This window comes from Rosa chinensis, chromosome 5 (genome assembly GCF_002994745.2).
Source record: "Rosa chinensis cultivar Old Blush chromosome 5, RchiOBHm-V2, whole genome shotgun sequence".
Taxonomy (NCBI): Eukaryota; Viridiplantae; Streptophyta; class Magnoliopsida; order Rosales; family Rosaceae; genus Rosa; species Rosa chinensis.
In genome coordinates, this window is record NC_037092.1 from 72159461 (window position 1) to 72231549 (window position 72089).

Here is a 72089-nt window from a genome sequence, read left to right on the forward strand (position 1 = left end):
TTCCTCCCCTCTCCATGATATAGCTCTTCAAAATATGAATTCTCCCCCTGAAGAGCTGTATCTGAAGAGGAGAAATCTTCAAAGAAAGTAACATCCATAGTGACATAATACTTTCTGGTGGGTGGATGATAGCACTTGTACCCCTTCTGATGACCTCTGTAGCCAACAAACACACACTTAAGGGCCCGGGCATCCAACTTAGACCTCTGATTTTTTGGTACATGGACAGAGGCAACACAACCAAAAACACGAGCTGGAAGATTGTGAAAGGATGGTAAGGAGACATGGGAGGCAAGAACCTCAAATGGAATTTTGCCCTGAAGGACACTAGATGATTGATAAGATGAGAGGAGGCATGTATAGCATCGCCCCAAAGATACTTAGGCATATGAGCACTAAAAATAAAGGCACGAGCCATATCAAGTAAATGACGGTTTTTCCGTTCAGACACTCCATTTTGTTCTGGTGTTTGTGGACACGTGGTTTGGTGAACAATCCCATGGATTTTAAAAATCTTTTGGAACACATGATTAACATACTCCCCCCTATTGTCAGAACGAAGGACTTTAATGGTGCTATGATATTATGTTTGAACAAGATTACGAAAGGTTTGAAAAGCGGGGAAGACTTCATCTTTGTTTTTAAGAAGAGCAACCCATGACAATCTCGTACAATCATCAATAAACAACACAAAATATCGCATCCCCGATACAGTAAGCTCTCTAGAAGGTCCCCAAACATCAGAATGAATCAACTCAAAATGAATAACACTTTTATTAGAAATACTAGGAGAATAAGTAGCACGATGACTCTTGGCCAAAACACATGTTTCACAATGTAAAACTGACTCATCCACACCAATAAACAGAGTAGGCATGGTTTTCTTCATAAGACTAAAAGATAGATGCCCTAAACGGCGATGCCACAACCAAATCTCACTTAGCTTATCAGAAGTCGAAGTCAAAGCAGCTCGAGACTGTGCTCTTGGTTTCTCTCCTGCGTATGTCTGATCCAGATGGAACAACCTGCCCCTCAAATACCCCCGACCGGCTATCTCCCTGGTGAGAAGATCCTGAAAAATCACATACATAGGATAAAAGGTTACAGAGCATTTAGACTCAGTGTTCAATTGTGGGACAGATATCAAGTGATGAGATAAGTCAGGCACATATAACACATTATGGAGTTCTAAAGTGGGAGTAATACGCACAGACCCTGACCCTAACACAGGAAAAGCCTCACCATTGACATTGGTTACATAGGACACTGATGGGGAAGACAATTCAGTAAAATATGATTTGTCATAAGTCATATGATTGGAGGCACCAGAATCAATAATCCATGTATCAGAACCAACAAAGTTAGAAATCTGTAAAGCCATACCAATTTTACCTCGACCAGCTATAGAGGCTATAGGGGTAGCTCCACCTGCTGTATGATGATCTTGGCCAGCCACTCCATAGAAATCCGGTTCTTGGACCAAGTGAACCGCAACTGCTTTCATCTTAAGGCGATAACCTTGCTTTTTAGGTTTAAGGTGTGGATTCAACTTCCAACAAGTCTCCTGAACATGCCCAAGATCGTTGCAATAAGAGCATTGAGGACGAGGATGGTTGGTGAAGCCTTGTGGGAAACCTTGCTGATGAAGTGGGGCCGAACTCTGTTGTTGAAGGAAAGGTGCAGGTGACTTGGCCTGAATGGCTAGGCTAGATACTTCAACCTGTGCATGTTTGACACTTTCCTGCTGAGATTCATCCTTGCGGATGTATGTAAAAGCTGTGTTCAAGCTAGGAGGGTCTGTCATTCTGAGCAATTCCCCCTTGGCACTGCCATGCTTCTCATCAAGCCCTCTCAGGAAGACATGAACCCTTTCTAGCTCCTTCTCCTTCTGGTACCACACAAGATCTTCCTGATTCTTGATCTTGCAAGGACGCTTCTGATCAATTTCAGCCCATACATTCTTCAGCTTGGTGAAAAACACTGACACTGGTTGCCCATTATGTTGCATTCTTGCAGCTTTGCACATTAGTTCATGAACCTGTATAAAATAAGACTCATTCGTATAGAGATCTCCCAACGTCTTCCATATTGCCTCAGCAGTTTCACATTCCTCTACCATCTATAGCACATCATCAGTCATGGCTCTAAATAAAATGGACATTACAAACCCATCATCATCTTCCCACTTAGCATAGGCCTTTATGTCATCTTCACTAGGAACCTTGATTGTTCCTGTCACGTGTCCCATCTTGTGTATCCCATGAAGATAAACGGACATAATCTTCTTCCATATTCGGAAATTGGTACCAGTGAGTTTGGTATCTCCAAAAGAACCACCTTCTGAACTCTTAACAGAGACCTCAACTTTCTGAACCTCATTGGCCTTAGAACCCTGACTTTCACTGTCATCACCACCCATTGCAATAATACAATAGAAAATATATGAATCCCAAAGTACGCAGCGGAAATAAACAAATAGTAACTGTTTTTTTTTTTTTGGAACCTGACTGAGTTTGACCAAGTGAGTTGGCTGAGTTTGACCGAGTGAGCGAGTTGGCTGAGTTTGACCGAGTGAGCGAGTGAGCGAGTTGACTGAGTTTGAGCGGGTTGGAAAGGACGCCGACTGAAGCAGGTGATTGGCGACATCGATCTGAACGGAGGGCGCCGGCAGTCTGGGCGAACGTTGGCTGGACCGCAACTGGACCGAAGATGAGCGCCGGTGAAGACGAAGCTGATCTGGACCAACTGAAGATGAGACAAAGTCGATCGAAGATGAGGCAAAGTCGATCGGAGATGGAGGCGAAGTCGATCGAAGATGAGGCCAACTGGGCTGATTGAAGATGAGACTGAAGAAGCAACCGGACTTGACCCGGCTCGATGGACGCACGGACTGGTGCTGGTGTGGAAGTCTGGAACAGAGGACGAGTCTGATCTTGGGACAGATGAAGGACGACGTCGTTTGGAGTGAAACAGACAGAAAAGAAACCGATCTGGAAGGATGAAGGCTGCCGTCAGTTGGAGACAAAACCCTAACAAACGGGGTTCTCAAAAAGGATTTTCCTCTAAATAAGAGAAAAATAAAGAAAAACAAAGAGACAAAGTCCTTTTTCCAGATCTTTGCTCTGATACCAAGTCAAATTAGACAAGATAGAGAGAATGAATTTTTCTGATATTTTATTACACCCATTCTGTGGTGTATATAAATAGATTACAATCATACTACAACTATTGTGTACTACTGTACTACACAACATATACAAGGTAAGTAGTTATAACAATATATTCCCTTGTATTCTATTCCTAATAGGGAACAATGGCTCACACTAACAGAGTTGACCTTTTATAGGTGATAGGAAGAGACTGACTTCTTCCTTACTTTCGATGTGGGACTGATATGCCTCAACTCCCAGCTTATTGATGCTTCAGCGAGGTGATCTTGGCGTGTCGCGTCAGCGACTATCTTGGGCTAAGCCGGAGACTCAGACGATAGGTTGTCTGGCGGTGTTTCCGTAGGTCACACTCTTAGCATGAGCGTGACTCATTATAGCTAATTATGGTTTAGGCAAATGAGTACAATATATATCTTATTTTGTGCGACTATAGGAAAAAACAGTTAAAAAAAAAACAGCATTAGCAAAAGGCTCAAGACATAATGTGGTCATTGTGGTGTGTTTTTTAGACCTTTCCCAGGTGCCATTTCTTCTTTTGGTTACATGGTTTATGCTTCATTGAATATAGTCTTTCTTTCATCACTTTTCCAAGAAAATTAGACAAAAGGTTTCATGTAAAAGAAAAGAAGATTTTGCTTTTTCAACGTAATATCGGGGAATTGCTTTTAATTTTGTTACAAAAAGAAAGGTCTTTATATGATCTACTAGTGTTGCTTGACCAGCCTGTCACCATCAAAATGGTTCGGAGAGAACGAATGCGACTTTGGTTGTTTGGGAAAAGGATTGAAGACCGAGTCCATGACCCAGTTTCTATGATTCATAGATCGATCAGTTTGGATCAAAATTTGGTTCCCAAAGGAAAGAATTTTGATTTAGATGAGTTTTTTCTTTGTAGTTCAATAATCAGAATTCGTCAACTTTTAGATTTTCAGTCTCCAAGAATCATATTTGACAACATCCTTTCATGAGTCTCATGTGGTATAGTTCTTGTAATCTAAACTATTCAACTTTTTTTTTTGGGTTAAAACGGAGGAGACCAACCATTAGACCACTAAGGCCGACCCTAATAACTTGAACTATATATTCAACATCTTTCTTTAAAAATCATGTTTAAAAAAATTTTCAAGTCCCTCTCTAGGGATCATATTTGTTTTTTCTTCTTATTTGTTCGAAAGTCCTCGTAAAAATCATGATAGAATCGGAACATCTCAACCTCCAGGCTATGTAAGATATCAATATATACTAGTCACCCATTCTGTATAATATATCAGTCGTTATGTCCTCCACTAAAAATAATTATTTAGAGACTATTAGTTACTTTTTTCGTCTTGACAATAATAGAGTTTTTTCGATCAGAACTTTCACTACTAGAAAAATGGCATCAGAAATCGGCTAAAAACCGATGAGAAAAAGAATCCCGACCGATGTCTTAGTGGGTGATGAGAAAGGTCTAGAAAATCTAGACATCGGTTTTTAGCCGATGTCTAGTATCAGTATACACATCGGTTATCTATTATAAATCGATGTAAATACGTTTAAATGATAACAAACTTATATGTTTAACTATTGTTAAACCCTCATTTTATTGCCTTTAATGCTTAAAGAAATATAGATCCTACAACACAATTATGCATTTTAACATCGTTATTCATTCAAGAAACGATGACTGATACTGTTTCACACATCGATTCTCAAGAAAGAACGATGTTCATTATCTTGTAAAACATCGATTTCTGAAAAAGAGTGATGTCCTTGCCACTATGAAACATCGGTTTTTTAGTCTACATCGATGACCATACTTAAACTAGACATCGATCTCTATTTAAAACTCGATGTGCACCAGTTTGTGACACATCGATTCTAATATAATAATTCGATTACCATTTGTTGATGAGACATCGAGTTTTGTTGTGAAACTGATGTATTCTCTCATAATGGACTTCGTTTTTATAGTTATATACTGATTTTAACTTTATATATATACATCATAGTCTTTAGATGAGGATGACATCCACAAAATATATAGTTGCTGCTATAAAATGCAATCTACATTTGACAAGAGTAATTTGAATATTAGGTATTCTTCAAATTTCTATTCAAAATCATTATCCCTGACAGTTCACAAAATAGGCAAAACAAAACCCCAATTAACCTACTACGTACAAGGCTAGCCTAGCAATTACTATTGCAATATTGTAAACCAAGAGTTTTACATTAGCTCTTTGAAGATGTCCTCTTGCTGCGCCAAGGGCTACTTTAAGTCTCCTCATCCAGTTCAACCTAATTCCTGACTTCCCTGCACAGAAAACTTTCTAATATATCACATAAGAACAAATTGAAACAATAAGTAATCCTGGTAATTAAAGTGGGATTCAGTTCCAGGCCTCTCTTCTCTGGTAGAATAGCTAGAGCTAACAAAGCTTAATTTTTAATTTCCGGATTTCAATGATGCCAGATGAGGACTAGAGTGTATCTCTTATATACACTCTAATTGGATGACAAGGCTGAATTCTGCTGATTATTTGCTAATTCTTGGATCATCGGAGATTCTATTCTATCACAGGTCATCAAAATGATTCTATTCTATTCTATTCTTCTAAATGGTACCAAGAAATGAAATTTTTCATGGCAAGGCTATATGTACCTCAAGTGGCTTGAAAGGGTAATCGAGTGGGAAGTGAATGGATAGAAGGAAAACACCTCCAGTAAATGGGTTGTCGGCTGGACCCATAATTGTTGCTTGCTAATGGAACATATCCTCAGCAACATGACCTATTGAAAAAGAAGCTGTAAGTTGTAATCTGTAGCTATGATAACATCTTAGTAAACTTCAGTAGAAAAACTTTAATGCCTCTTTTCCCCTCTGCATAAACAACTGGGTTCTGACGGCATACACATTTGGTCAAATAGCTTAATCATTAATTTAAAATCACAGTTACATCCATCCAATTAACTAGCCAAAAACAGTAACCAATCCTTTTATGGTGGAATTATATGAAATTTACGAGTAACAGAGTGCTGAATGACAAACACCATTATCTAAAGCAGGATAAGCATCAAATGGCCACATTATTATACCTGCATAGCTGCTGCTGAAGCCAGCAATGCTTCACATTCGTCAAGCATGGGTTTCTCTTACACTGCTACAACAAGTTCAGAGACCAGACCATTCAGCCCGTCCACCTGCTCATATAAATATAAAGTTTCAAACCATTAGGTACATTCTTTTGTGAAACTTAAAGCTCACACAAACTTACCCTGCAAACAATAATTAGTCTTGTAGACAGGGAAGCAGGGGTCATTACCCACAGAAGATTGAATAACAACTAAACTAATGAACACAAAACAGATTAACTACTCTGACCAGAAACCAAAACGAAAATAAAAACCTAACCTAAACTGCTCAGATATCAATGAAATTTTATAGATATTAAGCTAACATACTAAACTGGATACTGGTAAATTTTTAGGGATTTTGGAGATCATTTGCTATGGTAATTAATTAAAAGAAAACAGAGGACAGAAACCTGCGAAAACAGAAACTAAAGAAATAAACAAAATGATTTTGGGGTTTTTGGTTTTGAGAAAACAATCAAAATAAACAAGTTAGAGACAACCTATCCACTCCAAAACAATCAAGCAACAAAGCTTTACAACTTGGTGAATTCTTTTTTGATGTCTTACTTCCCCTACCAGTACCCTACCCAAATCTTGACTTCTCCCTATATACATTCAAGTGTAAAATGATAACTAAGAATTGCATCATGCAGATATTGCATTGCTTACTCTATTTCCTATTATTCAATTCAACAAAATCATTTTCCACATTTTCTACATAACCCTATGGCTCGAAATCTTAACGAAATCTTCATTTACCACCCAATTTGCAAAAAGAAGGAATGCATGAAAACAAAGTAAGTTGGGAATTACCGGTGAGATGTCCTTGTAGCCATCACTTGAAAGGTCTCCACTCTACCAACCTCCCAACACTCCATATATCCAATTTTCTTCTGCATTCAAAAACACAATCAAATCAGAAACCTATGCTTTCACTCAGTTTTGAATTCCTGCTGCTGTTTGTTTGCTGCTGAAACTAATTGAAAATTAAAGAAATAAAAAATAAAAATAAAAGGAAAGAGTAAGAAGAGGTTGGAAATCCATACTGGGGTGAAGCAAGAGAGAGAGGGGATTGGTAGAAAGGCGAAGTGGGGGAGAAGACAAGGACGGCAAGGATGAGAGAGAGAGTGACCACCACTACGGTGAACATGGGCTTCACTGAAATCACCGCCATTTCATCTCTCGATTGAGATCTCAATCTTGTTTAAGAAGATAACTAAGCCAATCCCATTGTAAAATGAAGCTCTAGACTACAAATCAAGTTTCTTACTTTTTCTATGGACCTATAAGACTGAATTATAATTCTAACAACAAACACTGTAAAAATATACACCAAATCAACTTCCATTCTAAAATTGAGATTCACATTCATATAGAAATTCATGTAATTTTCCTCAACTTGGTTACAGGACACCTCATTAATTTCAGAAGACAAAAGGAACAGAGATTCACAATTACAAAGGAAAAGGGAAGAACCCATTTCCTTTCTCATAAGAATGATTCAATCTTTTCTAGTAAACACAATACATTGCGAGAGGAGTAGAAATTTAGTGCAATCCAAAAAAAAAAAGTGAACTTGGCATGAAAATCCTAACTGGGTACCAAAGTAAAGGCAGTAGCAAACCCCATGAAGCAAATACATCAGATACTATCAATCAGAGAGATACACAACAGTCTACCATATAGCATTACTTCTGAGACCATAGAAATCATTATCTCCTCAAGCAATGACTACTGGTTAGCCCAGGAAATAATAGATGATGATACCATATGATATATATATATATATATATATATATATATATACACCAATCACTACAATCATAACCAGACAACTATACTACACCATATGATATTAATTCATCGTAAGCCACTAGGTCCATCCATAATTCCATTACACAATGTAAACATTGGAATTCATGCTATGGTACCGAAAATCAAAGTAGTTCCACGTAATATAGAGTCAGCAATAAAATCAAACAATACAAGATAGAGAATTTGCCCCTACCGGATGGTCATGTGAAATCATTCCCTTGGGATACTACCAAGATTTTGTCCACTGTGTTGTATCTCCCAGCATCAAACCTGAACAAAGGCATATTATTCCTAAATCATAATCATTATTACAAAACATATTGCACCAAATTCAATAACTTTCTTACAGATTAAAAGTCAATAGCTTTGTTAGGAATAAAAAGCGAAAGAATTGAAACCTAGTTGTCCCAGGAGGTGGTGACGAGGTGATTGGCTTTGGGGCTGAAGCTGAGGCTCGAAATGGAGTCGTTTGGAGGTTCAGCGACCTATTGATTGAATCCAAATTACACAAAATTAACAAAAATATATACATTCATGAATCAAATCAAAGAAAATAAAAAAGTTGAATCGAATTTAAACCTCGAAGGACTTGTTGGGATTCGTGTTCTGATTGGCAGCCGGCATGAAACTCGACATCGGAGAAGCTGCTGCTTACTGCGCTCAAACAAAGATTACAGTGACGATTGGTTAAAGGAGAAACACAGAGACGAACAAAGACAGTAGTGATTTGAATCAATTTCAGGGTTGCTGTTTTATAGAGAAAGAGAGAAGCAACTTACAGAAGCTGGTAGTGGCAGTGAAGAGCAAAACCTAGAGAGAGAAAGAGGGGGAACTACTTTTGCTTTGGGGATGGCTAGGGTTTCGTCAAGAACCCGGTCCTTGATGGCCTGGACCTGAAGCTCCATGTCCTTCACAGCGGCGTCGACGGCCGACAAATCGGTGACGCTGCTGGCTGGGTACACTGAATTGTTCAATTTCGGAGCTTTAGTGGATGCTATGCTTGTTATCGGAGACGAAATCATAAAAGTAAGGTTGGGTAATCAGGTCGGGTCTTACTGTTTCGCGCAATAACGAGCTCTTGGAGCTCTGAGATCGGACTGTTGAACCCAGCGATCAGCGAATCTAACGACGCCTCTGCTTTCTCCGCTCCCATCTCCGTATCTCTCTTCAGAACAAAAAGACGATGAAACGTCAGACAGAAAATCAGTATTGCTGGTGGGGAGAAAAGAGAGAGGACCTACGCTGGTGGCGGTCGAAGAACGAGCTCGAGGCAGCTCAGGTTTGAGAACGAGACTGGGGCGGGTCAGGTTGGAGAACAAGGTCGACGCAAAGAAGGAGGCGCGCGCTGGAGTCTAGTAATTAGGGTTCGAAAGTTTCAGACAAAGTGAAAAAAGTCTAAGTGTTGGGGGGAATGAATATTTTGGTCCCCCCGCGTTTCTGAAATTTTCAACTTAGTCCCGAACGCATTTTTGAAAAAATTTTGAACGAGAGTTTAGATATCGGTTAATTTGACGACCGATGTTAATAATAACAATAGAAATCGGAAATCTCATCAACCGATGTTAACACGTTTTTTTACATCGCGTGCAATTCCAACCGATTTAATAGTGGTGATGTCTATTGACATAATTCTAGTAGTGTTTCTTACGTTTTGTCGAGATGGTTTTGTGCACCTTGAGGGTTTCATACAACCATGTTGAGATGCTTTTTTTTTTTAACCACGGGGGAGAACACGGTAGAGCTTCCTGTAAAGTATTGGAAATAAATTAAACCATGTCGTCAAACTTCTTATTTTGATGTTGAATCTTCTGCAGCCATGGATCATTTTTGATCTGTCCCTTAGAGTTGGTCATGATCATCTCTATTTGTTCTTTTTGCTCCACAAAATGCTTCGTTGAGTTTTAACGGTGGTGGTAAGGGTCTTATATAGTTTGTCATTGATGCGACCTTTATCAAGGTTCTTGCACCTTTAATATGATGCATCTTTTATTATTATTAATTTATAAGACTTGAATTTATTAGAATAGAAGTTTACACAAAGCAAGTCGGACCAAGCCTAAACTTGCACAAAGTGCAAAGGATTGAAAACATGAAAGGAAACTTAATGTTCTTGAGAATACAAGAAACGAAGCAACATAAAACCAACATTGCAAATAGTATACAAAGCTAGAAAACAACCTCATAATTTGCTAGCAATCTATGCAACACGATAAGTAGTACCTAAAGACGAATCTTAACTACAAAGTCCTACAATGAAATTAGGAAGTGAAATCCACCAAATAAAACTAATAACTAGCACTAAACTCAACAAACTTATCTGCCAAAGCATTTCCCTCGATCTCTATTAGTAGGAGTCACTTTAAACTGAATGGATTAGTATAATAAAAATTGAGCCAAGCTACCCTTAACCTCTATGGGATCAAATCAGGTGCTTTGAAATAATGCACGGCAATTGATGAGTCAGTTTCAAGCCAAATACAAGTCCAACAGTTTGCCCAAGCCACACTTAACTCTTTAATGATCGCTGAAAATATTTCAACATCAACGGCACTATGAACTAAGATTCTATGAGCAAAAACACATTTAAATAAACTTACAAAGTCCCTGAAGATCCCTCCAAAACTCGCTACATGTAAACCTCTACATTTTTTTTTTCAACCCCACCCCTCCCCACCCTTGATGGGGCTCAAACACATGACAAATGGAAAGTCATTGTCTTACCATCTCACAAAACACACACACCTTGTAGACCTCCACATGAACCATTAATATTTACTTTCAACCCACAAATCGGTATAAACCTTGGTGGCTTAAGCCGTTGTGGCTGGTATTAACTATGATGCATCTTGTTATAATTCATGATAAATTTTTTATTTCTGTTAATGATGTGGGTGAGTTGTGACTTGTTGGTAAATTATATTTCTAACATTGTAAAGGTCATGAGTTTGATTCTCACTGGCATATGTAAGGGTGGGGTGGGGTGAGATAAGAGGTTTTTTTTTTCTAAAAAAATAAAATAAAAAATATTTCTGTTAATGATATTTTTGTTTTCTCTAAAAAATGAAAAAAGAAAAAAAAAAGGAAAATCTTAAAATCTCTTGGGCCAGTCTCATTTGAAAACATTTCCCAACACGTTATCCCTGGCCCAATTTTACGTTCCCTAACTGTAGGGTTTTAGGGCAGTCACCATCCACAGATGGCAATTTCATATTAATTCAAAAATTTTAACTGAGAAAACAGTCTACAGGGGCAGCAGAACTGAAGAGAACAGAGAGCAGAGAGAAAGCCCAGAAGAGAAAGAGATAATGTAATGTAATCAAAACTGATGCACACGTGGCTTTGGGCCATTCAGTTTAAACTGAAACACACATTTAGACCTAGAGAGGCAGAGACACAGCCTCTCTTAGATCCTCTTGTTCTAAATATAGCAATGGCTTTTAGATCCTCAACACGCGGTTGCTATTTGCTGACATACACTGACCTTTCCTACCGACGAGGGTTTTGCTCTATTTGGTATTCCAAACTGCTTACTTCAGAACCTGTCATCCTATCGTCTTTGCGAACTAGGACATGCTGCACTAGCACAGTGGCCTGTACTGCCACTTTCACCAATACCCAGATAGGTTGTTTCTCTATTTCTCTGGAAGATGGGGACAGTTTTGTAACTTTTTTTATCGTTTTACTTTTTGTAACTTTCTTTATCGTTTTACTTTTAACTATAGGACACTTTTACTGGTTTGCTTAAGTTTTTTCACCCCCTACCTAATGAGTCAGTAGCACTAAAAAGGGTTTCAATTTGTCATTAGAACATAAATGTTTGCGTAACTATTGTATGAAAATTTTCACCAAAAAAATATTGTATAAAAATAACCAAATTAACCATGTTAGTTAAATTACTATCATACATTCATATCAACCACCACAGGTGGTCGAGTTGGTAAAAGCCTCCAGGTGTGGAACCCCCACGCCCGGGTTCGAATCCCGCAGACGCTTATTGGAGTTAAATCCCAATATATTCTTGATGGCCAAGGGGAGGAATCGTTATGACAAATTAGTCTCTGGGCCTAAGAAGCAAATAAATGCACGATATAGATTAACAAAGAGGGTGCTCAACTGGCTTCAAATGGTTGATCAAGACTTGAGCAATGTCATTGATAATAAGACTTATATCCACCAATTGTACATGTTTTATATGATTTCGAATGAGAAATTGAATAATCATGTTACATTGTTACTGGACAACCATGTGACAAGTACACATACATGCTGGATTACCATTACATGAACTAGGGTTTTGTATTTTTGACCTTTCATTGTGGAAAACACCATTTTTATATGTTATATACTAAATTATAGAGTCACTCAACATATTTTAGTGATAATGAGGGAAACGTGTAACCATTATACAGCTTAAAAAACAATACTCAAGTACGTGTAATCACTTGTAAATCAACAGCATCAAGTTAGTCTATCTCTATCTACACCCAAGAAAACATGAGCATGACATTTCGAGTTTATGGTTTATCTTATGCATATTCTTCAGGTCATTCACGGTCACTATTATAAGTTATTTCGAGCAATTTCACTCACAAATAACAATATTAATTATCAAGCATATTTTGTGAAGTAAAAATAAATTTTCATTAAAAGCAAAACAGTCATAAATATTGGAGTAGCCCATGAGATGAATGAAATGTCCATACCTTTTTCCCTCCCTCCAACATGGGCCTCCAATACCTCAAAGTCTAGTATAACAAGCATGATAAACTTGAGAAGTGCGGTCCTTTATAACCTAGCTAACTAACGAAGCACAATCAAGGATAGGTGACGTGCCCACCTACTTCCATCCCATCACAACAGATATCCGTGGAATTTATTTTGTTTGGTCAACAACACCACGCACCATAGGGAAGGACCAGGTACCATAGTAAATTTTGCAAACCTAGCCGTTCAATCCCTGTCTGGTAACTTCTTGACAAAATGATTAAATTCAGTGACCCATTTCAATTTCCTAATTAAACACAATAAAACCAAAATTGTTAATGTCTCCCTAAAAACTTACCCATTACACAATAAATCCCCATTATTGCTAATAAAAGTTCTAGCTTATGCCCTGTCAGTTTTTTGCAAAAGGGTATTTTTCTTTATAGTTAAAAGTAGGTTAATTGCTAATAACCATGAACCTTTTGACCAACTATTTATTTGTCATGCTGACAGATTTGTAATCAAAGTATATCTGAATTAGGGCAAAGCCCACCCTTTTTAACCAAAACCAAAATGGAAATAGAGAAATTCTTTTCTCTATACAGAAGAATTTCTCACCAAAAAAGTCCAAAACATGGTCAAGAAGTGAACCCCAAAAAAAATTTAAGATAGATACTGCTGCTGCACCATAAAAAGTACACAAAATTGAAGAGAAAGAAAGTTAGATTTTTACTATAAATTTCTACTGTCCAGTAGCTCAATTGTACTTGCCCTGTTTTCACTGGCTTCTAATTTTAGGTTTTTACACACAAGCAGCGAATCTATGGAGTCACAGGTGGCAGTCAGAGATTCTTCTATTGAAAGACGAGAAAAACTAAAACAAACATCATTTTCATTAATCATTATTATTCACAAAAAAAATTAATCAATTTAATTCTTTTTGGTGTTTTGTAAAAAACACCCTCTCATGCCGTTATCACTCGGTCAATTAATCCCTATTTCCCAGGGAACCAAAAAAATAAAAAATAAAAAATCGTAAAAGGTAAAAAATCATATATATTATTTTTTTATTACTTTCTTCTGTACTTTCTCTCTAACTATCTCACACTGTATTTAATCGGCTTTGTTGAACCTGGAACAAAACCCTAACCAGGGTTCTTGTAAGAAGAAATCGCCGCCGTATTGATCTCCCGCCGTCACTTTCCCTTTTATTTCTATCTGACTCTTTCTTTTCATATCTGACGACTTCTCTAAGAGCTCAAGGTCACTCCTTTTCTGTTTCCCTCTAAATTTTTCTCACAATCACTTTCTCCACAGTTAAACCAAACCCCTTTTGTTACAAGAATCTATGGGATTGAATTCTGGGGAAGGTAGTGTTTTTATTAGCTCCGATTGTTTGTTTTGGGGCTGATCGTTTTTGGGTGGGTTGATTTCAGGGGAGATATGAAGTGGGTTGTGGGAAATTTTGGGTTTTGATCAGTAAAGGTGGAAGCTTTGAGGTTGTAAATAAGCAGTGGGGCTAGGTTTTTGGGGTTTTTTTTTTCTAGGGGTTTAGGGTTTGATTACTGGTAGTGGTTAATTTAGGGTAGTGGCTTTTTGTTGAGGATGTTGTCTGAATTGGGGAGAAGGCCAATGCTTGGAGGTAGCGAGGGTTCGTTTGGGGATGAATTTGAGAAGGAGATTGGTATGTTGCTTAGGGAGCAGCGTCGGCAGGAGGCTGATGATCGTGAGAGTGACCTGAATATTTACAGGAGTGGGTCGGCGCCGCCGACTGTGGAGGGTTCTTTGAATGCGGTGGGAGGGTTGTTTGCTGGCGGTGGCGGTGGAAGTGGAGGTGGAGGTGGAGGAGGAGGAGGAGGAGGAGGGGGTGTTGGCGGTGGTGGGGGTGCTGGGTCTGTTCTTTCGGAGTTTCCTGGAGCTAAGAATGGGAATGGGTTTGCGTCGGAGGAGGAGCTGAGGTCTGATCCAGCTTATCTGCAATACTATTACTCGAATGTGAATCTGAATCCGCGGCTTCCGCCTCCTTTGTTGTCGAAGGAGGATTGGAGGTATGCACAGAGGATGAAAGGAGGGAGTTCTGTTTTGGGTGGGATTGGGGACAGGAGGAAAGTGAACAGGGCTGATGATGCTAGTGGTGGGAGATCCATGTTTTCGATGCCGCCAGGGTTTAACTCGAGGAAACAAGAGAGTGAGGTGGAGCCGGACAAAGTGCGTGGCTCAGCGGAGTGGGGTGTTGATGGGCTAATTGGTTTGCCAGGTTTAGGACTTGGCAACAAGCAAAAAAGCCTTGCTGAAATCTTTCAGGTGATTTGCTTCTGCAAGTGTGATTGGTGTTCGCTATTTAGTGCACGTGTTGCTGAAGCCTTGCTTTCATAGTGTGCTATTGTATTTGTTGATAATGCTTTTCGCCAGACTTTATGTTGTTTCTTGATTTGCCCGTTTGACATTTATTTATTGTTGTGCTTGATCTTCGATCTTTAGAACACGTGTTGCTGAACTCTTTCTTTTTGTTTCATAATATGTACTTGCATTTGTTGATAATGCGTTGAGTATCACTTTATTTTTATTCCTTGAATTCCATCCTCTGACATTTATTGCTTCTGTTGTTGTGCTTGATGTTCGTACTTAGTACACGTGTTACCGAATCTTCTTTGTTAGCGTATGCATGTCTTTGTTGAGAAGTTTTGAGTAACACTAGTAAATGTTCCTTGAAATTTCCGATTGATTCTCCAGATGAAAATAATGTATAATTTAGGTGAACATTGAGTTATGGGATTAAAATATTGCTCTGTGTTCAAAATGAAAGTGTTTTCTGGTTGACTGGGACCAAAATGGTCTTACATTGAATGTTCCTCTTAACCTCAGAGCTAGAACTTGACTGTCTACCTACCTTTTGCTCAACTCTTTTGAGAAAGTAGAAATCTAGGAGGTTTATTGAGAAGTGAAAATTCTGTGACTTTACATTGAGACTCTGGTACATAAATTGAAAGCCTTTAAAAAATAAAGAGATTTCTTTTTTATGGCTGCAAGTAAATCAATATCTCTCTTCATGATTGTATCTTGGTTATGGCCGTGTAGTCTGTACACGTAGTGTGGCTCTCTCATACAATGCAACTATCCCTTATTCGTCTGCATCTCTCTTTCAGCTACATGCTCAAGTTTGTCATTCTATGCCTTGGTTAACCTAACAAATGTTCCACGGAGCATAGTAGTATCACTACTTCCAATAAAAGTTGGGGCAATCCTATTGGCACTGGACCCCTGATTCTCTAATTTCACTTAGATGAGCGAACTTGATGAGTCTTTGGTTTAATTTAAGTACAATTTGTTTTTTCTTTGCAACCTCCAAACAAGAGTAGTAAACTGCAATCTAGAATGCCCAGCAAAATCCCTGTGTGGTTGTTGCCTTTAAATTATAAAATGATTACATGACCTCTACTATGTATGCATTAGCATTTTAGATTTTAAGATCAGTTTTCGTATCTTTCAAATTTACTTTAAAGTATTACTATACTGCTTGTATGAAGACCCTTTAAGAAATATTGCTCACATGGAGCCTTTTCCTGAGGACATGATGACATAGTGATCAACTTTTCCAGTTTTGTGTTCTTGTTCGGTTCTTTGTTGTTGCTTGCGATTTTACTTATGGTCCTCATGGTTGATATACAACTGCTGTGCTGAGGCATTTGTTTTTCTTTTTTCTTTTGTCCTGAATTTGTCTCTTTACTTGTATACTGATGTGCAAAGTGTGGTTGTGCAGGATGACTTGGGGCGTACGACTCCTGTTCCTGGGCTTCCTTCTCGTCCAGCCAGCCGTAATGCATTTGATGAAAATGTAGAGGGACTTGGTTCTGCTGAAGCAGACCTGGCTCATTTGCACCGTGACTTGATGACATCTGATGCTTTAAGATCTGGTGCAAATGGCCAGGGCATGTCTGCAGCCCAAAGCATGGGCCCACCTTCTTCATACTCCTATGCTGCAGCTCTAGGTGCTTCCTTGTCAAGAAGCACCACTCCTGATCCTCAGATTGTTGCTAGGGCTCCTAGTCCTTGCCTTACACCTATTGGAGGAGGAAGAGTTAGTGCTTCAGAAAAGAGAGGCATTTCTAGTCCAAGCTCCTTTAATGCTGTCTCATCTGGCATCAATGAGTCTGGAGATCTGGTAGCTGCCTTCTCCACCATGAATTTGTCTTCAAATGGTGTAATAGATGATGAGCACCATTTGCCATCACAGATCAAACAGGATGTTATTGATCACCAGAATTATCTCTTTGGTCTGCAAGGTGCTGATAGTCATGCTAAGCAACTTGCTTACTTAAAGAAGTCTGAATCTGGGAATATACATATGCCTTCTCCACAGTCGGCAAAAGGTTCGTACTCGGATTTGGGTAAGAGCAATGGGGGTGGGTCAGATCTGAACAACTCATCCCCTGACAGGCAAGTTGAGCTGCAAAAATCTGCTGTTCCTTCTAGTAACTTGTATAAAGGATCATCTGCATCGAATCTTAATGGTGGAGGTGGATTGCATAATCAGTATCAGCAAGTGGATAATGCAAATTCATCATTTTCTAACTATGGTTTAAGTGGCTACTCTATGAATCCAGCCTTGGCATCCATGGTGGCTAGCCAACTTGGTACTGGTAATCTGCCTCCTCTTTTTGAAAATGTTACTGCAGCATCAGCTATGGTACCTCCTGGAATGGATTCTAGAGTACTTGGAGGAGGTTTGGCTTCTGGACCAAACCTAGCAGCTGCTGCATCTGATTCACATAATCTTGGTAGATTAGGGAGTCCGATTGCGGGGACCGGTCTCCAGGCGCCTTATGTTGATCCTATGTATCTTCAATACTTGAGGACGTCAGAGTATGCTGCAGCACAGCTTGCTGCCCTGAATGATCCTTCTGTGGATAGGAACTACTTAGGTAATTCATACATGAATTTACTTGAACTTCAAAAGGCGTATCTTGGAGCCTTGCTGTCACCTCAGAAGTCACAGTATGGTGTTGGTGTTCCCTTGGGGGGGAAGACTGGTGGTTCAAATCATCATGGTTATTATGGAAATCATGCCTTTGGCATGTCTTATCCAGGAAGTCCCATGGCAAGTCCTGTTATTCCCAACTCTCCAGTTGCCCCTGGTAGTCCAATGAGGCACAATGATCTTAATATGTGTTATCCTTCTGGGATGAGGAATTTGAATTTGGGTGGGAGTGTCATGGGACCATGGCATCTGGATTCTGGTTGTAACATGGATGAGACCTTTGCATCATCACTCTTAGAAGAGTTTAAGAGCAACAAAGCCAAGTCTTTTGAACTTTTGGAAATCGGAGGACATGTTGTGGAATTCAGGTATAAACTGCCAACACGTTTTTTGGTAATCTATCTTTATGGTTTATGATGGATTTTGGTTTTAATAGTTTTGCTTTTTTATGAGTAGTGCGGATCAATACGGGAGTCGGTTTATTCAACAAAAACTTGAAACAGCCACTACGGATGAGAAAAACATGGTTTACCAGGAAATCATGCCTCAAGCTCTTGCTCTAATGACTGATGTGTTTGGTAATTATGTGATTCAAAAGGTAAATCATTTTCCTATTTCATTCATACTTTTAGTTTGTTTTTACTTGTTGGCATATATTACATGTAACATTCGGATATTTGTATTCAGTTTTTTGAGCACGGACTTCCATCTCAAAGAAGGGAATTGGCCAACAAGCTTTTTGGTCATGTGCTGACACTTAGCCTTCAAATGTATGGTTGTCGGGTGATACAGAAGGTACCAATAATTTGCTACTGTTGCTGTTGCTAGATTTTGCCCTGAATTTCCTTAAATTTGGATCTCTATTCCTATTCTAGTGTTGAACCCAGAACTAATAAGTCATTCATACTTAGTTTTTACACTCTTTGGACTTTGCTGTTTCTATCCTTTTCTTTAGGTGTCCAAAAGGTAGTATAATCTTTAGTTCATAGGAACCTGAATTTAATTTTTCAGAATGAAGGATTCTGTGTTTCAGATGGTTGAGTCATCTTAATCTAATTCTGAGGACAATGCTCGAGTCATCTTACATTTTGTTTCAGATGTGAATGATACTGTCTTTGTTCAATCTTGTCTTCCATCAATGACTAAAGTTTATTTAGTTACAGCAGTCTCCTAGAGAAAAGTGAGATACAGTGGGACAGTGGGTTATTTTTTGTTATTATATTACAATTTCCTTGATGATAAAATTGATTTCTAAAGTTACTTAAATTTTCAAGGTCATTTTTGTCATATTTTTTTTTGGGTTGACAAGGGGTCTTCTCTTAAATAATAGTATAAATACAACGGTTGCTACGGTATATTCCAGTATAAATGGTTTTACTAAATGTTCAGGCAATAGAAGTTGTTGATCTGGACCAGAAGATCAAAATGGTTGAAGAACTTGACGGCCATGTCATGCGCTGTGTGCGTGACCAGAATGGGAACCATGTCATTCAGAAGTGTATTGAATGTGTCCCTGAAGAGGCCATTCATTTTATAGTCTCAACGTTTTTTGATCAAGTTGTGACCCTTTCCACTCATCCATATGGGTGTCGTGTGATACAGGTAGAGAGACCTCTTTCTCTTTTGTTTTTGTGCTTGTGTAACTTCTTTTTAACAAGCTGAATAATGTATAACAATGTTCTCATGTGGCAGAGAGTGCTTGAGCACTGCAATGACCAGAATACTCAGAGCAAAGTTATGGATGAGATTTTAGGAGCTGTTAGCATGCTGGCACAAGATCAGTATGGCAATTATGTTGTTCAGGTTCATAATTTTCCTTGAATATACTCTTGTGCTGAAAGAACCTTTACGGACTTTTGTTTGGTCACAGTAGTCATTTATTTTTATGATTTTGGCTTTGATTTGTGGTGTTTTGATTTTCTTCTAATTATGGTTCAAGTTTGATGTCTAAAAGTCACCTAAACATTTCGTAGTCATGAAGTCTGAGCCTATATATATGTATTGCCTTCAGTTTCATTACTGTATCTTTGTTAGCTAAGCAACAGAGTTCCATTACAGTATATTTTGTATTCAGTCTGCACCTGTTGAAACCATTTATTTGGTTTTCCTATTAGATGAAGTTCACCTTTTGTTTTCTTCTTCACCCCATGACCGATATTTCACTTTGAAATTAATTGCAAATTATCAGCTTATTGTTTATTGAGTTTGAAACCACAAACCTTGTGGCTTGTGTTAACATGTCAGCATATCCTTGTGTTAACATTCAAAGCTTGAAATCATGTATTGAATTTTCTTTGATGCTTTACCTCTCTATGAACAGCATGTACTGGAGCATGGAAAGCCACATGAGCGTTCTGCTATAATAAAGGAATTAGCTGGGAAGATAGTCCAAATGAGTCAACAGAAGTTTGCCTCTAATGTTGTAGAGAAATGCTTAGCTTTTGGTGGTCCTGCTGAAAGGGAATTACTAGTGAATGAGATGCTTGGCACTACTGATGAAAATGAGCCTCTTCAGGTTAGTCGTACTTCTGTTCTTATTACAAACTTCTATGTATTCATAAAAGTCATGGAATGTAAAGGATAATTAAGGTGTGAAACAAGTAGAGGTAGGATTTTGTGGAATGTAATGGATTTTGGATTTGCAGAAATTCTCACCATGGGAAACTTGATTTAGAACCTTGTGCTTTGTAACCAGATGTGTTAAACCCTGAAATTTGGAACATTTGTCATTTGGGATTTAGTTTTTATATACATTAAGGGAATGAGTATACAATTAGAAACTTTTTTTAAATTATTATTTTTCAATACAATACAATGACACACTTAGGTTTCTGAGAATCCATGCTCGTATGCATGGTTCTGTATGTTGATTGCATCTTGACACACACATAGATTTTTCTTTCCTGAATCTCGGCTTGATGTCCTTTTAATGATTGATTGGTTTGTATGTACAGGCAATGATGAAAGATCAGTTTGCAAACTACGTTGTACAGAAAGTGTTGGAGACTTGTGATGACCAACAACGCGAGCTGATTCTTTCACGAATTAAAGTTCATTTGAATGCATTGAAGAAATACACTTACGGGAAGCATATCGTGGCTCGTGTAGAAAAACTTGTTGCTGCTGGGGGTACTTCTTCTTTTTCTCTTTGCCATTTAATTTTATAGCTATGCTCTATATTTTATGTAGAAGTATACACATTTGAAAATACACAAGGCAGATGTCTGCATTTCACTCCTATTCCATAGATATCAAATGAGTTCATGTATAATATCTGAACTGATGACTTGATACTTTCATTCCATCACCCTTTAATTCTAGATTATGAAATTTTTTGAAGTTGGAAATTCAGTTTATGGATTTTTTTTGGGTTGGTTTTTATAATATATTAATCCGTACTTGGTTAAATTGTTTCAGAAAGGAGAGTTGCTGCTGCTCAGTTGGCTCCTCACCCTGCTTAGGCGGCGTAGGAAAGAAAGTTGTTTGTACAGCTAACTGAGGCTAGTGTGTGTTTCCCTCTCTCCATCGTTCGTATCTAGAAGCTCTGACTCTTACCTGTCTTTTTCAAGACAGGTACGAGGCAGGTTGGAAAATAAAGTTGTTGCTTTGTACTGGAAAACTGTACATTGTGTAGTTTAAAAGTTTATACATAGAGTCGAAGCTAGCTGAGGTTCAGATGTTGAATGTTCGCTCGCACCTGAGGCCCCTGCAAGAGGAGATAAATGCACTATACAAGTTTTTCTAAGGGTGTAAAAATGATTAATGGTGAGGTTAGTAGTCTATATGTTGACGTGACTGTACAAAAATGTTGCCATGTGGAGAGCTGTTCATGATTAGGCGAGGCCACAGTTTTTTATAATGTATGGTAATGACTTTGTTTTTTGGTTCTTCTAATTACATAAAGTACAATTTTCTATCCGATCAAGTATAATGATCAAGGGGTTATCTTATGTATTTGCTGCTGTTTTTTAATGCATCAATGCTCTTTCTTCCACAAACAGAGAAATTAATAATTCTCCCCTAAACTAGAATTTCGGCCCATTTTGAATCGATTTGATCCAATCTTGGTGCTTTGTTATAAAAGTTTCCTTTTGAATGCTTTTCTTGATGTTCAATGGGATCTTCAGTTAATGTTTTTTCAAAGTGAGATACTCCACTTTGTTTTTGTTGCCTAGTCTATTTGAAGAAAACATAACAAAGACTATGACTCTCTTTTGTACTTTCATGTACAGTCACTTTTGTGGTGAAAATTTGGGAGATTTTCAAATTGACCACTCATCTGCAGTAATCAAATTGATCCAATATTTGCAGGTCATGGATTTTTTTTTTTTAAAAATGGATTACATAAAATTTCGATGGAAACTTTGTTTTGATAGGGGTTAGAAGCATTTATAAGCAAGACACACAATTCTGTTCTTCACCTAAAAATCCGCCGACCCTCTTCAAGGTTCCCATCTCAAAATACGGGCTCTATTGAACTTCACACACCAAACATTCTGAAGGTGTTCGAAACTTCAAACTGAAGACAACATCTGAGCAAAAACCTTGAGACCAAATTATATTAGCAATGATACTTTCATGTTCAGTCACTTCTGTGGTGAAAATTTGGGAGATTTTCAAATGCATAACACTATTTTATACAAACTCCCACATCCCAAAGAATACACCAATCTCCTAGAATTTACTCGGCTTTGGTATGTGAGAGCGAGCTTTTTATAGAACGTTTGCCAGAATTTTTCTAGATTTGACACTGGCTAGTAATGTAAAAAATCACTGCTTAGGTGAAATTTCAAGGGCTATAACGAATGAAAACCATATATTAACGAATGAAAACGCTGAAAGGTTGAGTATTACAACGGGGTATCTACTATTAACTCTTGGCTCATCCACAGTACTTTCAACTGTTTCGAAAACTTCATAATACAAATCAAGAGTTACAAAAATGTCGAAATGCTTACAGGAAGCAAGTGCTTACATTTTAATCATCTGCATCAAATTCAAACTCTTCAACCTTCTGTCCAAATCCCTTAGGCCCAGCTCTTGCTCTCAGTCTCCTCTTCTTTCCATCCTTCTTCTTGTTAGCTTCCTCTTCTTTCTCAAGCTTCTCCCTCTCCCTCTTCTGCAAGTAATCTGTCACACCTAGGTACACAACCTGAACCCAAAACCACCCAAATTCTCAAAACCCACAAAGACTTTCAGTAATTTAAGCATTATGAACATGGTTTAATTGAGAAGGCAATCAAGTATTCTGAGTTTACCCCAATAGTGAGAATGCTGAGACCAACAAATGCAACAAAGAGAAGAACAGAAATGGTGACAGAGACACCATCATCACTAGTGGTGGCCACTATCTCCTGTGCAGTCTCAATTGGGTTTGCTTCTGAAGCCACAGATTCAACTGAGGTTGCATAGGTTCTCCAAATTAGGGTGCTTCTCTGGTTGATATTCTCATGTGGGTTGTGGAAAGTTGAGGTCTTTTTGGTTGAAAAATTGGTTTGTGAGGGCAAAGGCAAAGAATTTGGTTTCTGGGTTCTGAGAAATTGGCAATGCTTTGGTTTGAGAATTGGGGGAAAAGTTGATGGGGATAGAGATATGGATGTGGTAGCCATTCCCATTTGCTACCACTTTGTCTATCTCTCTCTAGCCTCTCTGAAGTGTGAGGGGGTAAACTCTTGGGTACTAATCTAGTACACCATTGTAATGTGTTGTTCTGTTCAAATTTCTGTTGGGGATGAAAGGCCTATAATTAGTCCATCAGTGAAGGTGGATTGGGTCAACATTATTATGATCAATTTATAGGCCCAAAGTTTTATCCAAGGATGGGGCTCAAGACCTCAAGTAGCGTTTGCTTTTGTGTTGTTATAGCAAAATTCTTTCCAATAAATTTCAAGATCATATTTTGGATAATAGGCGCCTAGGATGCTCGATTCTAAAACCCTAAAATTTCAACAACCTGTTTAGTCATCATGATAAACAATATAACAAGTTGATTCAAATCTGTCACATAATACAGCTTCATTTGCCATTTTATAAAGGTTAATAATGAATTGGTACAATTTACATCAATGAAAATTAATACTGTAACATGATGAAGTTTTTCTTACACTTTTATGAAATTAGTTTTTTTTTTTTTTTTTTTTTTTTTTTTTTTTTTTTTAACAATGTACAACACTGATTCAACCAACCAGAACGTTAATTACTTTCTTACACTCAAAAAATTAAAAATATAATTGGTTGTGCGTTTGCCGACTCGAGAATCTAGAAAAAACTTATGATGTGTGACCACTACAAAGTTTTGATCATTTCAACAAGACAACAATGAAACTAACAGTCCAATCAACAATTGCATTTATGCTTTTTTTTTTTTTTTTCCATCGATCCTTTATGTGGATGATAGATGCCTAGATGGGATGTAATTGGTACTTTTTATAGAAGCAAATGAAAATGATGTGATATTCCGGCCCAATTAATATCAATGTGATACAAATACCGACAATTGAACATGCGCCATACACAAGTGGACATGTGGTGTGGTATCTGACACGTCACATCACCGCAAATATTTTTCTCAACATAGCCTCCTCCCTTCTGCACCGTACGTTCAGACACCTCTGATAATCATGCGTCTTCTAAAAAGCCTGCACCATGGAAGCCCAAAAAGTTGAACTGACAGCTGTCCACCAACATCTCTCTTTCCCCCCACTTGTTTAGACTTTAAATTTATTACAAAAAAGACCCCAAAATTCCAAAAGTCGGTACTTTTCTATAAAACAAAATTATTCACTTCCCCCGAAATTACCAAACCGCCCTTCGAAAAGAGCACTCGCTTTGCTGACATGGACACCTCCATCAAATGACACACCTTTATTTGATTCTCAAACCCACGCCCCTTCCCGTCATTTCACATTCCGATAAACCATAATTATGGAGACGTGTCTCCAATACCCGAGCGAGTAGAGATTCGTATCAAAAGGCCGCGAGTGGGCGAGTGCGATATTTTAAGAAAGATCAAAAATATCTGGCTTAGTCCGTCCACGTAAGCAAGAGATTGAATCAGATTTTTGCACTTTTTCCAAACTTTTCCATCACCAAGTGCAAAAAGTCACAAACAAAAAAAATCCCCCCCTTTTTTTTTTTTCTTTTCTCTAATTTTATTTCTCCTCCGAATCTCACGAAATATCTTTGTATGAAAATCGATTTGCTTCTTGTTCTTGTTCTTGTTCTCAGTCTTCGTTTCTCCCCTGAATTTTCTCTCCAATCGGATCTCGATCCCGACACGATCCGAATCCGTGACCCGAAGAATTCGACCTCGCTGATGGTAATAATAATCTGAGAAAAAAAAACAGAAAAAGAAAAAAAGAAGATAAGAGTTTGAGCTTGGATGGGAGAGGAGGTGAGGATGAGCGAGTACGAAGGAGGCGGCAGCGGCGGCGACGGCGACGAGGAGAGGGTTTCGGAGTGGGAGGCCGGGCTTCCGATCGCCGATGATCTGACGCCGCTGTCTCAGCCGTTGATTCCGATGGAGCTGGCGTCGGCGTTCAGTATCTCGCCGGAGCCGTGCCGCACGGTGGTGGACGTCAACCGCGCGTCGCAGAAGACGGTGTCGACGCTGCGTGGGGGGGCTCACTCGCAGGCGTATTCGTCGAACTACAAGTCGTTCGAGGAGAACAACAACCGCAGCGACGAGCCGATGGTGGTGGAGCTGGACGAGACGGAGCCGTACGGAGGAGGCGGCGGCGGGGAAGGATCCGATTCGAGGAAATCGAGGAGGGTTGATAGCCCCGAGGAGGCGGATTCGGCGCTCCGGATCGAGAATTCCTCGGGCGGCGGAGAAGACCCGTCGGGTCGGGCGGTCAAGCGGCCTCGGCTGGTGTGGACCCCGCAGCTGCACAAGCGGTTCGTGGACGTGGTGGCCCACCTGGGGATCAAGAACGCGGTTCCCAAGACGATTATGCAGCTGATGAACGTGGAGGGATTGACGCGTGAGAATGTGGCCAGCCACTTGCAGAAGTACCGACTCTACTTGAAGAGGATGCAGGGCTTGTCCAACGAGGGCCCCTCCTCGTCCGACCAGCTTTTCGCCTCGACTCCGGTGCCGCAGAGTCTGCACGAGTCGGGTGGAAGCGGGCCGGGTCACAGACAGGGGCACATGCCCGTTTCGATCCCCATGCCTTACCCGCCGGGCGCCATGATGGCTATGCCTAGTTACATGGGGATGTCCGGCGGGTACCATGGGTTCGAGTCGCATCCTTCGTATAACATGATGCAGCAGCAGAAGTATGGTTCCATGGTGTCATACCCACCCCATGTTGCTCCTAATGAGAAATGAAAAATCTTGCACGTTAAACTCAGGTATGTAAAGCTCGTACCGATTTCATTGCTGTAAAGTTTCTAGCTTTTATTGCTGTTTTAATTCATTGGATTAGATTCGGACTAATTGAATTGAAATTAGGACTCTCTTTGCTGCAAGATTAGAATTTGCTCATTCCACATGCTTAATTTATTTGATTGGTCTTGGACTTTTGGTCTTGGTCTTGGCATGTGCAAGTACAGTTACGACCGTACCTTTCTTTTAATAGTCCTAGAATCTGGACTGCACTGTGCAGTTAAGTGTATGCTTCTCAGAAGAAAACTAAGTAAGACCAAGCACTTATTTGGAGCTTTAAATGATGATTTCCATTTGAGTCATTTGGCGTGCCATTGTAGCTAGCATCCTTTCTTTTCTTACTTGTTTACTGCTTTCAAGCTTAGGAAGGCTTTATAGCAGCTTCTCGGTTTTCTCGAGTCCTAGTTTCTTAACCGTGTATGATGCAGTTTTCTGTTGATAACTGCTTACAAATTTCAGGTTATTTATGGGATGTTTTTGTGTAGATTCAGAAGTTTGAACAAGTTGGCTGAACCTAACTCGTGGAACTCAACCTGTAAGCTTGCTTGATTGGTAAACTTGAACCTGACAGGCACGGGAAGGGTTCTTAGGAATTATATGTAGACCATTTAGAGGCATATTCCAATATCATTTTGGGTCTTGTATGAATCTGGGAATGTAACAAAACTTCCCTCTTTAATCGTGTATAGCTACCTCCCACTCACATGACTGGGGAGGTTCGATCCTAGTCTACATAGTTGACAGCGAGGCATTGAGTAAATTCTTAACCTGTTACTAGTCGACATATGTTATTCTTCTTGTATCGATGAGGTATTAGACCTTTTTGTTTCCTGAATCAAAGGAAACGCTCAATAAAAGAAGAACAAATTTCAGTTGGCTGTCCCTCCATGCTGTGTTGAATGTTTTATCACCTTCTGCTTCGTTCGTCGTGTTTACGGGATTATGAACGTTTCTTTATTATCTCTGAATTTGGCAATTACTTCTGTCAACCTTTTTTTTCTCCTTTGTCTATGCTTTTAGGAAAATGTAATAATTCCCTGTGCAGCTTTTTGCTGGAACAATCCCTTTGTTTTAGTGCTAGTCGTATTATGTGTGCCTTTATGTCCACACTGTTGTTTCTAAAGCTCCTTTTCTGATGTACAAGAGTAATTTCTGCACTGTTTAATATTTCAAAAGATCAGGGATGTAGTTCATGACTTGTTACACTATGCCCAGCTGTTGCAACGTCACAATTTGTTTTCTTTCCTCAAAGAAAGGATTTGAACAGTGAGTCAATACATAAATCTTGCTGATGTTTTCAAGTGATTTGAACAATCATGGCTACTAGTTGGCAGTATTTGTTTTTGTATACATGGTGCTTTGAATCAATTTTCTCTTCATCGAAATTTGATACAGGAACTGGCTGTTAATCGTTATTCTTGCATCCAGTATCCTTTATGGTCTTTGTTTTTAGTTACAAAGTTTTGTATTCTTTTTGTTGAACTACACATAAATCCCAATCTATGTCACCTATTGAGTTCAGAAAGAGTGTTGAATCATCAGTAATAAACAAGTCCTTTGGGATCAAAATATATTGGCCTAAAATAATTTTGATCTGTCACTTATGACTCATAACTGCAAAACATGATTGGTTAGTGCATCCCAATCCTTTTGCCTTATACTACCCTAACATCTCCAATATGCTCACCGTTTGCATTTAATCAAATTAAACTAAAGTTCATGTCATCTATTTGCTACTATTCTAATTCAATGGATGCTGGGAAGATTTAGGACATTTGAGACTCAAAGAAGAGGAAATATAAGCTTATGATGGTTAGCTTCCAATTATAGTTACCACTTGCAGTTACCCCTCAGTTTTGCGACTTTGTCAACCCAGTTTTTGCAGACCAGAGGGTGAGCAGGGATAGATGTAGTTGAAATATTGAACTTGGGTAAAAGTACAGAGAAGCTTTAGCAAAATACTATTACTGGAAAGTGTTTCCCATGAACTTTTAGGTGAAACTGTCCAAAATAATGGAAGATATGCATTCTGCTTCACTCTGTTTTATATGTAATAGCATCATAATGGTTGGTTTGTAACAAGTTTCCTTCTCCCGATTAGAGCTCTAGTAATGTTAACATCACTTTTAGTTCACTTGAAATACTTGGTTCGTTGTTATGATCTTTTCCTTGGACTTGAAATTGATGTAATTGAACCATTATGCACATCACTTGCAGATTGTTCCAAGATACTGGAGTTGGACTTCATCGGAAGAGTTGTAGCACCCTGCAACGGCGATAAGTGCTGAATTGCTTATATCCATGGTGGCATATTGCGCTCATAACTATTCATTGTTTAAAATAGGCTGCCACCCAAAATTATAATTGTTGTACTACTCAATAGATTGTGACTGCGCTCTTTTTGTTTCTTCTTGTGAACTTGAGGCTGAAGTCTAGTTGATAAATAGACACTGAACAAACTTGGTCATGTGATTGGATCGGTTTCTGATGATCAATAACTCAATTATATCATAATTGGCTTATACTAATGCATTGGCATTCTCTGCAGTTTCTATTTTGAAACTAGTTTCCTTTGAATGGTCACTTGTTGGAGGAAACTTGAAGAGGCTGAGCTTATAGTAGGTGGGGTGAAGATGTGTTGAGAACTTGAGATCTAAAGAATAATTGTCTTTTACGTTTTATTATTTCCAACTGTATTATATGGGTATTTCGGCCATTAAGCCTCAATTTTTAAGAAAAAATTAAGAAAAGTTGGAAATAAAGACTAAAGTTTAAAAATTTAGTGATGCTCTTAGGCAAGGTTTTAAATATCGGTATCTTCATATCTATTGGTATTTTGAAAAAGGGAGATTTCGGAAATATCGGAGATATATTGGGGATATAGGTACGAAAATATCGTTTTTGAAAAAAGTCAATTTATTAGAAATTTAGAACTACATATTATTTAGAATGTCAACTTCATCTACATCCAAAAAGAGACTCTAGGCTAGGTGGTTGAAAAGCCGCTCGCTGGTCTACGAAAATGTAATAATAAGACCAAGATATATGACCCATATAGTGCGAATTGTAGTGATGAACATGATAGTTATAGATATCTTTAGAACTGGCGACTGTTTCCCCTATAAGGGGATAATAAGGATGAACCCAACTAGATGACTGATCATATACTTCTCTATATTGATTATATCCATAAGCATCATAACCAAATTGATTATTGCCTTCATGAGATTCATTTGAGATCTCACTGTGCTCTGTGCCTAAACTGATAGAGTCAAAACTTAAGGCAATTGAAGAAACATCAGATAGGGTACTTTGATCATCAGTTGCACCTCTAGTCCTCCTTCCATATCGGGTCTTCTCTTGAGCACCATGACCAGCTGTTCTCACTCCGTGGTCTTCATCTTGAGCATGATCAAAATTACCTTCACAGGTAAATTGGAATCCTCCATCCACAGAAGATTGTCCATATTCATATCTTTCACCTCCACCACCTGTTCCGCTTCCACCCTCTCCACCATCATCAGAACTATCTGGAGTTGCTGTACCACCCCACGCATCATCACTATCTTAATTATCTTATGGGTTTTTAACAACTTCTTCAGATAAGACTCTCTCTACGTTGATTCCAGCATTAGTTGCAGTTTCTACAACTTGTGGAAGAGGTCTTCCAGCTTCATCATCGACGTGTGCAGGCATAATCCAATCATGAAGTGGATCAATGCCATTATCAAGCGGCTCGCTTGCAACATGAAGTAGATCTATATACCTATTCACTTATTCCATTTGATAGTTACTTTAACATTTGAACTTTTAGCTTCTTGATACTATTCAACTACAGACTATACACTCACAGACTACACAGTAGCTTCATTATTCCTCACTTTTTCAAGATGCATAGCTAAAATTTAATACTCCGTACTCTGCACTCTCTTCTCATCATGTCATCCATATATGGTTCCTTGACTTCCTTTTGCAACGTCATTTGGCCTCATTTGAATAATTGAACTTTTATGGCTTTATCTTCTTTCTATTATTCAACTACAGAGTTACAAACTACATACAGAGTTACAGACATAGTCATAGACTACATAGTACCAAATCTCTCATCACACAAATTTGCATTTAGACTTTTAGAGAATTACTTCTCACCCAAAATCGCCTTGTGGGTATTTCTCCGGGGTAAAGATTCGCCTTGAGGGAATTTTTTTCCTCACCTAGATTCACCTTGAAGGGATTTCTCCTCACTCAGATAGTCAGATTTGCCTTTAGGAGATCTCTCTTCACATAGATTTTCATTTAGAGAATTACCGAGTTTTTTTATTTTATTTTTACCTCAAATTTTACAGATATTTCTTCACTTTATCGGGGATATATCGCAAATATCTAATATATCGGGGATATTTGACGATGTAGGAGAAATTCGTAGAAACAATACAAGATAAGATATTTACCCCCCTAAATATATCGGTCCGTCAAAAAAATATATAATATATCGGGGATATTTGACGATGTCGGAGAAATTTCGTAGAAACGGTAAAAGATAAGATATTTACCCCCCTAAATATATCGGTCCGTCGAAAAAAGGAGATATTGGAGGATATATCGGAAATATCGCAGAGATTTAAAACCTTGCTCTTAGGTCATGCAATTCCAGTCAAAATAGTTGTTTTCTTTGATGTCATTGCATCATCAACCCAGTATGTCGCACAGTTTTGCGGAACGAAATGCAATCTATAGAGTTGGCATTGGAATGATGGATGCTTCTCTTCTTCACTCCATTATGAAACGCGATGGTCTCCAAGTTCTCTCTTTTTTTAGCCAGGAACACTATTTGAAGAAAATGGGCATATATTAGAGTCATCCTCCACACACGACTGCCAAAATGAGATCTTATAACAAGAATGGTATTTTCTCCCTTTGGTCTCAAGTCTCAACTGTGATGATGGAGATGAAGTTTGCCGGGATTTATCTACAATAAATCAAATTATTGTTGTAGAGAATTGTAATCCTGTGTTTATTATTGATAATAGGAGTCCTTTATATAGGGAGTTACAAGGTACACAAAAGATAATAGAATCGAATACAATTGTATACCTAGATCACTTTCCTATTACAACCCTAAACCCTAGTTTGAATAGGCACACATTATGTTGACATCCTTCAACACTCCCCCTTGTGCCGCTTAAACTTCGCGATGACGCTTTGATTGTTGCCTCGTTAAAAACCTTGCTAGGTAACAAAAACTCTATGGGACAAAAATAACCCTGGTCGAAGGACAAAAAGAGCACAACACGTCATTCACTCTTCGAGATCGAACATGTAGGCATCATGCCTCCCCTTGATGTCAATATCTCCCCCTGATTGCTACAATTATGGGAGTTCAGATAACTTTCTCAATCCGATGCTCTTCACATGTTTCTCGAAGGTGGATTTTGGTAACAACTTAGTAAATAAGTCCTCTACATTATCCTCAGATCGGATTTGGTTCACTTCAATATTTAGAAGTGCCTGTTGTTGCTGATTATAAAAGAACTTAGGCGATATATGCTTGGTGTTGTCGCCCTTGATGAAACCTAACTTCATTTGCTCAATACAAGTTGCATTATCTTCATAAATGCATGTAGGTTCATCTGTGGTAGACTTCAAACCACAAGTTCCTCGAATGTGTCTGACTACAGATCTTAGCCATATGCATTCTCGCACAGCTTCATGTAGAGCAATAATCTCTGCATGATTTGAGGAAGTAGCAACAAGGGTCTGCTTTGTAGACCTCCAAGTTATAGCAGTGCTTCCCATAGTAAAGACATAACCCGTTTGGGAGTAACCTTTGTGAGGGTAAGAGAGATACCCGGCATCAGCAAAAACCCATCAAGACATCGTTGTCATTTTGATGGAGTGGAGGAGGAGTACGGAAGGTGATGTTTTGCCTTGTGGAGTCCGATCCCACACTTCCATTATTTCTTTTCTCTCTGTGGGGATAGAACAAGCCCATATCAATCGTACCCCTCAAGTATCGAAATATTGTCTTTATACCAATCTAATGGCGTTGCATTGGCGCGGGGCTATATCTAGCAAACAAGTTCATAATAATTGAGGTGTCCGGTCTTGTATTGTGCTAAGTACAATAATGCGCCAATTGTACATAAGTAAGCACTTCTGCTATTAACACGTCTTCGTCATCATCCCTGGGACGAAACGGATCCCTTTTAGGGCCAAGACTATGGACGACCATGAGAGTGCATCTTTGACTTTATCAAAATGCCTAAGCATATATTGACACGATATACAAGTTCTGAATCTAGATAAAACCGTGTTCTCCCAAGGTCCTTCCTCTCAAACTCGGATTTCAGGTGTTCAGCGGTTTCCCTTAACTCTCAAGGGTTCCAATTATGTTCATGTCATCGACATAAAATGCTACAATTGCAAATCCGGAACTTGTCCTTTTTATAAACACTCATGGGCATATTTCATTGTTGACATATCCCTTCCCAATCAAGTAGTCACTTAGACATTTATACCACATCCGTCCGGATTGTTTCAATCCATATAGTGAGCGTCTCAATCTTATTGAAAACGCGCTCCGTGGTTTAGAGCCACTTGACTTGGGTAATTGAAGTCCATCTGGAAGCTTCATATATCTCTGAATCTAGATCCCCATAGAGATATACTGTAACCACATCCATAAGCTGCATGTCAAGTTTTTCGGAAACTACCAAACTAACAAGGTAGCGGAACGTTCTAACGTCCATTACGGGAGAGTATGTCTCCTCGTAGTCGATTCCAGGGCGTTGTGATAAACCTTGCGCCACGAAGCAGGCTTTGTATTAACAACCTCATTTTTCTCATTATGCTTTCTAACAAAGACCCATTTATGGCCAACAGGCTTTATATTTGGGGGTGTCAGCGTTATAGGCCCAAATACTTGTCTCTTTGTTAGTGAATCCAATTCAACCTGGATCACATTTTTCCATTTAGGCCAGTCTGCTCTTCGTTGACATTCTTCAACGGAGCGAGGTTCGATATCATCGTGTTCTATAATTCATTGAGCAATAGAATATGGAAACACATCATCAAGGATAATAGAATCTCGATTCAACATCTCATGTACACTAGTGTAATTCATGTAGATCTCCCTATTCTCTGGAATTGGTTCTAACATTGTAGCGTCCCCCAATGATGTCTCTTGGACATAACCATAATCCGGAATATCTTCATGAGACGGGTTATTTATGTCGATAATTAATGGATCTCTTTGTGCCAAACTCGCTTTCTTTCTTGGGCGAGAATCCATCAAACCTTTGGGCCTCCCAGGTTTCCTTGTTGGGAGCCCGGCCTGAGCCACATTGCCATTACCATTAGTGGTGGCGGCATCATGCCCAATACCCCTAGGGGTGGCGCTATGTCTATGATTTTTAGGGACATCAATCCTTGCAGGCACGTTTGCAGCAGGTATTTGTGATCTTGTCACTTTAGCGATATCATAAAACGCATCAGGCATAGAGTCTGTTACGTTCTAAAGATCGAGAATTCTCCGCACTTTAATTTCAGACTGTGCGGTTTGGGGATCAAGATGAGACAAAGTAGGGACAGACCACGACAATTCCTGTCGTTCCTGTTGAACATTTTTGTCCTTATCTCCCCCTAATGACGGGAAGACTGTCTCATCAAAGTGACAATCCGCAAATCTAGCGGTAAATAGATCGCCTGTCAAGGGTTCTAAGTAGCGGATAATGATTGGAGAGTCATATCCAACATAAATGCCTAATCGTCTTTGAGAACCCATTTTGGTGCGCTGTGGCGGTGCAATTGGCACATAAACTGCACACCCAAATCTGCGTAAGTGTGAGACATCAGGCTCATATCCAGTAACCATTTGGGACGTAGAAAAGGGTTGAGTGGCAGTAGGCCTCAGACGAATGAGCACAGCTACATGCAATATTGCAATGCCCCAAGCAGAAACAGGGAGATTGGTGTGCATAACCATTGCTCTAGCGACCATTTGAAGTCTTTTAATGGCAGCTTCTGCGAGACCATTTTGGATGTGAACATGAGGAACATGGTGTTCAACCTCAATCCCAATGGACATGCAATAGTATCAAACATTTTTGATGTAAACTCTCCAACATTGTCAAGACGAATTGACTTAATGGGATGATTAGGGTGGTGAGCCCTTAATTTAATGATTTGTGCTAGGAGTTTAGCAAATGCAGCATTTGTTGTGGACAAGAGCATGACATGCATGACATGTGACCATCGTGTCGATGCATCAACCAATACCATAAAATATCTAAATGGTCCGCAAGTTGGTTGAATAGGTCCACAAATATCACCTTGGATTCTTTGCAAGAATGGAATATTTTCCTTAGTGTCCTTTGCATAGGATGGTCTCGATCCTAATTTTGCTAAAGAGCAGGCTTTGCAAAACAAAATACGGGCTTTAGAAGCAACCAGGGAAAAATCCGGTTGAGCCACGAAGTCACAGTTGACTTTAGAAGTAGAAAAAGGAACCAAGGAGGCATCAATACCACTTTTGGGCCGCAGGGGGTAGGCGGCGCCATCCCTATCTTAGACCGAATTTCAGTTCTGACTTCTTTTCGTTTTGAAAAATGGATGTCCGTGTGAAGTCTTTAATATATGAACCATCATATCACGACCTGGATATCCCAAACGGTCATGCCAAAGCCTATATGTGTCAGAATCCCATAAGTCGTCTCTCATGACATGGTTGGATTCAATAACTCGAATAATGGTTGCATACAACCCACTAGAGCGACACATAAGTTTCTCTAATACTCGTTTATGACCGTAGTCATTAGAGGTAATGCAAAGGAACTCTGTCCATTCTCATAATGTGTTTCCACATGAAAACCATTGGTTCTTATATAATAAAGTTCGAATTAAGGTATGTCCAAGACATTAAGAAAAATAATTGACACTTTATTAATAGCCAATGATTACATCAGACGTCCCAAAAAGTCTAATCCAAAAACAAAATCAAACTAAGACACATTGTAGTCACTCTATCCGTTTGGTAACTCCAATCAAATATGACCAGGAAAGTAGAGAGAGATGTTGGTGGAGCGAGGCTCTCTTACGTACCACTAATCTCAATGACTTTCCTAGACATCATATTTCATTGGGTGCACCACATACGAAAGAGTTAATACAATTGTCAATTATTGACTAAGGCATATTGCCATTACAAAAATTCTTGAAAAATAAAAGGACTAATCTAATCAAAGTCTGCTGCATCCTTGTGCACTTCATCTTCAGCTTTCAAGTCCTCTATGGTGGGATTAACGTCTCCACCATTTTCTTCTTCTTCTTCATCAAGGTACACTTCTTGCTCTCTTAGGTCCCTGTATGCCCTGTATCTTGCAGCTAGTTGCTCGCTTGCCTTGCATTGCTTGAACCAATGCTCACTTGATCCACATCGATGACACATATCATTGTGGTTGCCTCCCTTCAATTGAGATGCACGTTGTGCACGTTGTGGACGTTCCCTAGGAGGGTTGGCGCTACCACCACGACCCATGGCGCCACCACGACGGGCCATGGTGCCACCACCACGGCTAGGGTTGCCACGACCCCCTCTCCCACGTGTGACATTGCCACCAAGTGTATCCGCACCAAACTTGGGCTTTCCTTCCTGGTTAGGGCGGTTATATGGACCCATACTTCCCTCATATCCCTTATTCTTAGGGTTCCGCTCCTTGCGCCCTCCTTTGGGTGCATTATAATTCGCCTCATGAACGCTCTTAGTTCCAATGGGCCTTGAATTATAATTCCTCATGAGTATGTTATCATGTTTCTCAGCTACAGATATAATATTGATAAGCTGATGAAACCTCGTGATCCGTCCAGTATTGACTTCAGTACAGTATTGCTTTGATACGACAATGGCTGAAACAGGGAAGGTGGAGAGAGTTTTCTCAATTAGCTCTTGCTCTGCGACAAGTTGTCCACAAAACCTCAACATGGACTGTAGGCAAAGAGCTTCTGAATTATATTCAGCAACAGACTTGAAATCAGCAAAGCTAGATTGTTCCATTGAACCTTCAAGTCAGGGAGGAGGGAATCTTAGACATTGCCAAAGCGCTCTTCTAGCGCTACCCATAGCTCTCTTGCATCCTTGATCGACATATACTCCAATATGAGTGCCTTGTCCATATGGCGTCGCATCAAGATAACTGCTTGAGCATGCTTTGTAGGTGTTCGCGCGAACACAAGCTCTGGGTTAGGTGCTTGGATTATGGGTAATATTCCCTTTGAAGTGAGGTGGTTCTCAACATCGGTTACCCAACTGTGGTAATCTGAGCCTGTTGAGTCAAGCATGGAAAAGTCGAGTCTAGGTTCATTCGACATCCTGAAAATAAGAAGAGAAGATATATTAGTTTTGGAGCTAAACTTCCACGAAAACTAAAATAGTAGGATTTCCGAGCTATGCTACGAAAAAATCAATTTCCAAGAATCTCTTTTGGATTAGACCAAACCATAAGGTTTTAATATGGTCACAATTTGTTGCTTACGGATGCTCTTAGTCTGAGCATTATGAACACTCTTAGTTTATACGAATGCTCTTAGTTCGTTTATTATGAACACTCTTAGTTCATACGAACACTCTTAGTTCGTTAAGCGTGAATCCCCACAATTTCGCTTATAAAATACTCATAATCATGTTCATATATTTCACAATTCTGCAATAAATAAAAGAAATACTAGAAAGCTGCAACTTTAATCACAAAACTTATGTGATGGTTTAAGGCTTGTGAACACGCGTGTGTTGGAGCAGGCGTGTTTTGGGACAACAGCAATAAATGGCAGCAGCAGCAACAACTAGTGGTGGTAGCAGTAGTTGGAATCAGCAGCAGCAGTTTTTCGGCAGGAGGTTGTAGCTGGTTCGGAGGAGGCGCGCAGGGTAGGTATGCAAGGTGAGACTGGTGCGCGGGCTGTAGGTTGGCTGGTTGGTGCAGGGGTGCGGTAGGCTGGCAGGTGCGGCAGGGAGCAGGCAGCAACGAGCTGGTGTGCAAGTGGGTGCGCAGGTGTGCAGGGCGTGCGGCAGGATGATAGGGCTGCAGCAGGGGAGCTTGCGGCTGTTTTCTTGGTGAGGGAGTTTTCGGTAGTTTTGGTTTTTAGGGTTTTTTCTTTTAGGCTAGGGTTAGAGCGTTGTGCTAATAACGTGTTGTAGAGAATTGTAATCGTGTGTTTATTATTGATAATAGAAACCCTTTATATATGGAGTTACAAGGTACACAAAGGTAATAGAATCGAATACAATTGTATACATAGAACACTTTCCTATTACAACTCTACACCCTAGTTTGAAGAGGCACACATTATGTCGACATCCTTAAACAATTATTGCTAAATAAGATATTATTCAAGCTGCTGCAGGTTTTCTTATTCGGAATGAGCAAGGTATTCCTATTGTTGCTTCTGCTAAACATATCGGAAGTTCCCACATCCTTTGCGCTGAAGCTTTTGCCTTAAGAGCAGGATTACAAGCTGCTTCTTTACATCGGTTTACCAAAATCAAAGTTGAAGGTGACTCAAAGGTTCTTAAAGATTGTCTCAATAATAGAACTAACACTCCTTGGTGAATTAGCACCCTAGTCCATGATATCAGGATCCTTGCAGCTCGGTTTCAGAGTATTGAATTCCGTCATATTTGCGTGAGGCAAACATTGCTGCTGATGCCTTGGCACATCTGGGACAACAAATTGATGTTGGCAACTAGAGCTCCAACTTTTCACCTTCGGTTTCTCAGGCCATGAAGTTTGATGTTCTTTCTTTAGGCTGTATTAGAGGTTTCTCCTTGTAATGCGTTTTTTTTAACCATCGAAAAAAAAAGAAAAAAAAAAAAAATATTTGGTGGGGATATGATAAAAAGGTCCGCTGAAAGATGGAAATGATAAATAAGATCACTTTTGGTCAAGAAAAGACTTTTAAGGCCAGACATTTTTATAAATACATTTTGTATCCCGAAGTTGACGTAAGTAAAAATTAAAACTTTACTTTTTCCTTAGGATAACCTTTTCTAAGCCTTGGAATAAAAATAAACTAGCCTTCAATATGCTAGATTCATACACTGCTTAATGACTAATGTTAATACCAATTAGTTCACCTAAATTACTTTTGTGTACGCTTACCCCAAAAAGACAAACATAAGGATTTTTGGAAGGAGTTAACTAGATTGAAACCTCCCAACAGAGAATGTTGGGCTCTTATGGGAGATTTTAACATCATTACTACTCTTAAGGAAAAACATGGTGGAAACCAAGTAGTAACGAACTATATGCTACATTTTAACAATTTCCTCAACAATGTAGATCTTTTTTCTCTACGTGCTGCGGGTCTACCGTTTACTTGGACAAATAAACATGAGGATGATACTTTAATGTTTGAATGCCTTGACAGAGTCTGTGTTAATGCTAACTTCATTAGCACGTTCCAGGATACGAAGTTGGAAAATCTTTCTATCGCCTATTTGCTTAACCTTAAGCAATGAAAGGAAGAGGAAAATTAGGCCATTCAAATTTGAGGCTATGTGGCTCTCCCATGAGGGATTTAAACCCATGGTTAACTCCATTTGGACATAGCAGTTTAATAATGATCCCTTGTTAAACTTTGTTACAATTGCAGGGCAGTTTGGTGTTAAGGCACGTGGGTGGAGCAAAACTACATTTGGAAATCTCTTCCGAAAGCTGGAGGAACTGAATGAACACAGTTATACTATTCAACAACAATTAATGGCTAACCCTTCTTCTATTTATTTAAATGAACAGGATTTGCAAATCAGGAGGGAGCTTAAACAACTTTATAGTAATGAAGAGGTTTTTTGGGCTTAGAGGGCTAAAGCCAATTGGCTTTTCCTTGGTGATAGAAACACCAAGTTCTTCCAGGTCCAAGCTAATATCAGGAAGAAATCAAATTGTATTACTAAGCTTAAAGATAATGCGGGCAACTGGGCTACTTCGTCGGCAGACATATCTGGGATTCTAATATAGGGCTTTAAGAAAAGATTTCAATTGGACTATACCCCGAATGTGAACCATATTAATGATTTTCGTACCATTATTGAACCACACATTGATGTCAATGACAATTTGGTTTTAATGCAACTTGTTAAGTCTTATCTGTCTAGCATGCCTAACCATATTATGACTTGTTTCAGGTGCCCTAAGACTGTGACTAAGGAGATAGACAGGCAAGCCAAGGATTTTTTCTAGGGATCGGACACCAAATGCCCTCTGGTGGCTTGGGAGCAAATCTGTAGACCTAAATCCTTGGGGGAACTAGGAATCAAACCTGCTGGGTTTTTCAAACATGCTGCATTAGGAAAATTGGCCTGGAAGATTATCAATGATCAAGACAACTGGTGGGCTCAAATCATGAGGAAGAAATATATGAGAAAAGTCAATTTTTTTCAAGCGAAGAAAAAGCAGAGGAATTCCATGTCCTGGAATGGGATACTGGATACAAGATAGTTGATTCTCAAAGGTATGCGATGGATTCTAGGAAATGGACGAGATATAAAGTTTTGGACTTTTAACTGGGCTTTGGATCATTCCTTAATAAGTTATATCCCACAAGAAAAGAGGCATTCAATCAACATCGAAGAAACTGTGGGGGATTACATTATCAATGGAGGTTGGAACAAGAATAAATTGGCTTCTATTCTGAACAACCCTATTGTTAACTAGATTGTGGGAATTCCCATTCCAATTTCAGAATAGCAGGATAAGTACGTTTGGGGTCCGGTAGCTCAAGGTAAGTATTCTATTAAGTCTGCCACTTCGCTACAACTTTCAGATACACAAAAACATTATCAAATTTATCTCATTAATAAACTCTGGAAGCTAAACAGCCAACCAAAAATTAAATTGTTTGGCTGACCGCTTATCCGTGGTAGGCTGAAAACTAGAGATAGGCTTTCAAAGTTTGGAGTTTTAGATGATAACACTTGCCCTCTTTGCCAAGAAGATAATGAAGCAGCGAATCACTTATTTGGTTACTGCGAATTTACTTCAGAAGTTTGGAAGCTGGCAAATGTTGACACCCCAGGAAACTGGGAAGAGGGTTACCTTAAGGTTTTTAAGGGACTCTTTTTGTTACAACACTATGATAGTGATTTATTTTGCAAGGTTATAACTATTTGTTGACACATTTGGAACGCGAGGAACGATGATATCTTCCGGAATACATCTCCTAACCCGAGAACGGTCTCTATAGCTACTGCTGCTACTGTGCTCAGCAGCTCAAACCTCTTGGCCACAGCTCAAAGGGCACTGCCAAGCTCTCAACCAAACTTAATATATTGGCAGCCACCTTCCAGAGATTTTATTAAAATAAACTTTGATGGATTTGTTTGCTAGGACTCTGCTGTGGGGGGTTTTGTGTTACGAGATACAGATGGAACGCCCTTGCTAGCGGAGGCTCGAAATTTGAGAAAGACCATGATACCGGTTGCAGAAGCCATCTCCTTGCACAACAGTTTAGCTTGTGCTAGAGATAAAGGATACAGACGGGTCCAAGTTGAAGGGGACTCCAAGCTTGTCATTGATACGGTCACTGGAAACATCAACCCGCCTTAGAGACTGATCTCTCTTGTTAGAGATATAAAGGAAATTGCCTCTTGTTTTGATTCCGTTTCCTTAAAACATGTGTTTAGGGAGGCAAATTTTGTAGCTGATGCAGTTGCAAATCTAGGACACACTATTACCTCTGAAGTTACTTGGTCTGGTAGATTTCCGACGGTTGCTTCTAGAGCCTTGATGTTTGATCGTGTAAACTCTGGATGTCCAGAGGTTTTAGTATTTAATAGTATTTTTTTTTTCAAAAAAACTAGCCTTCAACATGCCACAGTTTCACCTAACAACCTCCTGCCTAATGTCTAGTAGAATCACTGCTGTTTGTTTCTAAAACAAAGAAAGCTAGAAAGGTTTCATTTGAAGCAGCAAATTCTAAATTTTAACTTGTGTGATAATAACAAAATCTTAAATTCCAATTAGTAATTAACAGAAAATTAAAAACTTGATGAAGTGGATGAGCAAATTGAATTTATTATTCAAACATAATTACATGCTAAGAACTCAGAGCCTTATTCTTAGGTAAATAGCTAAAAACTGTTTAGCTATCCATAATTATAAGTACAAGTACTTACTTGTTACAAAAGCACACCACTCCACAAGATTTTTACAGCAAAGAAGGCACACCACAAGCACACTACTGTTCTAACTATACTATTACAAGCACTTCTTCTTTTCTGGCTATCTTACTTCTTGAGAGAGAGTGAGAGAGCTTCTATCTCAAGCTTCCAATGCCTTCCTAGAGAAGGTGAGGGCTCCTTATAAAGGGAGCGGACCTCAGCAAGGAATTCAAAAACACTTAAAGAAAGTGGAAGACTGGAGGAATCTTCATTTTTGAAAGGTAAATAACTTTACCTTTTGAAAAGTAAAGTTATTTGTCTTTTTGCGTTGGCCACCGCTCCTGTCTTTATCATGCTTTTTGAAAAGTAAAGTGTTTTATTCTCTTGAGTCGGCAACCGCTTATTTCTCCATCATGTTAGTGATATTGTGAAACTCTTCATCAGCAAAAGTGGCTGATTAGCCGAGACCATTGCCAGGAATCTCATGATCATAGTCCTCATATTCAAGATCTGAATCCGAAGGGACTTGATATTTTTCTTCTCGCTCAATGTTCTCCAACCATGTGGTGGTGGCTAGAGTACAATCAATTTCTTTCCTCAATATTGTTGTGAAAAAGTCACAGCTTTCTTGTCAAGCCTCGAATTTTGAACAAAGGAAATTGAAATTCGAAACGCGATAACTTAACAAATCATCCAAAATGCATACAAACTTTTTTACATTTAATCTAAGCAACAAACAAACCAAGCCCACAAATGTCAATACTGACTCGTTCTCTAGAGTCACATATTACATTACCAAATGTTTACATAAACTCGAAAGCATCAAAGTAAATGTAAATGCTCACAAGGAGCATACCTACAAACAGCAGTAGATACACAAAATAGGTTCTAAACTAACACTGCTGCAACAACAAGCTGCGATCTCAACCCTGGTTGCCCTGACCTGTAGGAATAATCCCTACACCATGGAATAGTGCACCGGGTTGCAACAACAAACCCGGTAAGCTTTTTAAGCTCGTATGAGTAAAACTCAACTAAAATGACTCAAGAAACACATGCTTATAATTTCCTGAACTTATGGATAAATTAAAGCAACAACATTTTACTCCACAATACACAATCGAACTTACAATCACACAAGGTAAAAATCAGTAATCCCAGCATAGAAAATTAGTTTAGGAGATCACCTATAATCACACAAAATCACACAATTCAAATCATAGCAACTCCTGTATAAAATTTAGTTCAAAAGATTACATAAAAGCCAAACAATTCAAATGAAAAAGGAAAATAAATAAGAAAATCAAACAACTCAAACTAAAGCCAAGAAATCACCCTTTCAACTCTAGTGAATACTCATACATTTTAAATACAAAACCCATGTCCCTCTTGGACGATAAAAGAAAGAATACACACCCGAAACTCTCTTTTAAAAACGTGTGCTCATGAGTCGCAAGTAACACCCTTGTCACCCCCATGACATACGATGGCAGACAAATGAGAGATCTAACTGAATCATAACCAATCACTCAGCCAAAGGCTTGGTATCCCGATATATTTTCCTCTGTCACTACTGTGACACCAGACCGTAGACCAAAAATATTTAAAAAGTCTCACATGACTCAAAATGTTACACCCAAAGCTCAAGTACTCTTTCAACATATATGATATATTGCATTCCCAAAAAGAGTAAATGCTCAAACAATAAACTGAATAAAATTACAATTATTATGCTTATCACAATGCCACACCATCAAGATATATATATTTCACATAAATATTTATATATATATATATATATATATATACACTATAAGTCATCCACTCAGAAATGCTACTAATACTAACTATAGTCCATAATTGCAAAACTCAAGAAAATTATTTTTATAATTAAAATCTCATTTTAACTTACCGATGAACCATCGATCAAGTTCATATAATTTAAAACAAAAATTTATTCCCAGAAAACAATTTCACAATTTAGCGATTAAACCGAAACAATAAAGGAAACTCGATTTGTTCATAAATGAACCTCGTGAGATTTACTCATCTCTAAATCCCGCTGCGTCTTCTCTTACAGCCGAGATGAAGTACAGAACACTCTCCGTCAATCACCTAAGTAAAATAAGGTCTCAACTTAGTACACGATTAAAACGAAAGAGATTACGGTTCAAATTGAGCATTTGAAACAAAAACTGAAGATTTCGGCAATTGAGACAAAACTTCCTTTGAGACCTCCTAGGGTCTCTGGAACACTTCTAGGATCAATTTATCAAAATTATACGACAATCCAATGGTCTAATCCTCATGGATAGCAAACCGAGAAAACTGAAACTACGTAAACCTAGCATGCTTCAAATGATCACAACATGACCCTATAATATATCAACATGCACGTATCGACAAGTTGAAGACAACTATGAAAACATAACCCCAAACACTGGCCGGACACACCGCCGACAACCTTTAAATTGGGTCATGAAACCTACCCCAAATTTTCACAACAATAAGCCCAACAACTTCTTTAACTAACACAAAGTCCAATTTTAACTATAGAAGCCGGAATTTACCTCGAAAGAAAATGGGCCTATTGAAACCCTAGAATTTCAAATCCTCAATTCGACCTCCACACTTCACACCACTTCAAGCTGCTTGGAGGGATTGATGTACATCTCACAAGCTTCAAAACCCCTCAAAAATTGGTACTGGAGGTAGCTGGAATCGTGAGTTCCAACGGTGACCCCGAAGCAGCGCTGCCACCCAATTCTCCGCCTTGCTGTGCCTTCCGTTGGCCATAACTTCTTCATACGAACTCCAATTTTCATGTTCCGCATGTCCACTAACTCGTATCGACGCGCTTTACAATTTCTGTGATAAAAGTTTTCACAAAATCATAACATATAAAAAGTCAATCCTTGAATCGAAGCGTTTCGAGTGAATAATTGTCCGAAATAATTTCTATTTCTCAATTAACATAAGAACAAAGCACCGAAACGATAATTTGTACCAACTTGGACTTTTATTAATTTCACAAAAAATACAAGAAATTAATATGAAAATCCAAGTCATTACATTTCTGTTGGAGGATGATTGTAACAGGTGACCACTATTTTTTCTCCACTTGCAAGAAGACTAGAGCTGTAATCTTTAAAGACCAATTTCTTAATACTTTCTATAGCCATAGCTTTCTTCCATGGGATGCTTTGATTGGGTTTTCCATTGCTTCCCACAACGGCGGGTTTGACTACAAGGCTTTGAATAATCTTGACATGGTGGTATGAAGAAATGTCTGGGAGAAATGCCCATTTATCACTGTCCACTCTGGTGGAGTTGAGATGAACTTTAGTCTCAAAATACGCCTGTCAGGTCTAATACTTTTAACAATTTCAAATATAATATCTGGGAGCCCTTTTAGATCGTCATTGGATTTTGTCCACAGATTATGAACAAAACCATTTTCTACAAGCCATAGCTTGGATGCTTAGCTTGAACATTAACCAAATATCTCCCATAATAAGGGCCATGGACCACAAATAACGTTGAAGGGAGTTTATACCCAAAACCTCCTATGAGATTATGGAAATGAAGCCACTCATATTTCTTTAATGCTAAAAGCACTTTCTGGATTTTCAAGATATAAAATCTTGAGATTCTTAGCTAGATTAGTTTTCTCTTTTGTATGGATTTCATACAATTCTTTTGTTAAAGCTTCCAGGCACTGAAGCATATGATTCTCATTACCTTCATAGAAAGCACTGAGAATATTGTCTAAAATAAGCTTCTGTTTGAAGGTCAAGACTCTATTTGTTTTGAATACCGGTTTTTGGAAAACCTTTAACAGCTTATTATGAACACACTTTCTTCCCATTAGAATGGGTTGATTTTCCCAAAAGGGTTTCGCCTGCTTTTTGGCAAAACAACATCCATCAACGGACTTGATATGCCTTTACCGTTTGCCGTTTGAGACGGAATAGCCGATCCTTTACCCTGAGATCAATCAGTTATGGTTGCCCTTTTCGGATGTAGCAGAAACTCATTTAAGATTTTTTCTTCATCATTGGACTTGATAGACTGCACTTCACCTTGCCAAGACGAATTGTTTTCTTCGGGATCTTGTTTGGGTAATCTAACCCTTTCAGTACCTTGACTCGTGTCTAGTTTGTTGTAGGATACTATGTACTGGTAGCCTGGTCTGGTCATGCAAGAGTCTAACTGTTTTGCCACCACTCTTGTATCTTTCCCAAAGACTTTTCTCTTCAGGCTCTGGTTTTTTGCTTCGTGGATTGAGTCTCATCTCTGTTAAACATAGTAATTTCTCTTGTGAGTGCGTCAGGTAAATAATTCTTGTCACCTGCAACCATTTCAATGTCATACTCATATTGAGTTAAAAACATTTGCCATCTAAGAGCTCTTCCCCTATCAGTTGCATCAGTTAATTTATAATTTTTGAAATATTTAACTCTTTTATTGTCAGTTTTGACCAAAAACTTGTTCCCTAAGAATGATTCTGCACCCTTAATGGTTGTTAACGTTAGAGATCCGAGGGGCCTCTAGTTAGCTTTAGAGAGTAAGAAAGATACACACACGAGAAGTATAGTAGTTCGTCTCCACCTTAGCGGGAGACTACGTCCACTTGAATATTGTACTATGTGTGTTTGGGCCTTGCGGCCCAAGGGGATTACAAAGTGTGTAATTGAGTGGATGTTTAAGTGGGAGGAGGCATTCCTTTTATAGGTGAAGGAATGCTTCTCCTTTACATTTTCTTAGATGTGGGATGACTAAAATCACTATTATAGTCTAGAAAGCATGTTTGTGAAGGCAACTTTGCAAGGCAGGAAAGGTGGCTTCCCGGCGACATATTTGCCACTTCCGGATACCGTAGCGTAGCTTGAACATATGGCTACAAGATGCAAGTAGTGGTTGGATCCCATGAGGGTGTTGTTTATGCTTGGTGAGGTAGCAAACTATCCATGTATAGTGAGAGGTATCTACAAGTCCCCGAAGTCCCCGAGTAAGAGGAGGTTCTTGGTTGGGGAGTTATAATCATGAAGTCATCAAGCATAAACAATGTCCGAGAGGCGCCTAGCCCCTACAAGTCCCTGAACTCCTTAAGCAAGAAGGGACTCATTTAACCTGCACAATGAGATAAAAAACGCGCATATGTAGAATGCTTTGTTGTATTGGTTACCGCTCGTATTAATGGAATACGAAAAGAATTCGATTTGTAACGAACAACAAATGGTAGAAGAATTCCATATTCCATTAATGTGTATGAACATGTAAAATATTGGTAGTCGTACATGCGGATCTTATGGCCATATAACACGCACAATAGATAGTGGCAAGTGTAATGGGTGTCTGAAGAAAATTATGGGAGTAGTCCCGGTGACATAGTATGAAGCGTTTGTGAACTTGGGGCTTAAGTAAAGCATGTTGGACATGATCGAGCAAGTTGGGTGTAGTTGAGTGTGTAGGCGCTGTGCGAGCATGTGAGGCGTGGCCCAAGCACAAGTCGTGGCCATACTCGATACCCAAGCGAGTCGTAACCCGAGCAAGTCGTTTATCCGAGCATGTTTTAGTAAGTCATAAGTGTCACAAGCTTCAAGATGCATGTCACATGTTTATTTAATTGAGTTGCAATTAAAAATAGAAGCATGGCATATGTGTATAGCATGTACTTGTAGTAAAGTTGCTAATAACATTTTTGTAGGCATGCTTAAGGGGCATGAAGACATGTAAATGCATATCAAGTGTGATATATTTGTAGGCATGCTTAAAGTAGTAAAAGCATGTGATTGGCATGACGATAGCTCCAATTGAAAGAGCGTAAAATAGAAGATAAAGTTACTTATCTTATGCCGATTTGGAGCGAGTTGGAGGAGAAATTGGTATAGATACCCAAATCATGTTGGAGTTGCCCAAGCATGACGCTCCATTGCTTTGGAAGAACACCATGGTAGATGACCAACGTTTTCATTTACTGATTGAAATGGTGTCCGATATACCTCGTTGACAAGATAAACGATTAGCATATAATTTTTGGAAGAGAAGCATTAAGTGCATTGGCCGGAGACTAATGGCAGTGCATTCGATGGGTGCAATGCAATTTATATCAATGGTAAATTAATATATCTTGGTTGGCCTAGTAGCTACCAACAGTATTAATTATGACAACGCTTTCGAGCTGTGATCTGAATAGGTGGCCTAAGTTGTTTGTAAAACAGACTATAAGACTTGGTGGAAAATCAAGGCCGGATGTAAGTAAATGTCAATTTTGATTTATGACGAAAACCAACAAAAGCTAGGCATCAATTAAGTGTGTACATGCAAGTGGTACAATGTTTATTGATATGTGGTGAAAATAATGCATAAAAAGGTATGCATAAAGTATTGATATATGTGGCACATATATATGTGGATCAAACGGCAAAGGGTATTGTGCTCTTGACACATATATGGCTATGAGTGTACGAGTTTGCATATGAGCGTAGTAATTCTACCACTTATTTAAGACATAGCATGTGCCTAGATTTTGAAATGGTCAATAGCTAGTATGTGAGGCCTGGGTGACCGTGCATGTTGCATATGAATGGCATAGCAGCATGGATGGTGAGAATGCTTGACATAGTGGATGCACTTGGCTGTATATGATATTGAATATTAAAGCACCACACTAGTGAATTACATGTATATGCATTGACTTGCACGATTATGGTCTCACAGTAGCATATATAAAGCATGTTATATTTGGTTGGGATGCGGGCCATAGCCATGCAGTAGACATGGTCAGTGTTTAGAACAGGAGCCCAAGTACACATATATGTATTGACAAGTGCATCATGCTTTTAAGAGGTGGCAGGACGCTAAGAGGCATGCGTTCCTTGACTTAAGAAAACTCGAGTTTTAAAACAGAGGCATGGTTTGTATGTATTCATGAGTGTTTTAACTGAGAGAAGCTTAGCTTTCATCATATCTGTTCTCCTGAGAGAGGATGTAGCGCTGGCAGAGCTGGGAACATCGCTGCAGACTGGGTGGGTGTCCGCTGATGCTGTCTAACAGAGCAAACTTGCGAGTACCGCTAGCTGATCAAGATTTAGCGGAGGAATTCTGCCGCTGACGGAGTTTGGAGGAATATGTCGGCGCTTCCACTGACAGAGCAACTCCCTAGCGGTGCCGCTGAAAAAGTTTTTGCCGGCGGAGGTGGCTAGTGGAAGAAGCTTGGGTCAGCGGTGCCTTGGCAGATGTGGTGATGCTTAGCGGTGATCGATCTGCAGTGATGCTGATTGTCGTGATGGAGCTGAGCGGCAGAAATTGCCGTTGATGAAGTTGATTGGAAGAGAGCCGGCGGTGATGATAGTCAGCGGAGGTGCCGCTGACTGAGCTCGGCCGAGGAAACTTTGGTTAGCGGTGGATGCTTGAAGCAGGATGGCTAGCAATGGTACAGTGCAGCGGTATGCAGTCCAGCGGTGTCCGCTTGGCGGAGGGGCTTGTCTTACTAACGGAGGCCTAGAGCTCAGCTGGGGCCTCATGCTCAGAGGCTAAACTTGCTAGCGGACAGTCCAGCAGTGTAGAGGCTTGTGCTGTGGTTGGCCAGCAGAGCGGAGCTTGCAGCAAGGCCTGGTGGAAGGCTGGCCGGTGGAAGACTCGCTGGCAAAAGATTGCTAGGGTAGTGGAGGCTGTGTTATGGCTAGCGGGTCGGTGGAGCTTGCTTGGTCATGCCGCTGGTGTCTCCTAGTGGTGTTGCTTGGCTAGCTTGCACAGCGGAGCCATTCCCAAAGGCTGACAGTGGGGACGCTTGGCGGAATGTGGCAGAGCAGTGGACTCGGAGTTCGACGGAGTATGGCTAGCGGGGCTACTGGTTGGCGGAGCGGATCTTTGCTCGTGGTCTTGCAACTTGGCAGAGCTTGGCGGAAGATGCCGGCGGAGCTAGGCTTTGAATTTACGCTGCAAACTGATCTGCAAATGGGTGTCTATAGCAAATCTCTGGGTGTCCAGAGAAGATTTGCACCAAATATATATATTTTTTTGGGTAGCTCAGCGTTGACTTTGTTGTTGGCGTTGACCAACAGTGAGTTAGCATTGACCATCGTTGACTGAAGGTTGACTAGACCTACTCGGCGTTGACGAGAGTTGACAAGCCTTTGAAGTTGGCAGAGGGAGGATCTTGACCGCTTAAGATAGGTAGCAGCAGATGCAAGGCTTGATTGAGAATACAAGGCAAGGAAGGTCGAGTTCTTCTAGCGCCAATGTTAACGTTAGAGATCCGACGGGCCTCTAGTTAGCTTTAGAGAGTAAGAAAGATACACACACGAGAAGTATAGTAGTTCGTCTCCGCCTTAGCGGGAGACTACGTCCACTTGAATATTGTACTATGTGTGTTTGGGCCTTGCGGCCCAAGGGGATTACAAAGTGTGTAATTGAGTGGATGTTTAAGTGGGAGGAGGCATTCCTTTTATAGGTGAAGGAATGCTTCTCCTTTACATTTTCTTAGATGTGGGATGACTAAAATCACTATTCTAGTCTAGAAAGCATGTTTGTGAAGGCAACTTTGCAAGGCCGGAAAGGTGGCTTCCCGGCGACGTATTTGCCACTTCCGGATACCGTAGCGTAGCTTGAACATATGGCTACAAGATGCAAGTAGCGGTTGGATCCCATGAGGGTATTCTTTATGCTTGGTGAGGTAGCAAACTATCCATGTATAGTGAGAGGTATCTACAATGGTTTTAATTAGAGCAAGGACTTCCTTGTATCCTGTTGAATAATTTAACTCTGCAGGATTAAATTTTTCAGATAAGAAGTTATAAATTTTCTCATGATTTGTATCTGGTGTTGCTGCTAGAACAACTCCTACCCAGTAATAATCATTTGCATCAGTCTGTAAAATGATCAAATCACCCTGTTTAGGTAACAGTAAAGGTGGCAGGTCTTTTGTTAACTCTTTAATCTTTCTGACAGTATTACTGTCATCCTTTGTGAAAGACCATTTTCTCTTCAAACTTGTTTTTGGTGAGAGAAGAGCAGTGAGTCTACTGACTTGAGTGATAAAATCTCTAGCAAAATTAACGACTCCTAAAAATCTCATAAGAGATTTAACATGTGGGATTTCGTCTGGAAACTGGCAAATTTTCTTGACTATATGCTCTTGAAGATGAATTTCTCCATCTTTAACATGAATACCTAGAAAATCTATTTCACCTTTAATGAGGTGGATTTTCTTTTGTCCAAGGATGATCCCCTTTTGGACAATAAGTTTCCACACTTGTTCTAGGTACTTCATATGTTCATTCATAGTCTTAGAAAAGACAAGGATGTCATCTATATAAACTATGCAGAAGTTTGAGCAGGCTTACAGATATTATCCATATTTCTTTGAAAAATGGAAGGAGCTTGCTTAAGTCTGAAAGGCATGACCATCCATTCATAATGCCCTTGAGGAGTTCCAAATGTTGTTAGAGAAATGGAATTTGGATGCATTTTGACTTGCTAGAATCCTGATTTGGCATCAAATTTAGAGAAATTTTTTGCTCCTTTAAGCCTGTTAATAACCATCTTTAACGGTTTTTCGGTTTACATCTCTATAGTCTATTACCATTATGGCTTTTCTTAGTTGTTCAGCATGATTTCTTACTAGGAATGCTGGAGCATGGTGTGGACTGTTGGAAGGTCTAATGAGCTTCTTTTCAAGGAGCTCTTGGATTTCAGTTTCCATTTCCTTCCTGTCTTCTTCTCTGTAGTGAGGAATAGCTTTTACATGACAAATAGCATTTGCATCACGCATTTTTAGATGGCAGTATACTGGGTCTTTTCCCCAATACAACTGAGGATCTTCACTGATTACAAGCTTCAAAAAACTTTCGATCACTACAAGAGTTGATATTTTCTTCTGTTCTAGTTTATTTGCATAGAGTTTTAAGGTTATGTTCCATGATATTCTTCTCCATCTGAGCTTTCTGCCTTAGATTCCATCTGAGATTCTGACTCTGACTTAGAGTTGGTCGACTCATTTATTAGGATTTCACTGTGATCTTTTAGCTGTAAAACTAGCTGGAAAACGGGCTTATGATCACCACACTTCACTGACGATCTCTGATATTGCTGAGTAAAACCAGGACCGGTGACACTAACAACATTAAGAAGTTTGGGTTCCTAGTAAAATCTTTTATTTTTCTCAAAACCAATCATTTGTTGGTTTTGAATTACTATTTGTTGAAGGAGAAAGTCATTCCCTATGAACTAATCAGCATTCAGACTTGTACATTGCCAAAAAAAATGAGAGAGAGGAAGAAGTCGTTGCAAAAAAAAGAAGGAAAGAGAAGAAGAAAAAAAAAACCTGATAGTCACCATCTTGATTAATTACATCCATGGGAGGCATTTTAGGCACATGATCAGATGCCTCTTTTGAAAAATTAGTATGGTCCTTTTTAGAAGAATCAGTTGGACCCCTTTGAGAATCCTCTCCGTGATCAGACTTAGGTAACTCAAGATAAACTGGAGGACCACGAGGAGAAGGAGAACTCATAGACTTTACACGATTGCTTCGACGAAGGACATCAAAATCTACATCAGCCTTCCTCTTCGCCCCTTTCTTCACTTCAAAACTTGTAGCATTCGCTTGCTTTGCATGATAAGTACCACTTGCTTGGGAAGTGGAAAATGTTTTCTTCTTCACCTCCTTGTTCTTTTGAAGCAACGTGCTTGGGGGAATCAACAACTTGACTCCATAATGGGTCGTATGCATGAACTCATCAAAATCCACTTTGGGCTTGAAGCGCCGAATAGGCTTTTGGGTGTTTTGTTCCTTCATATTACCCTTGTCACTTGCCTTCTTATCATGCTTTCTTCCTTCTTTCTTCGCACTCTTAGCTTCAAAACCTTTTAAATAAACAACAATCTTTCTAGTACCATCGCTGTACACTTCAGTATAGGTGAGGTTATGCTTTTCAGCATAAGTCAGTACAGTCTTAGGACTAGCCAACCTACTGCTGGTAATAGGTCCCAACTCTAACTGAGGGCTGCTGGCTTCCACAAAGAGCTTGAACTTGCACAACACCCCCCTCCAATAGTAACTATAAGCATGGGAAACGTTAGCATTTGTAGCATTCCCTGGAAACTGAGATGGGAGGTCCGCAATTCTACTAGAGAAATCAAGTACACAGCTAAGTTCCACAGGAGAACAATGCCTAATCTTCGAGTTAAGAGAGTGAGGTGGAGACGAGGGAACATCTTGAAGGTAACCAAGTTACTGCATCACTCTATCAGGAGAATAAACAACAGTGAAAAGATCCAGGTCCTCCTTATCCTCACTGATGGATGGGATAAAATTTGGGCGAATAGTCAAGTAGAGCTCAACACGACCTAGAGCAGTAGCACACTACTCTTCTCTACCAGAAAATGAAAAGGTCTCGAACTTAGAAGGTTGGAGATAGGGCTGCCAAATGAAATTACTTACATCATCCAACATACTCGGGGCAAACACTGTCTTATCTTGCTTCCTTTTGAACCAGCGACACAGCAGAGGAAGTACCGGTTTGCTGCCTTCCTTGTTGTTGTTGTACAATTCCAAGGATAGACTCATGGTCAGGGGTTTCACTTTTAGCCCTTTGAACTGTTCCCAGATGAATACTTGCGAAAAGGTGGTAGAAACTAAAGTAGTAACTCCACACCAACCAACACTCTCTAACTCATCAACAACGATATAGTTAAGCAGATGATAGACATGACCAAGAAACATTGGTCTTAGAGGAAACCTACTGCCGGCTGCTATTGCAATTGCCAAAGGAAACATGCGCTCTTCAACATACTCATAAGAGAACTCAATGAAGACCAATTTTGTTAACCATAGAGATAATATTACTTCCAAACGAAAACCAGAATTGAAGCCTTTACCGGGGACAAACACTCAATTTTCAGCAACATCCCGAAAATGTTTCACCCAATTTGAAAAACGGTGTTTACATCCTTTGACACTGGAGGCCTCTTTTACAAGAACCTGCAACTTCTCTAAGTTAAACTCGAAACCAAAGGAGTTGACTGAATCAGTAATTGGAAGCCTCATAATGTTGAATATGTCCTCCAAAGTAGGGGTAAACTCTCCCCACTCACAAACAATGGTATGCGTATGAGGATTCCACCTCCGAACCACATGACGAAGAGACTTCACATCCCTGTTAATGTCACAACGAGCAGAGATGAATACAGAAGATAGGACAGCAACCTCTGAAAGTCTAATTCTCGTGGCTTCGTCTTTTAGCACGTTGTCCACCCATTATGGCCACCCTGTAACCAAACCAAAAGGATACTCAAAGTTTATGGGGGACGCCGGATAGTCCCCCTCTCAATCAGTAACCTGGAAATATGCTCAAGACTGACATCTCTGGAGGTTTCGAAATTGCCTCTAAACTGACCCCTTTTAAGACCATGCTCAAGCACAAAATGATGATCGACTAGACTAGATACCTCGGGAGCCATGGTGTGTTAGGAAGATACAAGGACCTGCACATACGTTGAGATATTTCTTTAAAAAAAAAAATAAAGGAAGGCCAAGCCATTGAATCATAGCACACTATTCACAAGCAATCACGTTGAACCAGTTAACTATTACATGCCTAGCAAGAAACCGAGCAAAATTAGAACCTTAAAGCCAACATGGTCAATCCAATCTAACAGGCACAATTTACATGATGAACTAAACTATATGATACCAGACTACATCATGTTCCATTGCAATCATAGCAATAAAACTCCACGCATAATGAAAAAAAAAAAAAAAAAAAAGGAATCCAGGCCACTCCATGCTCAACCAATTCATAATCACGCGCCAAGCAAAGGCTAAGCTAAAATTGAAAATATTGAATCCACATAGCCCAACCAAGCTAATAAGCACGTCTTACATGAAGAACCAAGCAAACTAACAACAAGCTCCATCATGTCTAACAGCAATCACAGCAATACAAAAAAAAAAAAAAAAACTCCACGCATAAAGCAAAAGATCAAGCCACTCATGTTGAATTAATCTATTATTAGGTATCAAGCAAAGAACTAAGCAAAAAAAAAAATTAAGGTTGTTGAGTCCATATATAGTCAGGCCAAGAAGACGCACTTTACATAGCCAATAATACCCTGCAGTACCAACTTCATTGCTATCACAGTAGTAAAAAAAAAAAAAAAGAAACAAATCGGGATGCATTATGAGGCTAGGGAATGGGAAGAAATACTTACAGATTGTGTACCCTTCAAAGCACGTGGTAGCGAATCAATCACAATAGCAAAATTTGATCACAGCAACATGCCAATCACGACAAAGGATCAGTATAGCTAAAACGATGAGCTGTTACGACAGTAGAACTGATAACCCCAGAGAACAGAGCACGCGATATGCAACGAATCAATCATGGCAACAAATCAAATAGCTGAAGCGACAATCAATTATAGCAGTAGAACCAGTAACCCCAGAGAACAGAGCACACGATATGCAACGAATCAGTCACGGCAACAACTCATATAGCTAACGTGATAATCAATTACAATGGATACTGAATCAAAAAAATAAAAAAAAGGGGATAGAGATAATAGAGAATAGAGATGATTACCTCAAGCAAAAGAGGAAGCAATTAGACAAGCCAATCAAGCACGGAAGAAGTCGCGGATCGGCTCTGCAACTAGCTCAATGTAAAAGCATGAGAATAGGGACATTCAAGCCAAAGAAATTTGATTTCTCTCCTCAGAACGAGAGACTGACGCTTGAGAAGAAAGATGTCTCGAGCAAATCAAAAATATGGAAGACAACGAAGAGAAAAGAAAAAGACTTTACACGCCAATGCCGTTTTCCTAGAAGGAAAGTAACTAAAAAGTAGGACTTCTCTCTTCTAACTAGGAGTCCAAGGATGATGAAGATTTGTTATCACGTGGGAAGCTTGATAAGTCATGGGTCGTATTAATAAGATACCCAGGCTAACCCAACTCAAAAAAAAAAAAAAAAAAAAAGAAGAAAAGAGTTATATACAATCACTCAATAAGTCTTTGAATTTTTGATTATGTAGCCCAAGAAAGCTAATGTTGATACTCAAATTTCCACAAGTTCAAATTTAACGAGTGACAGGCAAAAGGGACGAGTCATCAACCTCGTAACCTAATTGGGCCTTCAAGCAATCCCATTTCACGTCAAAAGGAAGCTCTCTATTTAGCAAGCGATGCGAGAAGTCCAAATACTCAAACGATTGACATGTATTTCAAAGGAGCCAACACGCTTATTTACCATGAGATACGCGTAGACCCAAGCTACGTTTGGGGCTTATACGGAGGGATGTGGTGTGGAAGGTAACGGATTCTGTGAGGCCTATTGTTAAGTTAAGGCCCATCGGCAATTTTAGGCTTGGGGACCAAAATTCATGCTTTAGGCTCTAGAATCTTAACAAAGGCTAGTAAAGAGATGAAAGCAGGCCCAGCGAAACTCAAAGCCCATTAGAATTACCTCCTTACCAAAAGCCCATTACAATAGCCTCTAGCCCAAGCCCGTTGAAACCATCTTCTTCCCCAAACCAGAATGTCGTTCTATCAAAATTGCTGCTGGGATTGGTGCTTCACCATTTTTGGCAAGAACCCAGAATTCATGGAGAAGCTTTCCGATTCATATACCTAGCAATCTCGTTTCAATTTCCAATAGCCCTCAAACTTTGTGATTACAATTTACAATAGCAGAAAATAAGGGATTAGAATCCCTCAAAAATCACAGCAGCATAAAATTTGGGATCTTCACCGCCCTGTGCCTATACCACCGGCCTTCACTCTTATAGCAAGACCCGGCTTTCATCCTCTTGGTTTCATGGAGAAAACCAAAGTTGAAAACTTTAGGATTATCCCGCCAAAACTAAGAATACCACTTCAAAACCCCTAGTTCTTAGCACGAATCTTCCCCTCCTATCTCCACTATAAAAAGCGGGTTCATCACCGTTGGAAGCATGCCACAACAACCCAGAAACATCAAGCAAGAGATCAAGCTCTATCTCTGAATCCCTAGCCATCAATTCCTCCCAATCAACCTTAACCCAAAACCCAGAAATCATGTCATTGCTGGAACTCTCTCCCTCTTTGCTAAACTCCCAAGCATCAAGCTCCCACACTATATCTACCTATAAGTGTTGTTCGAGTGAAAATTAACTCCAATCGTTGTTGTTATCATCTGGTCCCATCGCTGCTGTTATCATATGGTCCAATCGCTGATGTTATCATCTAGCGGGTTACAATAAAGTTGTTCTCAGGTCCAACCTTTGAACAATTTTGGGCCTAGTCTCGCTTAATCAAGAGGGTCTTGCTGCAAAAAGTCCAAATCACAAAGTCACCTTCACACTACTTTATTAGAACTTTCTCAATATTCGCTAGGAATGACATATCTTCTAGCTAGTATATATCTAGAACCACTATCAACATATGCATGTAGGTAATATTTTTTGAGATTTGGAAACTTCAGTTTGACTATTATGTAATTACTACACTTGTTTGTCTGGATGTCAGGACCCACCTCGGAATTACCCTCCTAACTCCAAGATGGACCTGCGGGGTTGTCCACTTTTCGCAGGTCCATCTTGGAGTTAGGAGGGTAATTCTGGGGTGGGTCCTGACAATGGACTTGCCTTGCTTGTTTGATATTTGCTGGTTATTCCGGCTGTTCTTCTAGAGGTTTTGTAAAGGGCTAGTATCCCTTACAATTTCACCTTCAAATTCCTATTTCTTTCTAGGACTTGAAGACTTTGTCCTTTTCAAAGATAATCCTCATTTTGAGGTTTCTTTGTTATTGAAGATATTATCTTCATCTTTTTTATGTCATCTTCAAGGTTCTTTTCTTGTTCTGCTTGAGGTTCATCAAATATGGCATATTCTTGATCTATCAAGATATGAATATTATTATCTTTTGTCTTTCTTCTTGCTTCAGCAACAAATCATTCCCGATGATAAGTTTCACCAGTGGTTTCACAATACATGGGAATTGTGCTATCATCTTTGCATCCATAATAGTCACATGTGAAGCTTCCAGTATTGGGATAAAAAAATACTAGTTGTATTAGCAATATCTTCATTTTTTCAATTTTGGATGTTTAATATGAATATAGAATTAGTTCCTATATCATCATCTTCTTTTTCTTCAGAACCTTCTGAAGAGCTTTCTGTCTTGTATTCCTCTGAGTAACTAAGAGAATACACAGAGTCATTGTCTTCATCAGAATAAGCTATATCAAATCATTTTAGGTTTGCATATTCTAGAGCTTCTTCATATTTTGATATTAAAGCCTTAGCAGACCTCTTTTCTCTTTTAGGACATTGATTGGCATAATGTCCTTCGGCTTTGCAGAGCCAGCATCTGCACGCTTTTGTGTTTCTAAGAGGATTATACACTGATTTTTTCTTAAAAAACCTCTTCCTAGAGGAAGACTTTTCTTTATCATTCCCGAAACTTTTCTTGAATTTATATTTCTTCTTGGGAAAGGATGTCTTTTTCTCTTTCCTTTTTGAAGACCATTTCTTGTATTTTCTTTCTTTAGGGATATGGCATCTCCATTGTGTTGGAGTATCCATTATTTTTGGACTCATATTTTCAACTCCTCTGAGTTGTTTCCTGGCAGTTATAGACTTCTGATTTTATGTGTATTGCTTTCTTAGGGGTTCCCTAACTCTCTCTACTATTCCTCCAGTAGTAAAGAATATATTGGAGGGGATTCTCTTCTAAAGACTGAGTTAATGCATCATTCCATGGTTCAGGTAACTTTCGATAAAAAGATCTGACAAGATTATTATTTTTGATGTCTCCAATTGTGCAGTAGTAATTCTGGAATTCATTTGTATATTCTTCAAAATATCTCATGTTACAAATACTCCATTTCTGAATATTTACTCTGGCTCTTTCTTTAGCCTTTTCACTATTCCAAATAATGTCGCCACAAAATTGTACATAAATGGGAATTGCAAAGTTTAAGGGATTATTAGTCTGTGCCAACTTGGTTGCCCATTCAGCCCATTTTGAGCTTTGCTTGAAAGACTGATACCACTTCTGGACTATGCCAGTTAGGGTCGACTCATAGTAAGCATGAGCGTCCTCATATGAGTATTTTGATAACACTAGTGCTTGGGTTAGCTTTAGACTAGCAACCCAATCATCTATTGTTTTCCTTTTATCTCCTACCCTATCTAGGTCAAGATAAACTCCTCTTTCTGAAATAGGTTGTCCCCATTTGGGTTCAGTAGAAATATATTTCTAAGAACTTCTTTCTCCACTTCTTCCTGTAGGAGCTTGTCCTTTAGGAAGCTTGATCTTTTCTTCTTGAATGATCTTCGTAGGATGATTTATAATATTTTGAATTATGGTTTGTCCTTCTGGACATGGAGGAGTTATTCTTTCATTTCCTTTAGTTTCCATGGAGGTGGATGCTTATGCTTCTTCTTTTGCTTGATAGGGTAAAAGTTTTCTCTTATTCTTTCCAATTTGGATTTGAGAAATCTTCTCTACAATTTTCTCCAATCCTTCTATGGATTCACAAGATTTAGCTTGTGCATATAATTCTTTTAATTCACTTGCTTTAAGCATTCTTATAGGTCTCTTACTATCTTCTTCATCTAAAAATTCTTCATAGAAAATTGACCTATTTTCATATATGCTTGCTTCTTCATGATTAGCAAACGAATGCCTATGGAATTGCAAGCTTATGTTTCCTCCCATATCTTCATAAACATAAGCATTAGTGCTTTAAATTTGCTTAACTGGAGGTGAAAGATTCCATTCTCTTGGAAAAGAGATTTATGCCAGTAAGTGACATGTTTCTGCTGGGAATTATTTCTTGGGTTGGTAAGAACGGATGTAGTAATACCGAGAGTGTTTAAACCTGGTATTAGGAGTTACATTCGAACTCATTAACTTGTAATAGATTTGATAATCTATTGCGAGCTCCATCACTCATTTCTTCATTGAGATACTATCTGTCTTGATTCTCAATCTTAGACAGTGGCCTACATCTCTCAAATGAGTAGTGAAATGAGATAAGACATTAAAATATGCAACTTGGTTGCACAATCAAGCTTCTATAGTTCCTAACATGCTTTTTTTTTAAATATGTTATTCTATCATCTTGTATGACACATAGAACAGAGCAGTCTATTCCATCTCTTGCAAGGAGTTTTATTCCTACTTGAACTACACCAATATGCATGTAGGAGTATTTTTTCTGAAAGGCTTCACTCACTTTTTTAGGAGTGATTAGTCCAATATCTATCTCACCACTTGTGGCTGGGACAGTTAATTCATAAATTTTAAATCTGTGAGAGTCTACAACAAAAAAGCCTCTCTTGTAGATCTAACATAGGTGGGCATGTCTACTGTGTTTCCTGAAGATGTTGCAAATGGCATAGGTAGCCAGCCAGATGCAGCTAAGGACCAAAAATGAGGCTCATCTCTTGGAACTGTAAGGGATTAGAGTCTTCTTTGACAGCGTAATCTCTTCGCAAACTATGGCGAAAATACAACCCTGAAGTTATCTTTCTTATGGAGACTCATCAAAAGGAATAGATAATCTCTTCTTGGCAACAGTAGTTAAAGTTTGATCAGTACTATTTAGTCAATCCTATAAGTACTAGTAATGGTGGTTTGGCTATTTTGTGGAAGTCTTCTATTCAAGTGTCAGTTGTACAATATAACCTTAATGTCATTAACAGTTTGGCGTATTTTGCTAATGAAGATTTCCATTGTAAGATATGCTGGGTGTATGGCCAACCTGTTGAAAATAAAAAGAAATCTTTTTGGTGTTATATGAATCATTATTTCACTACCTAGTCTATTCCTCAATCTGCTTTGTATTGGTGATTTTAATGATGTTTTATACACTAATCTAGCATTTGGTAGACCTCATGCAATAATTGTCTTAACTCTACCGTATCTTTTGTTTCATTTCTTTTGGAATAATGAAAAAAGTAATAGATCGATATGAACATTATAAGTACTTGTCCCGTAATTGAATCGGTTGCTGCTGATACTTTCTTCTCGGTTCCTTCTTCTCCTTCTTCCATAACCCGAGCTCGGAGAAGGAAGAGATAAGAGGGCCCTATGGAGAATGTGGTCAGAAATCCATAATAGAGTCTGACCACAACGACCGAATTGATTATCTTCATGCATAAGGATACTAGATTCCCTAGTATAAAAGATTTTAAAATCATCACAAACTTCCCCTTTTCTTTTCTATTGCAATTTCTAGATTATTATATGATATATATATATATATATATATATATATATATATATATATATATAGAAAGAGATAGACTAGAAACCACATCTTATCTCAATGACACCAAAGGGATATTAAATGAATGGAATTGGGATATGGATGGAATATGCAGTAGCATCCTTCTGAATCCATTTAACTTGAATTGGAATTTTCTCGGCCATTATTATTGTGAGGAAACATCCACAATAATTACTCTCAGGCAGTTTATTTGTATGTATAGCCAAAAAAGGATCGCCCCTAAAATTGGGTCAAGCTATAGTTGTTCAACTTGACTCTTTAGTAAAATTGGTCAGACTGAAGGCCTATCTGAAGAAATGGATCCGATGGTAGTGGGGTGAGATAAGATAAGATAGGTTGATGTGTATGTTGTGGGTGGGTCCGCTAGCTCAGCCAAGGAAAGGGAAATTGCCAGTTGCATGTCGTCTACAAGTTATAAACTTACAAATCCACAAGTTCACAAACAAATGAATTATGATCAAATTCAAATGAGAGTAAAGAGGAAGTATACGCCAAGTCCCACAACGTTGGAAGGTGCACCTCTATCTTGCATGATTTTAAAAAAGATTTGGTGATATGGTTAACTTGCAATTTACGTTTGTGCATGTGGTGAATCCTCTATTATTGCAAAGTAAGCATGGTGGTGCTGCTGCAGCATGGCACAAATAGTCCTTTCTCATTCAATGGAGTTTAAAGCATGGTGTCCTTTCTTATTGACTTTCTTCTATTGTAATCAATTTAGATAGGATTCATGTAGTGTGAATCCTCTTAAGTCTTCTTTCTCTTTCTTTGTGTGTGAATCCTCTTAGTCTTTTTTTTTTTTTCACCATTATTCGGCTTGATATCTCTTATGCTGTGAGAATTGTTAGTCAATCTATGCATGCTTCTATTATTGCTCACTTGAACATTGTCAAGCGCATCCTTGTATGTCTTAAGGGTTCAGTTGGAAGAGGTATCATGCTAAAAAACAATGGTAATACAAACATCGTGGGATATGCTGATGCTGATTAGGCAGGAAATGCACTTGATCGAAAAAGCACAACTAGTTTCTGTAATTTTGTTGGTGGCAACCTTGTAACATGGAGAAGTATGTAAGAAACAAAGTGTAATTGCTAGATCAAGTGCTGAGGCTGAATATCGTGCCATGACCTCTTCTACTTGTGAATTGATTTGGCTTAAGGGTCTCCTTTCTAAGTTAGGATTCTCTAGTAATCAACCTATGTCGCTTTTCTGTGATAGCCAAGCTGCAATGCACATTGCCTCAAATCATGTGTTCCATGTAGGCCTGGGACTTTTCGGGTTTGGAAAAAAAAATACAGGAACCGGACCGGAACTGCATAAGCTGTTTTCGGTTCGGGTTTGTCACATTTCTAGTCTGGAACCGAGCACAAACTGAACCGTTTTTATTCGGGTCGGTTATGTCTGTTTCTCGGTTTCTCGGTTCCTGCTGTCTGCAGAACAGGCAAAACACAAACTGCAAAACTGAAGCATAGTGCTCCTAAAGTCCCAATCTAGGCAACTAAAACTCACTGTTATTTACCATTACATGTATACAAATGATAAAACTGAAATCAATGAATAAAATTATCATTATCAAGACAGTATTACACAATCAATGAATCAAATTGTCATAGAAAGTTAGAAACTGTCAAGTTATCAAATTGTCAAACATCTAAGAGTCAAAGTCATCAAATTCAACCAGTAAGCAAACAATCAATTGAAATAAACTTAGTACACTCGTACAACTCCATAGTGCATAACCAACAACATAGTAACATAGTGCAATAGTCCAATACTCCAATTCAACAAACAATGAAACAATAAAAGTTGGGCTTCCGAAATAAGTCAAATAACAATGAAAAAAATGCAGCATTGCAGCCTTCCACAGTTCCAACTTCCAAACACAACTTGGCAAAAAACAAAAAAAGTAAACTCACTAAACTGAAAAAAAAAAAACAGAAAAAAGTATATAAATTCATAACAAATCAAAGAATGCAAACTGTCAAACTTGAGTTACAGAAACCATAAACTGAGTTACTGCCTTTCATAATGCAAACATGATGAAGACATCAAGTCATCAAACTCAACAAAGAATGCAAATTTGCAAACAATAAGTGAACAAACCTGAGGTTGTTTATTTTTTTTTTCCACCCTTTGACACTGATTTGGAAGATTTTGATGCATCACTACTCTTTGACAGTTTGGAAGCCTTTGCAGCCTTTCGGCTTTGTTGAGTGGCATGGGTTTCTTCCACTGCTACTGATGCATTATTGGTTTTCTCCAATCTCTTTCTCTCTTCTTCTGCTTGTTCTACATAAGTGTAAAAAACAAGAACAGTTCACATTATTGAAGGCTTAAACTCTTAAAAGTTGCAGAAACAAGCTATGCAAATATGCAATAATAGTTATAACACTGAAAAGTAAAAATGCAAGTGAGCAAGTTACATACCTTTTTCAACATCCTCAAACCACACAATTTCCTCAATGGTTGGAATATATTCTAACCCCATTATTGCATCAGATTTGAGCCAATTTTGGAGGCAGATTAGGGCTTCAACTGTTCTAGGAGTTAATGAACACCGATGTGGATCAATTACCCTCTTCCCTGTGTTGAAACTACTCTCACTAGCTACTGTGGAAACTTGGATTGCTAAAACCTCCCTTGCCACAGCTTGCAAGTTAGGATACTTTGAACCATTAACCCTCCACCAATCCAAAATCTTCCAATTTTCATTGTCTTGAGGAGGCTTCTCTATCGGATCAAGCAAGTATCTATCAACCTCTCCTCCAACCACCACTGCCAAACCTTCAAGCTGCTTGTTCCACAAGTCTAGCATAGCAGCCCTATTCCCGGTTAACCCTCATGTGGGCACACTTGGTGTTGGTCTGCTGCTAGGGCCTTCTCCCCCACTTCTTTTTCTCTTTGATGCAATCTGATCACTATTAGAAGTTGCATATAGATCACACAAGTCCAGCACAAGTTGTTTCACTCTATTTGATCTCCTCTTAATCTCTTCACTTCTCAAGTTAAGCATTGTTTCACACACATAATCAAAATTCTTCAGTTTATACCTCGGATCCAAGACAAGTGCAACAAAAAACAACTCATTGATGTCATCGAGCGATCCGAAGTATTTCTTGTACTTGGTCCTCATTTTGTTAGCCATACCAAACATAACATTCTCACTCTCACTTGAATCACTATCTATGGGCTTGTAAAACAGCTCATCAAGCTCTGCCTTGACTGTGACTATGTCATGGAAGGCTTCGTTTGTTGTAGGGTGAAGCTGTGCACCCACACTAACTGTGACATCGTAAAAAAACCTTCAGAAACTTCACAAAAACACTTTCTTTATCCCAATCAGCTTGCACAAGGGGCCCTACCCTCTTCCTAGCTAGCCTGCCTTTGCCTAACTTGAGTTTCAGCCTCTATATTTTGATTATTTTCATCATCAAGCTCTTCATCTTCATCAAAATAACTTCTGTATCTAGCATCTTCCTCATCTGCCATTTTATTGAAAGCCTTATTTAATTCTAGAGCAGTGTCTAGCATAATGAAGGTGGAGTTCCACCTTGTAGGCACATCTAACACACACACTTTATTACACGGTATCTTCTCTTTCTCAACACATAGCTTAAATGCATCATATCTTTGTCCACTGCTCCTCACATACCTAACAACATTTCTAATGCTAGCCACTGACCTATCCATTATATGTTGACCAGCCCTCACAATTATGTTGACAATGCGAGCCATGCATCTCACATGCATAAACCTCCCATCAAACAAAGGTTTCCTAGGCTATCCACTCATTTTGTTTTTAAGGTACTCTATGGCTACCTTGTTTGCTGATGCATTATCAACAGATACAGTCAATACCCTATCCAAATTCCATTCAACCAAGAAAGTTTCCAAAATCTTTCATATGATATTCCCACTATGGTTAGGTATAACACAAAAGTTCAAAACCCTCTTGTGCATATGCCAGGCAGCATCTATGAAATGTGCTGTTATAACCATATAATTGATATTCTGATAGGAGGTCTATGCTGTTGTCAAACAAACAGAATGTGACCTCAATTCCCCCTTCAATGCCTACTTTTTGGCATCATACATGCGCAAAAAATTCTTCACAACAACTCTCTTACAGGGCACATTCCACCTTGGTACAACTAATGAATAAAAATACAGAAACCTCGGCCTTTCAATTGAACTGAAAGGCAGTTCATCCAACACAATCATAACACATGCACCATCTAGACATGCATCTTCTGACCATTGCCTAGAAACTAAAAGGCATTTCTGATCAAACACATCACTAGTTAATATTTGTTGACTCTCTTCTAAGTTATTCCTACCGGGGTACCCTTTGCAAACTAGCTCTATATGCTTCCTAAGTGAACTATTATCATTTTCCCTAGAATCACAAGCTAAATTAGTGGGGCAATACTTACACTGAGCTCTCTTTGTACTGCCAACTACAATCTCTTGTCCATCCACGACCTCCAGTAAAGGCTTGTCGAATTTGGTGAAATGCTCCCACACTTCAGACCTCTCCTTCTTGGCCTTCTTATCCCACTTTCTCTTTGTATTCGCAGGCTCAAACTTCTTCTTCCCTTTTGTTTTTGAAGCTCGAGTTGCTGGAGAAGGAGATGATGTTTGATTCTGTTCACCATCTCCATTTTGTGGAGCAGCCACGAGCTCATTGCCAGTTACTGAATTAGTGGAGTGACTGGATTGAGTTCCTGAATCAGAGCCTTCAAAGGCCATTACGAATTGAGGATTTGGGGTGAAGAATTGTGGATTTGCGATTTTCGAATTGGAATAAGTGGAATGAGTTTCAGACTTGGGGAGAAGAATTAGGGATTTGAGGATTTTCAAATTGTTTGAACTTTTCGAATTGGGGATCGGGTGAAGGGGTGAAGGAATGGCCGAAGGCCATAATTTTAGGGTTTCAGTCGGGTGAAATCGAGGATGTCGGGATGAGGTCGAGAAGAAGAAGGAGGAAGAACCAAAGAAGAAGTGAAGAACTGAAGTAGAAGGCTCGGGGTGGCGTTTACAATTTTAGGGTTTTAGTCGAATCCGTTAGCTGTAAGCCAATGATACGATGCCAGGTGGAAAAGGCTACCATTACATCGGTTCCTTCGGTGTTTTGCGTTTTAAACATATAGGAACCGGACCGAACCGCTCTTTTCTATATCGGTTCGGTTTTCCTCCGAGAGCCACTGTTTTTCATTCAGGAACCGCACCGAACCACAGGTTTCTTTCCGGTTCGGGCCGGTTCTGTGGGTTTTCGGGTCAAAAGTCTCAGGCTTAGTTCCATGAACGTACTAAACACATTGAAGTTGATTGCCACTTCATCAGAGCTCAAATTCAATCCAAAGTGATTGAAACTCATTACATCAGAAGCGAGGATAAGTTGGCTGACATTATTACTAAATCGCTTCCTACTGCTCATTTTCAAAAGATTCTTAGCAAGCTTGGTCCAATCAACCCTCTTGACCCAGCTTGAGGGGGAGTATTGAAGATTTGGTGATATGGTCAAGATATGGTTAACTTGCAGTTTACGTTTGTGCATGTGGTGAATCCTCTATTATTGCAAAGCAAGCATGGTGGTGTTGCTGCAGTGATTTGGTGCTTAAATGCAACTTACGCGCAATAAGAGCACGGTCATCAAAGAAATGAGAAATTTTTGTACCCGAAATTATCGTACCACAGGGATTGAAAAGCTAACTCCAATCTTTGGTTGTGCCAATTACTAAGTCACTAACAATTATAAAATCTAAAAAATAACACCAAGCTATTTACATGCTCGGCTCGGAACAACCAAGCCTAAAATGGGTCAAGAGAACCACAAGTGAATGCGGAATCTCACAATCAAGTGATATGGACAATGAAAGTGGTTTGTGAAAATTGAGTTTGATTGCGAAAAATAAAATTGACAATTGAAAATTAAAATTGCAACTAAAAATTAATATAATAGGTATTAATCAAGATATGGAAATTAGGTCACTAGGGTATCCTCCTAGCCAAATTTAATGCACAAATATGTTCCGACAATGTCAAACAATTCATAATAGCATCAAAAACCGTACCTAAGGCTTTTCAAGGCTCATGGGTCATTAGATTCCTTAGAGGGTATTTATACTCCGGATCAAGGGTCGTAGAAACTCAATTGGGACAATCTAGAGCCTTGTTAGGGCCTCTAGTTGCACCAAAAAGCGAAGAGTCCTAGAATAAAGGTTCCCAAGCTATCCAATACGACAATCGAAATTGGTATTGTAACTAACCATGTTCTATACAAGTGTCCTAGCCATAAATTAGAGAAGTGATTAGGTCCCCTAATTTGTTCTAGACATGTTCATCTACACATTCAAGAGTTAATCAAGCTTCTAAGCATGCATCTAAGCCAAATATTATATAATAGAATATATGCCAAACACGAAATTGAAAACCATTAAATTAAAACATATTTATTACATTAAATCCATGCTAGGGCTCAAACCCTAGCTTCCTAAGTAGACTACTTACAATCTATCAACAAATCAACAACAATATACATGAATTAAAGAAGTAAAGGTGAGGAAGAGTGAGATGTAATAAGAACAAGTCACAATTGCTATAGAACAAATATGACAAGCCTTGATTTATGCCTTTTTTACTTTTACCCAATCTCAAATCTTGATGTACATGAGATCTCTTGAAGCTCCTTGAAATTCTTTTGAGAAAATTATGAAGATTTGATGTGAGGAAGTGAGGAAAAGAAAAATGGAAATTAAAATGGGAGTGTGGTTTTGGGCGTGTACGCCGAGAGAGAAGAATGGGGTGGTGGGTGAGGTTGGCTTTAGATGGAAAGGGAGAATGGGTGTGCGGCTACAGTGGCTGCTGTAGGGATGGATGATCGTGAGGTATAATTGGAATTAATATATGTGTGGTTCTCGGTGGTGGATGGCTGGAAGAAGAAGAAGAGGGGAGATAGGACACGTGGCGGCCAGTGATAGGAAGAAAGGAAAAAGATAAAAATAAAAAGAAAAGAGAAGAAAGGGTGAAGGACATGCACGTGGGGAAAGGGAGGAAAAGATGTCATTGATGACGTCATCAAGGTCAGATTTTTGTATATTCCTTTTTCTTCTCCTCTCATTCTTTTCTCAATGCATTTCCGCATAAACTATCGGAAACAATTCAATTCCGCTTACTTGATGCCGTTGCCCACTGTTGACCTGTAAATATTATCTCATTTTCACAATTCCGCTTATTTCCTACACAATAAATAAAAATATATTAATTACATAATAATTGACTTGAGAATTAACTTATATATAGTGTTTTAGATACAATTGATGCATATAAATGCGTGTAATCATACAGCATGACACAAATAGTCATTTCTCATTCAATGGAGTTTCAAGCATGGTGAAGGAAGTCTAAGCACGGCGTCCTTTCTTATTGACTTTCTTCTATTGTAATCGGTTTAGGTAGGATTCAAGTAGTGTGAATCCTCTTAAGTCTTCTTTCTCTTTCTTTTGTGTGTGAATCCTCGTAATCTTCTTTCTCTTTTCTTTATCTATATATTTACTCATTCATGTAAAGGTTTCATACCATTCAATACAAAGAAAATTTGCACCATCAGTTTGTGTTTTTCCACAGATTTAGTCGCGTCTAATTATCACTGCGCGGTTCTCTCTCTATCTTCCATGATTTACTTTCCTACACTGTGGCCATTCACTCTTCATTTTTCACAGTGGTTTCCTCTGCAACTAGCTTTCATTTCCTCTTCCAGTTTTCACAGTTTACCGTGGCCCTGGACCTTAATTTTCGATCTTGGTGGTTTCCAATGGATTTGAGCACCTCCCCATCTCTTGGTTGGGCTGAATCACCTCCCCGTTGGACATTCGACATCTTCTTGAGTTTCAGGGGTGAAGACACCCGCAGGGGTTTCACCTCCCATTTATACCGCGAACTGGAGCTCTGGCAAGTATTCAAGACTTTCAAGGACGACCGAGCGATTGAAATTGGAGCTAGTATCTCTCCGAAGCTTGTCAGCGCAATCGAACAATCACATCTCGCCATAGTTGTTCTCTCACCGAACTATGCTTCTTCCACTTGGTGCTTGGATGAGCTTGCGAAAATTATTGAGTCCATGGAAACGGGAGATGAGAGAATTCTGCCTGTTTTCTTTGATGTGGATCCATCGGACGTTCGACATCAAAGAAGCAGCTTTGCTGAAGCCTTTGCTAAGCATGAAGTAAAGTTCAGTAACGACACAGAGAAGGTGAAGAGGTGGAGAGCAGCTTTAAGAGAAGTGGCAGATCTCACCGGATGGGATCCAAAGGAATATAAGTAAGCACGTACTACATGCAACTTCATCCATTTTTTATTGTCTTTTAAATTTTGACTTGTTGTAGCAATGTTCTATTATATATGTATTATTAGCTTGATGGTTGTCTCTTTTTCTGTTAGATCTGAAAGTGAGCTTATTGAAGTCATTGTCAAACGTGTGTGGGAGAAAGTGCTTCCTACGATCGCATTGTCATATCCCATAGACAAGTTAGTTGGAATTGATTTTAGACTCAGGCAAATGCGTTTGCTTTTAGCTGCTGAGGAAAAAGATGTTCGATTTATAGGAATATGGGGTATGGGTGGAGTGGGTAAGACTACCCTTGCTAGGCTAGTGTTCGAGAAAATTTTCCATCATTTTGATGTGGCTGAGTTTCTTGTTGATCATGGTCCACTAGTCAATCTTCATAAACAGGTTCTTTCCCAAATCTTGAAGGAAAATATTTCACATGTTTGGGATGAATACAAAGGAACCTGTTTCATTAGAAAATGCCTGTCTAATAAAAAGGTTCTTCTTGTTTTTGATGATGTTGATAGTTGTGACCACCTAGAAAAATTGGCCGGACATAAATCTTGGTTTGGTGAGGGAAGTAGAATCATAGTTACAACTAGAGATAAACGTCTACTCACCGAGTGTGGTATAGAATTATCATTTGAGCTAGTGCGGTTAAATGACAATAATGCTCTTGAGCTCTTTAGTCACAAAGCCTTCAAAAAAGATCAGCCAGTGGAAGAGTTTTTAGAGCTTTCCAAGTGTTTTGTAGATTATGCCAAAGGGCTTCCATTAGCTCTTAAAACTCTGGGAAGTTCTTTGTATCAGAGAAATCTAGAGGAATGGAATAGTATATTGGAGTCACTAAAGAGAATTCCTAATCCAACAATTTTTGACTCTCTCAAATTAAGTTATGATTCCCTGAATGATTTGCAACAGAAGATTTTCTTGGACATTGCGTTCTTCTACAAGGGGGTGGAGAAGGGGCGAGTTATTCAACTGCTAGAATATTGTTATGGCTTTAATATTATTATTGTGAGAAATGTTCTTATCGAGAAATCTCTCTTAATCAAATGTTGGGATGCATGGTTTGATACAAGAAATGGCATGGGAAATTGTTCGTCAAGACTGTCGTGAGGAGCCTGGTCTTCGCAGCCGTTTGTGTCATCGTAATGACATTTTCCATGTATTCACGAAAAATACGGTAAGAAGTTATATAGATAATCCAAGTTTGGATTTAAAAATAAAAAATACATTTTGCATTAGCTTGTTATATATTAGGCCTGTGTGGAATTAATTCTTCCTTTGTTCTGAATTAATTTCAGGGAACAGAAGTAATCAAAGGCATACGGTTATGTTTACCTCATTTAGAAGAGGCAGATTCAAGCTGGAATTGTGAATGCTTCTCTAAGATGCTCAAACTAATGTTTCTTGAATTTGATAATTTAATAATTAGTTCAGGCCCCAAATTCCTTGATAATTCTCAAATGGAATAGGTATCCTTCCAAATCTCTTCCAGCTAGATTCCGGCCAAATATGCTTGCTGAACTGAAGATGCGAAGAAGCAATCTTGTCCTGCTTTGGGATGGAAGACAGGTAACAATGTTAATGTTTTCTATTTCAAAATATAATTTTAGGTTTTCCAAAGGTAATTATTTGTTCCATGCATTGTACAGAACTTGCCTAACTTGAAATATATGGATCTTAGTGAGTCCAAAAACTTGAAGGAGACCCCAGATTTCACAGGTATTCCGAATCTTGAGAGATTGAATCTTGCAAATTGTGACGGTTTAGTTAAGATCCATCCATCCATTGCAGTCCACAAAAAGCTTAAATGGCTGATACTTCATCAATGCAAAAATGTTAAGTGCTTCCCAAGTAAGATTGAAATGGATTCTCTCGAGTTTCTCAACCTTTCTTACTGCTCAAAAGTAAAGATTCCAGAATTTGGAAAAGGAATGAAAAATTTGTCATGCCTTCGCATACCTGGGACTGCTACTGAGGAACTACCTTCATCAATTGAACATCTGGTTGGCCTTACTAGTCTGGATCTGTATGATAACAAAAGTCTCCAGAGTCTCCCGGGCACCGCAATTTTAAAACTGAAGTCTCTTGAATATTTCAATATGGATGGATGCCCAAAGGTTAAGAAACTTGTAGAAAATACGGGGGAGACAAAGACTCTGAAACCGACGCGAAATATTGCGGGATTTGGAGCCTGGAGAATTGTGTGGGCAGGTGGGGGCCCCATTGTTGTACGAGCAAGATTTGGGAAAACCTCCTTAATGGAACAACCAACATCTTGAAGCGGAGTCGTGAATATTGTGACAAGGAGGAGGCAGGGGCTGACGAAGGTCTGAGTGGTAGCTCTTACAAAGAATCATTTTTCAAAAGAATCAAGGTGTTTGGCTCCAGTTTTGTTGCAGCTGGTTAACAATCTCTTTTCTTGGGTGCGCGTGCCAGCACCGTTCGGGTGCGGTCGTCGAGGGTGTCCCTTGACTTGACTTCTTTTGAGCGACAGTAGACGAGGAGAGCACCAACCTCGTCGTGGGGGTCGTCTGTGCCTCGTGGTGAGGACTTTATCTTGTATCACCAAGTAATCTTCCATAGTAGGCTTTATTTAGCCTCTAAATAATATATTTCGAACTTGTCGACAATATATAGCTTGAACCACTGACTTTGGCTCAATTTCTCCAAGACATGTCTTATCAGGCCAGAATGCTCATTTTGGGTCCAAACACAAGACATGAATACTAATCGAGATCTATGGGAAGGTATGTTTTTGTGATTTATATAAATGGTTTATGTCTGATGTAGCTTCCATTAACTGATCAACCTGGTCCACCTAATTTATATTTGTGTATTTGTATATAAAAGGTTCATCGATCAGTGAAGCTCTAAGTTGCAGATATCTTCATCAAAGCATTGCAAAGAGAGAGATTTGAATATCTCACAAGTCTACTTGGAATGAAGAAGCAAAGCATTAAGAGGGAGTGTTGAAGTTAATGCTTTTCTACTTCAACTAGGAAAGTATTGTGCATATCCACTTGCTGCTACTGTTTGCTTTATCTTAATATCTAGATATTTTGGTGTGTAATCAAACTTTAATCTAGTTTATTAGCACTCTATTTCATACCGCAAGATGGTTATGTAGGGTTAAACTCTTGGACTATATAAGAG

The 72089-nt window shown here is 39.1% G+C and overlaps 5 protein-coding genes across 9 annotated transcripts; 4 read left to right on the forward strand and 1 right to left on the reverse strand.

Annotated features, from left to right (window-relative positions):
• Positions 1-13900: 13900 nt before the first annotated feature.
• LOC112202161 (pumilio homolog 2) lies at positions 13901-21738 on the forward strand. Its single transcript, XM_040519545.1, has 9 exons — positions 13901-15110; positions 16567-18152; positions 18241-18382; positions 18472-18579; positions 19174-19386; positions 19477-19587; positions 20105-20299; positions 20739-20913; positions 21202-21738. The coding sequence occupies exons 1-9, from the start codon at positions 14412-14414 to the stop codon at positions 21243-21245; spliced, it is 3273 nt and encodes a 1090-aa protein (XP_040375479.1). The 5' UTR covers positions 13901-14411; the 3' UTR covers positions 21246-21738.
• Positions 21739-22581: 843 nt separating this feature from the next.
• On the reverse strand, positions 22582-23524 carry LOC112166560. Its single transcript, XM_024303435.2, has 2 exons — positions 23043-23524; positions 22582-22936 (listed from the first exon to the last, which is right to left on the reverse strand). The coding sequence occupies exons 1-2, from the start codon at positions 23397-23399 to the stop codon at positions 22763-22765; spliced, it is 531 nt and encodes a 176-aa protein (XP_024159203.1). The 5' UTR covers positions 23400-23524; the 3' UTR covers positions 22582-22762.
• A 1374-nt stretch (positions 23525-24898) lies between these two features.
• LOC112164967 (transcription factor PCL1) lies at positions 24899-28692 on the forward strand. Of its 4 annotated transcripts, none has more exons than XM_040506376.1 (2): positions 24899-26136; positions 26630-27056. In XM_040506376.1, exon 1 carries the CDS (start codon positions 25166-25168, stop codon positions 26111-26113), a length of 948 nt encoding a protein of 315 aa, XP_040362310.1. In that variant the 5' UTR covers positions 24899-25165; the 3' UTR covers positions 26114-26136; positions 26630-27056. The 4 variants fall into 4 exon arrangements, with proteins under 4 accessions (XP_040362310.1, XP_024157105.1, XP_024157106.1 ...); XM_024301337.2 differs by lacking the exon at positions 26630-27056 and adding an exon at positions 28388-28692 and having other exon boundaries at positions 24900-26136; XM_024301338.2 differs by having other exon boundaries at positions 24900-26136; positions 26656-27056.
• Positions 28693-67953: 39261 nt separating this feature from the next.
• On the forward strand, positions 67954-70794 carry LOC112202276 (TMV resistance protein N-like). 2 transcript variants are annotated; one of them, XM_024343213.2, is made up of 5 exons: positions 67954-68920; positions 69041-70113; positions 70235-70505; positions 70586-70655; positions 70728-70794. In XM_024343213.2, the coding sequence occupies exons 1-2, from the start codon at positions 68415-68417 to the stop codon at positions 70044-70046; spliced, it is 1512 nt and encodes a 503-aa protein (XP_024198981.1). In that variant the 5' UTR covers positions 67954-68414; the 3' UTR covers positions 70047-70113; positions 70235-70505; positions 70586-70655; positions 70728-70794. The 2 variants fall into 2 exon arrangements, with proteins under 2 accessions (XP_024198981.1, XP_040361402.1); XM_040505468.1 differs by having other exon boundaries at positions 70618-70757.
• Positions 70607-71215, forward strand: LOC112163994 (TMV resistance protein N-like). The gene has a single exon (XM_024300242.1). It carries the CDS (start codon positions 70607-70609, stop codon positions 71213-71215), a length of 609 nt encoding a protein of 202 aa, XP_024156010.1.
• The last annotated feature ends 874 nt before the right edge of the window (positions 71216-72089 follow it).

Bases quoted from the DNA above. Each gene is read 5' to 3' on its own strand.
- LOC112202161 (XM_040519545.1), top strand. From the start codon at position 14,412: ATGTTGTCTGAATTGGGGAGAAGGCCAATGCTTGGAGGTAGCGAGGGT. The intron at 18,383-18,471 runs GTAAATCATTTT...ATTTGTATTCAG, and splicing joins GTAATTATGTGATTCAAAAG to TTTTTTGAGCACGGACTTCC. The intron at 20,300-20,738 runs GTTAGTCGTACT...TTGTATGTACAG, and splicing joins ATGAAAATGAGCCTCTTCAG to GCAATGATGAAAGATCAGTT.
- LOC112166560 (XM_024303435.2), bottom strand. From the start codon at position 23,399: ATGGGAATGGCTACCACATCCATATCTCTATCCCCATCAACTTTTCCC. The intron at 22,937-23,042 runs GTAAACTCAGAA...TTTTGGGTTCAG, and splicing joins TCAGCATTCTCACTATTGGG to GTTGTGTACCTAGGTGTGAC.
- LOC112164967 (XM_040506376.1), top strand. From the start codon at position 25,166: ATGGGAGAGGAGGTGAGGATGAGCGAGTACGAAGGAGGCGGCAGCGGC.
- LOC112202276 (XM_024343213.2), top strand. From the start codon at position 68,415: ATGGATTTGAGCACCTCCCCATCTCTTGGTTGGGCTGAATCACCTCCC. The intron at 68,921-69,040 runs GTAAGCACGTAC...TTTTTCTGTTAG, and splicing joins TGGGATCCAAAGGAATATAA to ATCTGAAAGTGAGCTTATTG.
- LOC112163994 (XM_024300242.1), top strand. From the start codon at position 70,607: ATGGATCTTAGTGAGTCCAAAAACTTGAAGGAGACCCCAGATTTCACA.